Source organism: Liolophura sinensis, chromosome 10 (assembly GCF_032854445.1).
Source record: "Liolophura sinensis isolate JHLJ2023 chromosome 10, CUHK_Ljap_v2, whole genome shotgun sequence".
NCBI classification, from domain to species: Eukaryota; Metazoa; Mollusca; class Polyplacophora; order Chitonida; family Chitonidae; genus Liolophura; species Liolophura sinensis.
In genome coordinates this window covers 31266593-31338681 of record NC_088304.1, presented here as the reverse complement: position 1 = coordinate 31338681, position 72089 = coordinate 31266593, and the positions used below count along the sequence as shown (strand labels likewise).

General features: G+C 38.5%; 2 protein-coding genes across 2 annotated transcripts; both read left to right on the top strand.

Annotated features, from left to right (window-relative positions):
- Window positions 1-11441: 11441 nt before the first annotated feature.
- Window positions 11442-34278, top strand: LOC135477111 (uncharacterized). The gene is made up of 3 exons (XM_064757265.1): window positions 11442-11576; window positions 24902-25066; window positions 32381-34278. Exons 2-3 carry the CDS (start codon window positions 24949-24951, stop codon window positions 34276-34278), a joined length of 2016 nt encoding a protein of 671 aa, XP_064613335.1. The 5' UTR covers window positions 11442-11576; window positions 24902-24948.
- A 7072-nt stretch (window positions 34279-41350) lies between these two features.
- Window positions 41351-71557, top strand: LOC135477110 (DNA replication ATP-dependent helicase/nuclease DNA2-like). Its single transcript, XM_064757264.1, has 33 exons — window positions 41351-41383; window positions 41857-41934; window positions 42766-42810; window positions 43288-44666; window positions 44935-45027; window positions 45595-45672; window positions 45933-46097; window positions 46869-46893; window positions 47319-47381; window positions 48787-48872; window positions 49338-49457; window positions 49871-49933; window positions 50359-50401; window positions 50643-50735; window positions 51055-51172; window positions 52154-52325; window positions 53546-53734; window positions 55139-55243; window positions 55619-55762; window positions 56311-56430; window positions 56802-56881; window positions 57145-57197; window positions 58320-58368; window positions 58785-58900; window positions 59293-59421; window positions 61616-61809; window positions 62739-62825; window positions 63730-63841; window positions 64485-64565; window positions 67220-67312; window positions 69607-69795; window positions 70564-70710; window positions 71504-71557. Exons 1-33 carry the CDS (start codon window positions 41351-41353, stop codon window positions 71555-71557), a joined length of 4596 nt encoding a protein of 1531 aa, XP_064613334.1.
- Window positions 71558-72089: the final 532 nt, after the last annotated feature.

The window sequence follows — 72089 nt, the reverse complement described above, 5'->3', positions numbered from 1 at the left end:
GCCTCTCTAACACTAGCATAAGCTAGATCCACCTGGTCAGGATAATCTTCAGAGGTTACACGAATCTCCGTGTGTTTGAATTTCCCCATCAAAGGTTCTAATACTCGTCGTCCAGATTCCGGTGGCTGGCTCGAAACTTTCCGCCCACGGGATGGGTTCCGACCTCTATCTGGCTTTGGTAAACCTGCTTGCTTTATAGGTGGTAACTGGTTCATTCTCTATCGACTCTCAACAAAACTGTGCACAAACACACGGAGTTTAAGCCATGTCACCTGTACTGAAACACAAACTTTCCCTTTTTCAAGCCATGGCCCCCGCTGATTCCTCTATTGAGATAAACACATCCAACTCCAGGTAAATGTTATACCCTGTCCGTTTGTTTTGCTCTCATCGGTCACCACGGTGTCTGAGGCAATAGATTTGCCAACATCCTGCATGGGTAAATCCGATAGTAATGCTTGTTTCTGATCTGTGGTACATATGATCAGGAGGGCCCATTGATTAGCATGTCACAGGTATAGAGTAAGCTTACAGGTGAAACCTAATCAGTGACTACCAGAGAGTGTTAATAAATCCTGTTTACACTGGATTCAAACCGAGTCCTGTATGGATTTCAGCCATAGATTTCCGCTGGCAGGCCATATCACGTGACCAAGCATGGTCGTCTGCAACTTGGGAATTTGCCGTGTGTTGAAAACCCTTCGTAATTGCCTCCGCGAAGCGTTATCGACATCTCGTCAGTTCAACAGACTGGATGAAGTAGTCGATCCGAAGTCCGTGGTGCGCAGCTCGGAGAATAATCCTGCCTCTTCTCAAACAGGATTTACTTTCTTTGTCCTGTCGCAGATAACACTGTGGCCGCGTACCTGCGTCGTTGTCGATTGATTCACTGGCGGAGACTAAACCAAAGCAGAATAGAAATTGTGTGGGGAATACTACTTTAATGACCGTGTTTGCGGGTGTACTATATCGAAGCTCTAATTAACTGCTCGTCAGCGTTTGTTGCTTCCACGTCTGTTCCATTTACATGACGTCGTGCCGGTAAAGAATCCGGGCTAGTGTAAGCCTGTACCGTAGCTTTTGCTGTACGTTTCCCAACACAAAGGTAATACCCCTCAGCAATTATTTTTGTCAATGTTCAGTACACGCATTTCTGGACGAAAATAAACCCTCGACCGGATTCCATCTAAGTTGACCTACTTTTGTATCGCAACTGAGTAGAGGACTTTCCAACATTACATGTAGCGCTAAACAGCGGGCGTGATTTGTGTGCTCGCACATTGTGTCAAGCCACTACGATGACTTGTGTGATCGCACATTGTGTCAAGCCACTACAGTGATTGGTGTGATCGAACATTGCGTCATGCCACCACAGTGATTTGTGTGACTGCACATTGCCTCAATCCGCCGCACTAATTCGTGTCAATGCACACTGCGTCAAGCTACCACAATGATGAGTGTGATAACACATCGCGTCAATCCACTACAATTATTCTTATGATCGTATATCGCGTCAAGCCATCAGAATGATTCATGTGACAGCAGACTGCGTCAAGCCACCACAATGATTCGTGTTATCGCACATTGCGTCAAGCCACCACAGTGATTTGTGTGATCGCACATTGCGTCAAGCCACTACAATGATTCGTGTTATCGCACATTGTGTCAAGCCACTATAACGAGTGGTGTGATCGCACATTATGTCAAACCACCGCAACGATTCATGCGATCGCACATTGCGTCATGCCACTAGAGTGACTGGTGTGATTGCACATTGTGTCATGCCACGACAGCGATTGGTGTGATCGCACATTACGTCAAACCAAAACAATGATGGGTGTGATCGCATATTGTGTCATGCCACTACAGTGATTGGTGTGATCGCACATTGCGTCAAGCTACCACAATGGTGGGTGTGATCGCATATTGCGTCAAACCAAAACAATGATGGGTGTGATCGCATATTGCGTCAAGCCACCACACTGATGCGTTCGATCGCAGATTACGTCATGCCACCACAATGACTTGTGTGATCGCACATTGCGTCATGCCACTGTATGACTGCACATTACACCACCACAATGATGCGTGTGATTGTACATTGAGTCATGCCACCACAATGATTGGTGTGATCGCACATTGCGCCATGCCACGACAGTGACTGGTGCGATCGCACATTGCTTCAAGCTACCACAATGATGCGTGCGATCGCACATTACGTCATGTCACCACAACGATGCGTGTGATCGCACATTCATGTGATCGCACATTGCGTCAAGCCACCACAATGATGCGTGCGATCGCACATTACGTCAAGCCACCACAGTGATGTGTGTGATCGCACACTGAGTCATGCCATCACAATGGTTGGTGTGATCGCACATTGCGTCATGCCACTGTGCACATTACGTCGAGCCACCACAATGATGACTTGTGTGATCGCACGTTGCGTCAAGCCACCACAATGATTCGTGTGACCGACTAAAATATTAAACAGTCACCTTTAATATGGCTACACAGAGTTGGGTGGAATTTATTTTACATGTCTTATTTCATTTTAGATATGTTTTAGACAAAAATACACCGCTGAGGTCAAAAATGGTAAATCCTTACTGGAAATGTAGTGTTTTTTTATTTCAGGCTAGCATTTATTTTAGAAATAACATCTACATGTACATGTACGTTTGTCAAATTGTCCTATTTTTCAGGATATCTTACAGGCGATCTTAAGTATGTGAGTAAATGTATGATCGGCAGCACACTGTCTAAGTTAGAATGCTACGGGTCAAAATTGCTCTCAGCTTACTGTCGCGACACAACTTGTATACACCCATCGCAAAACCTTTACGATGTGTGCTTCAGCTTGAACTCCAAACTTCTGAACACCCAAGATCTAAGAAGTTATCCTGTAAACATCGATAAGTTTTAAGTTTAAGCACCGTTTATTACTCTTTACTAAATATAAGAGTCCATACTTGTATTGTTGCAGAGGGTATGCTATCACAAAACGGAGCACTTATTGAATATTTGCGATCCTCACTCGTCAAACTCATCGATAATTTTGACCAGTCCCTTATACTTATGCTATCGACCAGGAAATCGATCATCATGGCAGTTGATGATCCATGGCGGAATTTTTCTTTCAAGATTTAATGGACAGAGAATGTTACTAATCGTGCCCGGATGTAGGGGAAATGGGATATCGATATGTGAAATCGACTCGAACCATGAACACCTATAGGAAGTGAATACACTTACCGCTATACGTCAAGGAAGCTCTGATCTACGTCAGAGCTTATAGAACTGCCATATATTGTACATCCCGATCGTTTGTCGTTTAATGCCTTTGGCGTGTAGAAATATAATAGATACACCAGTGCGTTTGGAGACCTCGAACATACCTTTTATGTTCGGTCAGCATTTTTGGAGGATATCAAAACGTCCTTCACGCCAAGGACAAATGTGGAAATTTTGTTGTTTTTGTTTTTTGGTTTTGTTTGTTTTTTTTGTTTTCTTTGTTTACGAAATCGTCTTTGGCCCGGTTTATCAAAGGGGTCGTAACTTTACGCCGCCTTAGTATTTGCGACCAGCTTAACGATACGGTCGCTTTGAGAAACAGCCCATACCTGTATTATATTCGCATGACGTTGATCATAATAATATAAACAGAGCTCGCAGCAAGATTAACAACAGGGTGATATCCGACAGGAATTAGAACAAGGCTGTACTTGTCCGTCAGAACACTAATTAGATATCGTAAAACTATAAATTATTTACAGTAAACGAAAGACCTGCGTGTGATCTTCACTATACCGCTCACAAAATCACCAGTAAGAGCCACAAAACTACTAAAATATGATTTGTTGAAGCTTAAGCGCCGCATAAATTCACTAATCTTAAATGGCACACTTTGGGATACTCAGACTGTGGGAAAGCTTTTCGTTAACGGGAATATTATCACGTTTAATGGCCCATATATAAGAGAGCACTTATCACACAAGTGTGCAGTCGTGTAGGGTTGCCAAGGGTACTGGCACGCGGAAGAGAACGCGAAACAACAAAGTTGACGGTGATATAACTTGTCCTGTGGTGCATAGATAATCTTTAGCCTTTCGTATCTATGTTATTGATTGGAGATCGATTAGGAAATCTATTATGAGATTGACCATTCATCGTCGATTTTTTTTTTTTATCTTGACAGTTAAACAAACACGATAAGCTACTCATTGCGCTTATTAATGAGGAAAGGCTCGATAGATTGATAAAGTTGATTACTATTATGTGGAATTCAGACGAACGAAAGAAATCAGATTCTGACTGAGTGGTAACAGTTCTCATACGGAATACTGATTTTTGTAGTTTGAAATGGTGAATATCAGTTACTGACAGATTCGAACTCCCTACAGGCTGTACGGACAACTGAACTATAAGCCGTATACGGTTCCACTGTGTCCAGTAATTCGTCTTAGACAATATAAGGCACATATAAGGTACATAATTGGTGGAAAAAACTTTGAGGCTGCAAGTTTTAAACATTTAATTAGAAGATTGCGTGGCTCTGTTAAAGAAGATCACTTATAATATAATTGAGACGTACAGTATATAGAGAAAAAACCAGGGCAAATGGTCATACGTATCCGGTGAAATACAGCCTCTTGTCAATTTACCTCATTTAGGGTTTTACAGGAATTAGGTTTAAAAATGCAATGTATTAGAAGTCACTGGTTTAAATTTACTCAAAACGTTGTGTTGTTATCTCTCAAAAACTCTCTCAAAATTGAAATATTATATAGAACTTTAATAATGTTAGGTTCAACAATTTGTAATTGGAAAATATTGTACTCTAACACTCTCTTTTGTCAAATTAACAGTTTTAAATGTCGTGTTCGTCATTAAAATTGTTAAAAATCTAACATTTAACGTTTAGAATATATATATATATATATATATATATATATATATATATATATATATATATATATATATATATATATATATATATATATATATATATATATATATATATGCAGAATCCTGACAGGAATGTATAGTGTAAAATACTACATAGAGCTTTGGCTGACCATAGCCTGTTCATCGGATAAATCTTTGCCTTTAAACTAAATGATTCTGTAAGTAATTTAAACCAGTTCATTTTTGAAATCTGTCTGCATGTTATATCTGTTTATACTGGCATGATACTTCAGTGAGGGGAGCACTTTGACGGCATTGACTCACCCTGAACAAGAAGACAGAGTATATGTACATACACCTAAGGACTCCTCGTCGTCAAATGACCGAAAAATTGTTAAGTACGACGTTAAGCCCAAAATATCTATCCATCTTTTTATACTGGGGTTAAATGTTCATCAGCCTCAGCCCTTCTCCGTGCATAGTATGTGTATTAAGTCCATCTGAACTGTTTGAATGTCATTGTATATTAAATGTGACACATGACAACATATCATTCTGAGTAACCCTAGACCAATTATGTGCAATAATCACCACTGCATTTTATTTACCCAGGGGGCGTCTACGTTGCAATACGCTTTAAGCATATACATGAACAGTTAGAATTAAACCCTAGCTAAGTTAAGTTGACAAGAGACCGCATTTCACCACTTACGCGTTACTATTTGCCGTGTATTACACTCCTCTGGTTTCACTCTCTGTGCTATGTACTCTCGTATATTATAGAGGTCTTATGTATCGAATTTCAAGAAGAACCTTTGTGTGTTCAGCGTTTTGTCTGATGTTTTGAATTTGCGTTCCAAAGCATTTCTCAAAACTACCGTTTTCAATCATATCATGCAGTGTTGTCAGTTGTGTTAAACCAAACGTTTATAAATTGAAAAAAACAGCATTTAGTTGATTGTATACAAAAGTCTGCGCCATTCACCTGCCGCTATAAATATATCACCGAGGGATTTTGTAGATAATGTCAGCATGTTGCATTATGGGAGACATTATAAACTGATCGCACCTGCATTTAGATGACCTTTTTTCACTCTGCAATTTTTTCTCCTTTTGTTTTAATCACAATTACCGATTCAAGCTGTAGGTAAATGCTTTGCGCCTGGAAGCTTTATTAATAAGATAGATTTGGTTAACGGTTGCAAAGAAATTAAAAAAAAAAACGAACACTGCGGCAGTAAATATGCAAATATGTGAGCAAAACAATGTTTAAAGCAACATTAACCATTAAACGCAACAAACAAAACCTAAAATAACAAACTCTATACAAGTAAATCCCCAGTCATCTTTTATTCTGATTGTGTATCGCTAAAACACGCAATGGCAACGTTCTTACGCAAACAACGGTCCTAGTCTCGATCAATAGACCCGTTGCTTGCTCATATGAACGGTGATAATGGGAATCCACTCAAAGGATCTGTTTTTGACTCAATTGCTGTTTGCACCGCGCGTGATCCATCGAGAAATGATGTAACACGCATGCGAACAAAGGTGCAGCTAAAATAATGTGTACTGGGTGAATGCATATATGGATATAGGAAGGTAGGGTGCTGGCAGCGCATTTGTATGAAGGAAGCTTAAAGTAAATTACAAGTCAGTAATAACTTGACGCTATAGGAGCGATTGATCGATACGACATGGGCCAAGTCAAAAAGGTACGGTAGACGCAACGGCCATATACGGAAGACAGCAATGTTACAAGCACTGTTGTAATAAACATCACAATAATTTATTTCTTCAAAATTTACATAAAATACCATTATCTTCCACCTCGTGGTACCCCAAGCATTTAAAAAATATTTAATATGTCAGTCTTCTTTACTGTATCACTACAGAGACGTTGGTTACAAAACGCAACGCTCGGATCTCCCAATTTTCAAAATCTTCAAGATTTACATCAAATGCCTGCGTGTATCACCTAGTGGAACCCAAAGAAAACATACGATATGTCTGACTACTTTTCTGTCAGGGTAAACTCGACAACGGTTGCCAGAATCCATGCACTAGTCTCAACGACTGACGATTAATGTATAGGTGGTTCTACGCTATGTTCTAATTCTTTACATTAAATTAGGATATACCGTATACTAGCAACAACAGGACGAACGTAAATATACCTTTATCATATACATAGCAGATACGAATTTTTTTTCTTTTCGTTTTCTGTATTTTCCTGTTTAAGCTTGCTCTCGGTTAAACTACCAAACTGCCAAAAACAAAAAAACAAATTACAGTCTCGCAAATTTAGATGTTTCCTGGTCCTCGGCGTTTATTCTCAAGGTGTAATAAGGAAACTCTCGGTTTCGCCTCAAATTCCGCCCAATCCGGATATTTCCTTTAGCATCCCGTAATATTGGGATACTTGACGAGCGTCTCAGTTTAACGTTCAGAAACATTCCGCCTACCAAAAAATGCATATAATGGGGGATCTGAGCATCGATCTTTTTCTCACTGATATACATGTCGCCTCCAAGGAATTTTTGGAAACCATGACATGTAATTATTTTTTCCCTGTAATAACTAAACCAACTAGAGTGACAACCAGCTCAGCAACCTTGATCGACAATTTTTCCTAAACTTTCACGACTCTGACATCACTCCAGGTATCCTTTTGACTGATATTTCTGATCATTTACCTGTGTTCAATATTTTACAAACACCTTTTTCTGCAAGAAAGCTTCAGAGTTTTACCAACCGACCTAAATCACCTGTTCAGATATGTCAGTTCAAGGAAATGATTAAAAACCTTAACTGGCATGAAGTCATAACGAAAACTGAAATTTTTGTAGAAAAGTTAGAAAAAGTTTATGATGAAGTTTTCCCTGAGCTGACTGTCGCCGCTCCCTCTCAAAGAATACGCAAACCATGGATAACGCCATCTCTCCTTCAGCCAATTAACGAAAAAAACAAACTGTACCGCGAGCAACTTAAGTTTCCCTTCCCAAACTCTCGAAATAAATACAGGAAATACAGAAATAAGCTGAATACTACGATTAAATTCTCTCGCAAAACATATTTCGAAGTAAATTTGTACATATGCAGTATGCAATATTGACATAAAGGCCACTTGGAAAGTTTTCAATAAAATACTTGGCAGAGGTAAATCGCGCTCATTTCCAAAAACTTTTACTATAAATAGTCGTGATGTGTCTAACAAAGAAGATACAGCCGACAGTTTCAATAATTATTTTTCTGCCATTGCATCTAGCCTTGAATCGAAAATACCGCATGCTACATGCGACTTTTCTCAATACCTTGGTCAGCCAATCTCAAATATGTTCAATTTCTCTCCTGTCTCACATGCAACCATTTCTTCGATAACTGAGTCCTTAACTAGTCTCCGATCTCAAACTAGTTTCCTGGTATATTTCTACTCCGTTAGCTCACATCATTAACTTATCTTTCGCAAGTGGTCACGTCCCGAACTCATTAAAGCTCAAACTACACCCATTCATAAGTCAGGAGAACTCAACCTACTCGAAAATTATCGACCGATAACTGTCCTCCCACCCATCAGTAAAATATTTGAAAAGTCTGCTCCAATCAATATTACAAATTATCTTAAAGAAAATAATATCACGTCGCCTGATCAATATGGTTTTCGTGCCCATCATTCCACCATGCGTGCAACATGTTCTTTACACGATTTTCTTGTATCTGCTAGAGAAAAGAGCGAAACTAGTCTTTTTACTTTTTTAGACTTATCTAAAGCAGTTGATACTGTGAATCACAAGACACTCCTAACTACACTTAAACATTCTGGGTTTCATGCCAAACCACTCCTATGGCTGTCAAGTTATTAAGTTTGCCGAACTCAGCGTGTCCAACATGAATCCATAGTTTCCTCTTTTGCCCAAGTTGACTGTGGAATCCCACAGGGAGCCATCCTAGGGCCCATCTTATTTCTTTGCTCTATCACTGACATAACTTATGTCACCACTGTGCTGAAATATGTATTACTCGCCGACGACACCAGTGTGTATCTCATCCAGAAATATAAACGAAGCAGTCACTACCATGTGTGCTGAACTCGAAAAGATTCGTGAATGGATGACTTCCTCGGCTTTCTAATTATTAATCGCTCATAAATATATATATCACCCCTATAAAATCCTCCTGAACTGCCGTAACATTTTTCGAAAACAATCAGATATACACAATTATCCAACCAGAACACAGTGTCCTAACCTGTTTAGACTCCTCCACTCTTCCAGCCTGTCCCTCTACTCAATTCCCCGGATAGGATCCCCCGGGAATGGAACAGGCTACCGATTTCTCTCAAATCTATTGACTCACTTTCTCTGTTTAAGTCCAAAATGAAAGATTACTTGATGAAACAATTCTGACTTATTTTCAAACATATAAATGTCTCATAGCCATGCACCACAGCATTTCTTTTGACACGAGGCAATACTTTGTGTTTTTCTTAAATATATTAAACGTTTACTCTGTTATTATTTACTTATAATTCACCTACAACCAACGCCATCTTACATACTCGTACTTCCCTGGGATAGATCAAGCCCTTTGTGACTTTATTCCCGCCATGCTTTATTTTCTGTAAACATGTTTTCTAATTATACTTATGGTAAATAAATACAATACAATCCACAACAAACCAGTTTAAGTCCTTGATGGAGAATCCGCCGAAACTGTTGATCACCTGACCTATGGTGTAGGTTACCGTGCCATTGTCCTTAAAGCCAAGGTGGCCTATACTTTATTGCTGGCCTGAAAACCGAAGACATGTGGTTCGTAGAATATTGTTTTGAAAAGTTTCAATACTTAGAAAGATGTTTGATGTTAACTCAGGCAAACTTATCTTAAGCTTTTTGTTAAAGAAAACAGTTGTAGGGTCGTCGCTGATGTACATTTAGTGTCTATGCTGCAGTCTGTTGTTTAATATGGATTAACTGGCACACATGTACGTTATGTGAAAAAAAACCCTGCCAGTCTCCCGATACAGTAGTATACACTCTGTTACCGCAAGGCCTAATTGCTATAGTCGGTTGTCTGTATATGGCAACTCTAGCTGGGTAGGACATGGTGTGTTCATCTTGTCTGCTGCAAGATGATTAAGTGAGGCAACGTTATTAATCACAGTTGGACCGATCCTATTTATGTATTACCTACAAGTCAGAAGAAATCTACTTATATAGGTGTATAGGATTGAATGTTTCTACCAGCTAAAACGAGTGGGAAATCTCGACAAGATGGTAAAAAGATGTAGCACCAAACTGCACATTGATTCAACAGGAGTATTATAAATCTGAGGGTACAGTAATAAGGTCTGAGACAATGTAATGAACAAAGTCTTAAACATTTGCAAAACAAAAAAAAAATACAGTTAAACCCAAAATAGACAAACATCTTATTTATCTCTTAACTGTGATTCTTCAAAAGATTCATACTGACAAAACTCAAATATGTGGGCGTATGCCAACCTGGATTTCTGTCGTGGCAGTTCTGTACACACTTCGTCTTTTCCCATTGTCCCTAGGGGATTTTTGTTCCAGTTTACGTATTTATCCGATGTCTGCCGACAATACGCGACGTGACATCGCGCGAGTCGAGCTTCACTGGGCTTGAAATGAACGATGGCGTCCGTGTCACGTGACCCGCAATTGCACTCCGTTTGATTCACTGGTTGCTATAGAAACAGTCATGCAGTTCTATTTCAAATGATGTGGACACAACACACGGACGACCTCTGTTCAAACACCCACGTTTAGCTGACTAAAACCACGGCCCTCTGCTCGCATCGTACGTGGACTGTGCGAGTCATGGTGATTGGGATTCGGTGAAAACTAAATTAAAACAGACTAAGCGACAGCTATGTATTATTTGCATTGTCGCTTTAAATCTCGTAAAAAAAACTTTAATTAAATGTAGAAATGTAGCAGCTCTCCCGTATATATTTCGTTACGAACAGTTCACATACTCACTGCACGTCCATGTAAGCCTATATATATATATATTATAGTTAAAGTTTACATATACCTATACACGTAAGTGGTTGACTCTTAAACTGGCTGACACAAAGCCAGTCGGGACGTCTACCTTTTTTGTGTGTGTGTGAACGTTTTGGGTTGACAATAGAAAGTGCATTTCGTTAACATCATTTTTGTGTCGTCAAAAATAAAAAAATGTAGTTTTTGTGCCCGTCCGTCCGTGATTTATTTATATACCGCTGTAGGCCTATATACATTCAGGTGATGTGATTATTTTCCGTCGCCCAGTCCACGGCATGAGCGTCTATAGTGATATGGGTGAGGAGTGGCAGGTAAAGTAAATTGGAATGCCGGCTTCACGGGTAAACATATAGGATGTGGAGTTTTACCCGGCTCAGCCAGGTGTTCCACAGTAGTGTCCTGTCTCTTAATAGTCATAGTCTCATCGGAAGCTGTTGGTGTCAGGGGCTTGGGCTGCTGAAACCTACACATATAGTCCATATAGGTATAAAGCCTGCAGACACCTGTCAGCTGGCGGAGAAAATTACAACCTGACATATCTGAAATATACACCTGTACAAGGACAGTCGTATCGGGAAAGTGAAATGTACTGTTACCTCAGCTGGGAAAACTGACTGGGAAAGTCAACGAAAGGTAAATTAAATTGATCTTGTTTATTATTCTTCTCCATACTTCGTAAGAATAAGACATTTTGATCCCAAGGAAGACCAAGCTTCTGTCAGAACCGTTTGTACCTTACGGTGGAAATATAGGCTAATTGTCCTTTTAAACGTGGAATTTGGCACGCTGTACATCCCACTTAACTTTATTAATTATGAATTAAGGGCGTCAGTACTAACTAGATAGTGTACATGTACTTACTTTGAACAGGACCTAGTTGTCCAAAAGCATATTAGCTAATACTGGTATTAAGTCATATTTTATATTCAAAATTTTAGCCTAACTCCCCAGCCAATGCAGTTGTCCAAAGGTAAAGCATAACAGCAACAGTTTTAGTTCATATTTAATATACTGGTACATTTTTTAGGCTAGGTACAAAAGTCTTAAATCAGTATTGAACAAGCGGACCGAGAACTTTATTAGTTCTCCACACATGCTAATAAACGCTCACGTAGCACTATAACGTTAGCATTGTTATGGCAGTGTGACTTAAACGTAAATCTCTTTTCTATCCAAAAAAAAAAAACCGCCCCGATAGAACAGTTGGTAGAGCTTCCGCTTTGGGAGCGGTAGATTCAGGGTCAATCCTGTGTCGAGTCACACCTAAGGCCTTAAAAGAGGAAGTTGTGAATTCGTCGCTTGGCGTTCAGTATAAAGGGGATAGTGCAACGACCGGTCGACCCGTAAAAGTATAATAGTTCGGGCGGGGCGGCTTACTTGCCTTCGGTAAATCGTCTCAGTGAAGCCGCACTAGATAAAAGAGCGGTGGAAATCCGTCCTGCAACAAGGAGACACATTACATGCACTCTAAGGATTCGTTCGTCGTCATATGACCGAAAAATTGTCAAACCCAAGCACTCACTCACTCTATCCCAAAAATGTACGTAATATCCAAATATCACTTCTTTGGATACGTATGCAACAAGGCGTAAAACAACGGAATGCAGCAAGTATAACGCTGCAAAATATATAAATTGTTGAAAACGTCACGATGAAGTACAAATAAAACTGTAGAAGACGTCAGATTTAAAAGCACGTAAAGCTTTAGAAGACGTCTCTGTGAAGAGAATGTGTAGCTTTAGAACACGTCACGGTGAAGAATAAGTAAAGCTTTAGAAGACGTCTCTGTGAAGAGAATGTGTAGCTTTAGAACACGTCACGGTGAAGAATAAGTAAAGCTTTAGAAGACGTCTCTGTGAAGAGAGTGTGTAGCTTTAGAACACGTCACGGTGAAGAATAAGTAAAGCTTTAGAAGACGTCTCTGTGAAGAGAATGTGTAGCTTTAGAACACGTCACGGTGAAGAATAAGTAAAGCTTTAGAAGACGTCTCTGTGAAGAGAATGTGTAGCTTTAGAACACGTCACGGTGAAGAATAAGTAAAGCTTTATAATATTTTACACTGAAAAAAGTAAATGTTTAGAAGACGTCACAGTGAATAACACTTATAAATGGTTAGAAAACATCACTGTAAAGAACACGTAAAGCTTTGGCAGATGCCACTGTGAAGAGCAAGTAAAATTATAGAAGGCGTCCCGGTAAAGAATACGTAGAGCATTTATTAACACGTCACAGTGAAGAACACGTGATGCTGCCTGACCTCACAGTGAAGAGCGTGCATATATCTAAAGAATACGCGAAGACGAAGAAGGGCTGCAGAATGTTTAAAGTTGAACAGATTATTGACAAACCGACACCCGGTTAAGCTTATTGGTATGACTGTATGATTATGAAATATATTCACCCATGATATTTTTACATCAGACATTTTGTGCAAGGAAATACGCTGGTGAACATTGCATATTGCTAATTCAAAGATTTCAAAAAGTTTAGCCACAATTCTCCACAATAGACTGACACTATAGAGACAGATTGCAGCTTGAAAAAAAAGAAAAAGAAAAAAAAACATCTCAAAATATATTTCAAGAAAAAATCAGATAGTTTAACTTTAAGATCCACTGAGCAATTTGTTAAAGTATTCAGAAATGCATAGTAATTTATGGTATGTATGAAGTTACATACTAGTAGACACAAACCACAGCTATGCAGCATTATGTATTGAAGCAGTGTTCGCTATGTACACGATCCTAGCTAGCTCTATACAGTATTTTATAACACAGGCACCTGTATATAATACATAATATATAAACATGATAATACGACCATTATAATGATTGTAAAGCGAAGCTATATGCCAGTTGGTCTGAAAATATCGGTTGTTGACACTCCACTAAAACTTTTATTGTACACAGAGGTCAAGGTGTGACCATTTTACCATGAGTTTTTGCATATATATATATACCTGGGAATTTCCAACGCAAAATACATTTCCTTCCACACAAACTTAAAGTACATTTTCTGAGTCCGGGATTTGAGGGGTTTTTAGAGCTAATGGTTACATATAGACAAAGATGTTGCCACATCCATAAAACTATTACGTCAGATTATATTAATATACCCAGAACAAGGAGAAAAACTGTCGTCCATTTAAGGAAGGAGCCGTCTAAACGAAAGGATCTTTTTTTAACTGAGGTCAAAATTTAAAATCCCAATATATAACACGAAGATAACGTAGGGATGTATTTGTCTTTAATATAACATATTACCTTTTATACTTGTGTTTTATTTTAACTCAAATAAAATTGGTTTTAGCCCCAAAACCAACCTATTAAAGATACATACTAATCATGCCAATTACTGAACACCAGTAGCCGAGTTGATCTAAAACTATGTTTGGAAAACCTGCCCTGAGTTTGACACATCTTTCTTGTATATATTAGCAGTATATATAACATCTGTGAGGCTGTCTATATGACATGTATACATAATGTCTTTGAGGCTGTCTATATGACATGTATACATAATGTCTTTGAGGCTGTCTATATGACATGTATACATAATGTCTGTGGGGCTGTCTATATGACATGTATACATAATATCTTTGAGGCTGTCTATATGACATGTATACATAAAGTCTGTGGGGCTGTCTATATGACATGTATACATGATGTCTGTGGGGCTGTCTATATGACATGTATACATATTGTCTGTGAGGCTGTCTTAATGACATGTATACATAATGTCTGTGGGGCTGTCTGACATGACATGTATACATTATGTCTGCGGGGCTGTCTATATGACATGTATACATAATGTCTGTGGGGCTGTCTATATGACATGTATACATAATGTCTGTGGGGCTGTCTTAATGACATGTATACATAATATCTTTGAGGCTGTCTATATAACATGTATACATAATGTCTGTGAGGCTGTCTATATGACATGTATACATAATGTCTGTGGGGCTGTCTTAATGACATGTATACATAATATCTTTGAGGCTGTCTATATGACGTATACATAATGTCTGCGAGGCTGTCTATGTGACATGTATACATAATGTCTGTGAGGCTGTCTACATGACATGTATACATAATGCCTGTGGGGCTGTCTATATGGCATGTATACATATTATCTGTGGGGCTGTCTTAATGACATGTATACATAATATCTGTGAGGCTGTCTACATGACATGTATTCATAATGTCTGTGAGGCTGTCTATATGACATGTATACATAATGTTAACATTAACTGTACACATAGTGTCTTCATCCTTGTAGATGTAAACATTGAACTGTGTGGTCCAACACAGTGTATGTGATGCTGTCGACTTGTATCGTTGATGTCTGTGTGGCCATCATAAATTGAACTGTATCCTTAATATCCACGAGGCTGTCAGCATTGAATTGTATGAATTTTCAACTGATACAACCTGTTGCATCAAAAATGTATGCAATTTTAGAACATATAGTGTGGACTGTTGAATGTCAATTTAAATGCGTAAGATGGTTCACCTTTGATACCTTCTGTACACATTTTCTGGAAAATCGATCTGAGCCAAAATATGAGTCAAATTTATTATAGTCTATTTATACAGTAGCTATAGTTTCGTTTGCAAGATTCACTTGACCTTTGTTAGCTCTGAGATTCCTTTTAAAAAGGAAAAATAATAGTAGCGTTATCGATTGCAAAGATGGCTTGTAGTTTATCGTTGAGTCTAAACAAACATGGATTAGAAGCATATTTCTTGTACATACAGTATAAGATTACACGTGGTACAAACTTAAGCTGCTTAACGCCGTATTAAAGAAAATTTCGCTAATTATTCGACGACGCCAAATTTATGGGAGGAAAAAACTCGTAAGTGCAACGCTCCCGTCAGTTACCTGACAAATCTTCCGACCTAAAGTCAGAGCCAAATCAGTGAGAGCTGGATTCCAACGCGCGGGTTGAGTGCATCAGCGAATCCCGTGCCCAATGCCGCTTTTGAACCCACACTTTGTGTGTCTTATTGATTGAAAGCAGCCAGATCTTTGGATCCGATTTGTTGGATGGTGTTTCCCTTTAAGACCTTTTTGGCACTTTATTGTAGGCGCAAATTCAATACTTAGAGATCAGTTAATATTCATACGAACGCTTGTTACGAAGAAACAGGCACTGAGACGATAGTTCCAAAGTTCATACAGTTACACAAGGGCTGATACATGTGTATAGTCCGATCGTACTGTACTGATAGTTGATGCAACCACAGAGCTACTGGCATTTGATCAGTACCTCACAATCTTTATGCTTTATAAGATTTATGCAGAGTAACGAACTACTTATGGCAGCAGGTTTTAACCAAACATTTGTGACCTGGCTTATTTGTGTCACTTAATGGTCGATCGTCCATTTTTTGTTATATATGGGCGAGCAAGTTTTTCTTTTTGTGTCTCGGTCTGTATAACCTGTGGATCGGGGTTTTCACAATTCACGTATCGACAAAACCAAAAGCGTGGTCTTTTCACGCTTTAGCCAGTGCATGGTTACTGACCCTGAAAATAGACGCACCAGGTAAATGAGCTATTATCTTGTGTTAATTGTGTTCAGTCACCCCACCCTTCCGGCACCTAGCTGCTAATGTCTATGTCGATATCCATTCGCCTACGCGAGAGAGGCTATATGCCGAGTGGAAAGATCTAGTTAATAACAGCGATTTGAAATAATTAACGCTGCATATAGAGCTCACAGAGCTAGATGACGTCCTTTGCACCATATTTCTATACCACGTGCTGACAATTAAGAAATCGGACATTAGCCTATCGATGTTCATAATTATAATTACATTTCCTTAAAAACCTATTTTTGGTCCATTAATATTGAAGTGATCCGTGGATATTAAAGTGATCCGTGAATATAAAAAAAATGATCCACGAATATTAAAAACGACCAATGAATAATATAAGTGATTGACCGATAACAAAAGTTATCAATGAATGTCAAAAATGAAAATATTAAAAGTGATGCAACAATATTAACAGCGATCCGCTGAATTTAAAATGAGTCTTGAATATTAAAAGCAACCATGGATATTAATAATCATTCACTGATGTTAAAAGTCATAATACATACATGAATGTTAAAAGACATACATGAATGTTAAAAGCCACACATGATGTTAAAAGTCATACATGAATGTTAAAAGCCACACATGATGTTAAAAGCCATACATGAATGTTAAAAGACATACATGAATGTTAAAAGACATACATAAATGTTAAAAGTCATCCATGAATGTTAAAAGACATACGTGAATGTTAAAAGTCATCCATGAATGTTAAAAGACATACGTGAATGTTAAAAGACATACACGAATGTTAAAAGACATACGTGAATGTTAAAAGTCATCCATGAATGTTAAAAGCCACACATGATGTTAAAAGCCATACATGAATGTTAAAAGACATACATGAATGTTAAAAGACATACATAAATGTTAAAAGTCATCCATGAATGTTAAAAGACATACGTGAATGTTAAAAGTCATCCATGAATGTTAAAAGACATACGTGAATGTTAAAAGACATACACGAATGTTAAAAGACATACGTGAATGTTAAAAAGTCATCCATGAATGTTAAAAGACATACGTGAATGTTAAAAGACATACATAAATGTTAAAAGTCATCCATGAATGTTAAAAGACATACATAAATGTTAAAAGTCATCCATGAATGTTAAAAGACATACATGAATGTTAAAAGTCATCCATGAATGTTAAAAGCCACACATGATGTTAAAAGCCATACATGAATGTTAAAAGACATACATGAATGTTAAAAGACATACATAAATGTTAAAAGTCATCCATGAATGTTAAAAGACATACGTGAATGTTAAAAGTCATCCATGAATGTTAAAAGACATACGTGAATGTTAAAAGACATACACGAATGTTAAAAGACATACGTGAATGTTAAAAGACATACGTGAATGTTAAAAGTCATACATGAATGTTAAAAGACATACATAAATGTTAAAAGTCATCCATGAATGTTAAAAGACATACATAAATGTTAAAAGTCATCCATGAATGTTAAAAGACATACATGAATGTTAAAAGTCATCATGAATGTTAAAAGACATACGTGAATGTTAAAAGACATACATGAATGTTAAAAGACATACATGAATGTTAAAAGACATACATAAATGTTAAAAGTCATCCATGAATGTTAAAAGACATCCATGAATGTTAAAAGACATACATGAATGTTAAAAGTCATCCATGAATGTTAAAAGCCATACATGAATGTTAAAAGTCATCCATGAATGTTAAAAGACATACATGAATGTTAAAAGTCATATATGAATGTTAAAAGCCATACATGAATGTTAAAAGTCATATATGAATGTTAAAAGCCATACATGAATGTTAAAAGCCATACATGAATGTTAAAAGACATACATGAATGTTAAAAGACATACGTGAATGTTAAAAGTCATCCATGAATGTTAAAAGCCATACATGAATGTTAAAAGTCATATATGAATGTTAAAAGCCATACATGAATGTTAAAAGACATACATGAATGTTAAAAGTCATCCATGAATGTTAAAAGACATACATGAATGTTAAAAGTCATCCATGAATGTTAAAAGACATACATGATGTTAAAAGTCATCCATGAATGTTAAAAGCCATACATGAATGTTAAAAGTCATCCATGAATGTTAAAAGACATACATGAATGTTAAAAGTCATATATGAATGTTAAAAGCCATACATGAATGTTAAAAGTCATCCATGAATGTTAAAAGCCATACATGAATGTTAAAAGTCATCCATGAATGTTAAAAGCCATACATGAATGTTAAAAGCCATACATGAATGTTAAAAGCCATACATGAATGTATAAAAATGATTCAGGATTATTAAAAGTTATCCAAAAATACTAAAAGCATCCATGCATATCTAAACTGGTTCAGACATTTTACACCTGTTCCATGAATATTAAAAGTGATCCACTGATATCAAAAGTGGTCCACTGATATCAAAAGTGATCCACTGATATCAAAAGTGATCCACTGATATCAAAAGTGGCGCAATGAATATTTTAAACAGTTGAAAGTGATTCGCCGATATATCAAATTATCCACGAATAGTTCTTGAAAAAAAAAAAGAAAAAATTAAAATAAACATTGAAGTCTTTTAAATCAAGAAAATCTAGAGACTTTGTGAGACAATAATCAATAATTGTATAAGCGGTTGGCAGGGGTTCAGCTAGCTTTGAGTTCGGTTGGCCATGATCCCACCCAAGTTTCAACATTAACACGTATTTCTGAAAGCTTAAGTTGAGAAGAATGAGACAAACATCAGATCTTTGTTTATGCATATGACACAGCAGCAGTTTAGGCGGAAATACAACCACGGGTAACTTACACCCGTGTGAATAGCAAATAATTAACGTTTAAACATGTTGCAGTTGGTTGGTATGTAAAACCTTTATAGAATTGGGGCAACCATCTTTCACAAGAGGTCGGACATTTTTATGTAGGCCCAATGCTGGCTACTTAAACATTGCAAGTAGATTAGTAATGACTGAGATATGCAGGGCAGGGTCCTAGGTTGAACATCCATTATGTGGTTGATTTCTGTCCGTCTGTTTTCCTTTACATGCCTACACAGGTGTGATGAATGCAGAGAATTGCTGTTTACCGCATGTTTTTACTGTAATGAAAGACACACGCCCCGCCTTCCCGGAAACTAAGTGCAGAGGTGAAAAAGTGCTATATGACGTTTATATCATCACGCATGAAAGATATAGCGAGCGTGGAGATTTATATATAAACGTCATTTGGCTATTTTGTGTCAAAAATGTCATTTTGCTTTCATTAGTTAATTTAAAAATGTTACTTTTATCATTTAATTTTCTTTTTTTTTTTTCAAGTTCATGATATATAGGGTGAGATTGCATTTAATATTGGTTCATTATTTAGTAGGCCCTTTTGGTAATTATGACATTTTAATGCAGTGTTATGAAAGTACAACCAGTACAGCTCAGTTGGTAAGTATTCAAATGAAATCACCCAGGTTCTTTGTTGTATCAATACCATGCTTATGGGAATAGTCAATTGAACTGAAACTTCAAGGAACTGGCCTACTTTTCTGCAGTATGGACAATTCTGTATGTTATGGGGCATTTTTTTCTGCATTATATGCCTGCCTGCCTAAAACTCACAGATGGTTTCGTGGGTACATTAACTGATGTCCCAATGGTTGGTTCTCTCGTATATCTGATACTGTGACTTATTTGTGGTAAACCGTACATACGCTTTTTCCACTTTTTTGCACGCCTTGTTTTGGAAACTGGGTTCTAAATATGCGAAGTATAATGGACAGATTTCCAAAACGGACGTCGACAAATATAGTATAAATATCCTTAATAAAATACACATGGAGTAGCTGATTGGCTATCAGAAGACCGTGCGGATGACAGGTTAATTTATGCTCTGTACTACTGATACATATACGCATCATCTAAACGTATACCGTCCAGCCCGTGGCATCATCTGCTGTGTGTCAGTGCACATGGCAGTGGTTGATGACGCATGCGTGAAAATGATAATGGTACTTAAAAATAATAATACTTTCCGGATGACAATAACAGAAGCATGTGTATAAAACAGACTGAGAAAAAAATACAGATAACATAAAACATTTTTTAAAATACATGTTTCATCAACATCAAGCAATCAAGTAAATATGTGTATGTCATCAAAGCATAGGTGAAAAATTACTAATGGCTTGTATTTCTTTATATCTATAATAGCAGAAAACATGTATTGTTGTAAACTTTTCAGTAAGATTATGAAATTACATGGCTAGCCTAACTATCGGCACCAATGACGAGAACAAAGCTTGCTGTAGAAGCAGAATAAACAATCTTCACGTGAGAGAATATTAGTCACTGTATTAAGTATCTTATCAGTGGATGAGACGCTGTTTCAAGTATACTGTCATTTTAAGAGACAACATTTCAAGCATGCTGTCATACATTTAAAACATAGTATCACTTAGTTTTATGTATACTGCCAGTTGGTGAGACAATGATTCAAGTATTCTACCATTTAGTGGAACAGTGTTTCAAGTATGTTGTCAGTTGATGAAACACTGCTTCAAGCAAATTGCCAGTTGATGACGCAATGTTTCAAGCATGCTACCTTCTGGGCAGACAACGTTCCAAATACACTACCATTTGGTGGAATAGTGTTTCAAGTATACTGCCAGTAGGTGAAAATGTGTTGTAAGTACCGGGATGCCGTCAGCCGGTGGCGCATTATTTCAAGTATTTTGCCAGCTGATGAGTTTTGAATTAACATATTTTGTATAAAGTACACTTATTCCCACTGGAACAAGCATAAAACTGCCTTGTTAAGTCCACCGTAGCCCGTCTGTAGGGGATCACATTTTTGTCTAAATACCATTAAATACCTTCTGTCTGATGTCTACATAGTCCGAATTCTTGGTCAAAAGTAGATAGGATGATTAACATTGTCCAAGCAGAGGTAGACTGAGCACGTATTTAAACAAACTGCAATGAGGCTCAATCAGGTCTACAGCGCGAGGTTGTGCTGATAAACTTTTGCACAGGCGGGGAATAATACACCTTTTGAATTTGGACACCCTTTTAGTTGGCTGATTTGGCCTAAGATATTTTCAGGTATTAAGAAACTTTACCTTAACCACTTGTAAATTATAGTGCGAATATTATTTGTTTTGTAAATTCATTTTGGTGTTTTCCGCCGTACTCAAGAATCATACTTAAGAACATTTGAACTAAATTATCCGCAATGCACAATTATTGGGCTTTTTAAGGTGTGCTGTAATTTGTACACCTGTAAGAGATATGTGAATGTCTATGTACTTGATCATGACATGTATGATGTTGGCGTGGTGAAATGTGCATGTTGCCACAAAAATACATTGCTCTCAAATGCTTAGAGGTTATACTCCGATAAAATGGACTGTAGAACGCATATATAGCAGGGTATTTGCTGTTTGTAGTTGTTTTACGCATTATGTCTAAACTTTTGTTTGCATTTTATTCATGCTTTAAAGGTGTCATGATCGCTTCTTTATTCCCAGATTTTTCTCGATTTTCGAAATCTCTTCTTTATTCTTGCTAGGTCTCGCAATGGCTTGGGTAAGTCTGGTAATAAAGATGGATCTCTGATTACTTTTATTACTGTTTACAAGGAAATCTTCACTTCCTTGTACTTCATTTTAAAGATACTGACATGATTAACCACTTTACTTTTCGTACATATTGAGTTGCATACTCCTTACAGCGCGTGTGTCGTTCTCTACATTTCGCTTTACAAAACTGCCACCAATAGCAAATTTTGTACAGCAATCTTGAACAACGCCAAGGTCACTGGGGTCATGGTAATGAAACAGGAAGTGGTGTCAGAAAACACAAACAATCTGTCTCAACCTTTAATTGTTCTTAATACATGTAATACTTTATACACATACATTCTCCGTATACATGACATTTTGGCGTTTCTCTTACTTCTGTTGTAAAACCTTCTTTTCATATGGACCGTGGTGTCTGAAATAATGCAGTATTATTTATCCAGAGTATGTGCAACATGATTCTAACTAAAACCTAAAACAATTTTATTGATGAATGCTGATTAAATAGTTCCGCGTGTGGACACAAGTGATGAGGCTAAACCTGGAAAAGCTTGCGTGCTCCTTAACTTTTTTAAGTTTAGACAGTTTCCATGATTTTGATACCAAGCATGTGCCAATACACCAAAAATGGCGGTCTGGCAGCGAAAAAAGACTTTACACCTTTAAATACACAGAATTACCTTCGAAAATCAGAGGTGCCAGTAGGGTACTGATTCCTGATGTAAAGCGAAACTCAGAGAGCGACACATGTGCTGTTAGGAGTGTGGTTGAATTGTCTTTTGATGATATACTTTCAAGAAACATTGAATGGTTCAGTATTTTTTCTATTGCAGAACTATACAAATGTGTAACGAAAATCACTGTATCTTATGTTTAATAACATTGCAATCGATGGTGCCTCTTATGAATCTTTGATTCTAGACAGTCTCATTCTTGTCAATTTCGAGACCTTATATTTGCCTTAGTAGGGATATTTTGTTTGCCAGTTTTAGGATTTGCCAGTTTTAGAAGCTTACATTTATCGCTGTTGATTACTGGACGTCTTGAGTTGAATGCCCCCTTGCAACGTGGTAATTGACTTGCCTTGTTTGATATCCCAGTTTGAAATCGTCAATCTGAATATGAACATCTACCGCAGTTGTGGACAGTTGTTATCCATGTCTACAGTTGTTATCCAAGTCTACAGTTATTGTCCAAGTCTGCAGTTATTTTTCAAGTCTACAGTTGTTATCCAAGTCTACGGTTGTTATCCAAGTCGACAGTCGTTATCCAAGTCTACAGTTGTTATCCAGGTCGACAGTTGTTATTCATGTCTACAGTTGTTATCCAAGTCTAGGGTTGTTATCCAAGTCGACAGTTGTTATTCATGTCTATGGTTGTTATCCAAGTCGACAGTTGTTATCCAGGTCGACAGTTGTTATTCATGTCTACAGTTGTTATCCAAGTCTAGGGTTGTTATCCAAGTCGACAGTTGTTATTCATGTCTATGGTTGTTATCCAAGACTACGGTTGTTATCCAAGTCGACAGTTGTTATCCGAGTCTACGGTTGTTATCGGGGCCTCCGTGGCTCAGTCGGTTAAAGCGTTATGACCCAGGAGTCTCTCACCAATGCGGTCGCTGTGAGTTCAAGTACAGCTCATGCTGGCGGCCGTACGTGAGAAGGTCTGCCAGCAACCTGCGGATGGTCGTGGGTTTCCCCCGGGCTCTGCCCGGTTTCCACCCACCATAATGCTGGCCGCCGTCGTATAAGTGAAATATTCTTGAGTACGGCGTAAAACACCCATCAAAAAAAAAAAACGGTTGTTATCCAAGTCTACAGTTGCTAACCAAGCCTATAGCTTAGCTGGAAATATCTTTCTCCCATCTTTTTTGTATACGTCCAGGCAACCACCGTGCATGTATAGCGGAAAACAGTGATGCTTACAAAGCCCAAAGCCCCGCGCCCCTAGTTCCATCTTAATCCGGTAAGGCAAAAGTGTACACACCAAACTCAAAGTAACCGGTATGGGATATTTATTCGGACTACACACTTTGGGAGTGGATTGCCCCACCGCCAACACTGGAGCCATTGTTACAGCCAAGAGTGCAAACAGTAATATTCTGATCGGGTTATACCAGTTTCCCATGGCATTGTGGGTATATATCGAGGTAGCTGATTGGATAGATATTTCGAAATACTCTAACTAACATTTGCCTGTGGATAAAACGACAAAATGTTTGCTTTGTCTTTGTTGTCCATCTAAATCTGTAGCAGAAAGTAATCCGCACGTAAGCAGATAAATAATTGGATTAGATTAATTTCGTTAAAATAAATATGCAAGGTAGAATAATGCAAATTGAACGATCTGTATTGATTTTTTCTTCGTGGTTATTTACCTGGAATATCTATCCATTACCTGACAACACTTTAAGACTTTAGTGAAACGCATGACAGGCCGACATAAACATAACTGGAATAACTGTGTTTTTGTTGTTTTTTTTGTTGTTGTTGTTGTTGTTTTTTTCTTTTTTTATCTTATATTTATTTTGGACCTATTCTTTTAAACTACAACCAGTTTGTGTTTAATTTTGTCGGGTTACCACCATAATTCGTCGCCATGGTAACGTTTTGTCACAGAATGTATCCGTTGACTGGTAAGTTACTCAGTACACGTGTACTGAACTTTGACATTTCAGGGCCACCCTGTGTATTTTTCTTGTTAATTGTTAGTTGTGGTAAATCTCGTATGTGAGAAAAAATGTGGTAAAAAGTTTTTGCTACACTCTGTTTTCATTAGGAACCGGGCTTGGCGCGGACCTGAGAGAAAACGTTGGGCGATGCACGATGGCGGAAGATGTGGAAGAGACGCTGTACCAGGTGACATGTCGTCGACCTACTTGGCCCTTTGAAGACTGGCGGTATGAGGTGTTCACAAAGTGTATGGCCACAGTACCGTCCACAGGTGAGGTGTCAAACCCAGTTACAGTAACGGTATAATTAAGCCTATTATCTGACCGCCCTAGCCACATGAACAGGCGCGCGGAAGGTCTGTTTACTGACAGGGAAGAGCACACACACAATGTATCTCCGCTGACATGAGGCTTTATATATGTATATATATAGACCTACATTCAGTCCATACATGAGTAGGTTGAAACCACGTGGTCTTATTAAAATGTATGGTAGAGCGTTATAAACATACGAAAGTTTGATGAAAAGATACCCCAATTAGCCCCTTAAAAAGTTTAATTTAATTGAAAAAATAACTAACTGCAGCAGGTACATATGGTTCAACTTTTGGAAGTACACCTTTACTTCATTTTCAGTCCAGGTATTTTTGTTATCAAACCTCATACGTTCTTTTAACAGACACTCTCGTGCCTAATTGTGCAAGGGTATTGGATCCCCCTGCACAAGCTAATCAAACCTGACCCATTACTTCACATATGTCTGTTATCTAGGACTACATACTGGTTACGTAATAACAACCTTCAAATTTATGGGCGTAAATTTTAATTTAATTTTAAGGATTCATTATATCTGTTCATAATATACACGTAGATGTAAGTCTTCATTCTACTGTACCGAGCGCGTCTTTGAGTAACCAGTTCCAAAGCAAAATTTAACCTTATGTGGAATATCGTACTTGAGTGTTTGAGAACACGGTTCGAATCTGATATACTATACGCAGTTGTTATTCTAACCAAACGAAGACATAGTATGGCCGGTAGCATTTTACTCAAGAATGTTTTTAGTTATATGATGGCGTTCAGTATTCATGGGAAGAAGAAAGTGGTTTACATATAATATTCCTGCTTATATTTATTTATTTGTTTATTTATTTATTTATTTATTTATTTATTTACTTATTATTTATTTATTTATTTGTTTGTTTGTTTATTTATTTATTTATTTATTTATTCATTTATTTATTATTTATTTATTTGACTGGTGTTTTCAGTTTAAAGTAGAAAATAATCCCGCAAGTAGGCAGAATGATAACTGGATTATATTAATTTCGTCATAGTAAATATGCAGTTAAGGAAAAGGCAAAAGGTACACAATTTCGCTGTTCCGGCAACGCACAATAAAGACACTAGTGAATCGGTGAGTACACATTCATGTGTTTACAGCTTCATATGATTTCTACGTCGAAAGTTGCAATTACGTTTACTGATTTATATATTTGATTATTGCTTAACGCCACCCTCATGAATGTAAGATGGGGTCAGTTTAATATGTATTTATGTATTTATTTATTTATTATTTATTTGATTTGTGTTGTACGCCGTGCTCAAGAATATTTCACTTATACGACGGCGGCCAGCATTATGGTGGGGGAAATCGGGTAGAGCTCTGAGGAAAACTCACGACTATCCGTAGGTTACTGACAGACCTTCCCATGCACCTATACGGCCGGAGAGGTACAAAATATATTTATTTATTTGATTGGTGTTTTACGACGTTTTCAAGAATACTTCACTTATATGACTGTAAGGCTTTCCCCCAAAAATATGCTCTACTTTTTTTTATTATAGTACATGTATGCGGACATGCAGGCTAAATAATCCATTGTACAGCCGCAAATACCAACAGGGTATAATTTATATAAATAAATAATATATGCATGTATAATCAAAAGAGAATACGTCGCTCCCTTTTAAAACAAGAGCCGGCGGATACATCCACCTTCCTGTACTACTCTGTGGACATGCATATTTGAACTTTTGCTGACATCGGCGTTCCATACAGTAGTCGTTTTATCCCTCTCACACTTGTATACATATATACGCTGTACCTATAGTCCTACATAAATGTGTGTTTTCGTAAGGATGTGTTTAACTGAGGTTCCAAATTACATTTCCGTGGAGTATGAGATGACCACTATGCCTACACAACATATGTGGAAAAAAGCTCTTTGTCCTTCAGTGTCAATATTAACCAGCTACTAAAACCTGTTATACGATATCCCACTGTGTGTATAACTGTAAGAATGCTTTGTTGAAACTGAGGGGAATGAATGACTTGCCGAGTGACACGTGGTGGTAAAGTAAAGCCCATTTCCATGCTTGTATATTAAAGTCTCATTACAATGTGGTATTAGGCCGTCCATTAAGTGTAGACCTAGAGAAAGGCATTTGCTGTACTTTATTAATGTTTTAAAGTCATAGAGTACAACTTCCTACAACGGGTTGTAATGCAGTTTCCAGCACCAGTTACATCTATATTCGCCAAATTCGGGGGTTATAAGTGTTGTGTCAGTTATATCTGCATCCAGTCTAAATCGGGGGTTATAAGTGTTTTGTCAGTTACATCTACATCCAGTCTCAAATCGGGGGTTATAAGTGTTGTGTCAGTTACATCTTCATCCAATCTCAAATCGGGGGTTATATGTGCTGTGTGATTTACACACAGATCCAGTGAAATCGGAGGTTATAAATGTTTTGTCAGTTATATCTGCATCCAGTCTAAATCGGGGGTTATAAGTGTTTTGTCAGTTATATCTGCATCCAGTCTAAATCGGGGGTTATAAGTGTTTTGTCAGTTATATCTGCATCCAGTCTCAAATCGGAGGTTATATGTGCTGTGTGATTTACACATAGATCCAGTGAAATCGGAGGTTATAAGTGTTTTGTCAGTTATATCTGCATCCAGTCTAAATCGGAGGTTATAAGTGTTTTGTCAGTTATATCTGCATCCAGTCTAAATCGGGGGTTATAAGTGTTTTGTCAGTTATATCTGCATCCAGTCTCAAATCGGGGGTTATATGTGCTGTGTGATTTACACATAGATCCAGTGAAATCGGAGGTTATAAGTGTTTTGTCAGTTATATCTGCATCCAGTCTAAATCAGGGGTTACAAGTGTTTTGTCAGTTACATCTACATCCAGTCTAAAATCGGGGGTTATATGTGCTGTGTGATTTACACATAGATCCAGAGAAATCGTGGGCTATACGTGCTTTGTCAGTTGCTTCTACATCCGCTAATATCAGGGTAAGAGATGCTTTGTCAGTTACGTTTACACCTGCTAAAATGAAAAGTTTATACGTGCTTTGTCAGTTACATCTACATTCGCTGAAATTGGGGTTTATGTGTGGTTTGTCAGTTACATCTACATCCACATCCACTAAAATCGGGTGTTGTACATACTTCGTCAGTTACACCTACAGTTAGAAAAATTGGAGGTATATGTTCTTTGTCAGTTACATCTATATTCGCTAAAATTTGGGGTTATATGTGCTTTGTTAGTAACATCTACATCCACTAAAATCGAGAGTTATATGTGCTTTGTCAGTTACATCTACATCCACTAAAATCGAGAGTTATATGTGCTTTGTCAGTTACATCTACATCCACTAAAATCGAGGGTTATATGTGCTTTTTCAGTTACATCTACATCCACTAAAATCGAGGGTTATATGTGCTTTGTCAGTTACATCTACATCCACTAAAATCAGTTTGCCCAGCCCAGCCTAATTTCACGAGTATAAAATACTGACATTGTACTTCGTCATGACACCGCCTGGAACTAATGACATCAACTCTGTTACATGATATTAGCTTATTTATTGTGTAGATCTAAGCGTTACAACATATATTTGTATACCAGTCATCAAGCATAATGGACGTTCCAAATATCACACAAATGGCGACAGCATCGCAAGTAAAAAATAAAGCAGCGATGATGTAATTTCAATGTTGGCAAATGATCCTACCGATAACCAGTGAAATATTGCCGCTTGTCACTTTACCTCAGTTAAGTTTTATGCCAGCTACTCACGCACACATGCTTAAAACTGGCAACTTACTAGCCCCCTAGCACCATGTCTGTAGCAGAATTAAGGGGGGGGGGGGGTGCAGAGATGTTAAATGCAGTTTCTTAGACGTCACTGGTCTGGAATATTAATTCACACTGACTACATAGTGTTGGCATAAACGTTAACTTTGTTCTGATTTTTTTTGTTGTTATTTAATATCGGGCAATTTACATGACTTAAGGAAGTATTACTGAAAAGGTTCACGATTGAAAACAATAAGCCTTAATTCCGCCAATGATATCTACCTGTAAATCTCACTCTAAAAATGATAGTAAACCAATCCATTTCCCGCTTTTGAAATAGCCATCCAGCTATGCGCCCTTTGCTCTTGCTGGTAATATTGTGTACGCAATACTTTTCGGTGTGTGTGTGTGCTCATAGACGATGTATGCTTATACTGAGATTTTGGGTCTCCTTGTGTATCTCATTCGCACTGCGTGACCTATAGGGTTGGGTAAGAACTTAAACCACTCGGACTCTACCCGCTCCCCACTTGAGGTACACATGGCGATATTCCAAGCACGAAATTCAAATCAAACTTCAAACCAGAGGTTCAAAATTATACTATTTTGGCTGTACACAGAACAAGCCTATTCCAAACATGCGTTAATTACAAATACCCCGGTAAGCATCTCGTAGTGTTAAAGATTGGTGTCATTTGTGCGGACCCTAAAGATTCAATACCATTGTCGTTAATCATGCCTTTATTCATTTGACATTTATGTAAAATTATTTGCCTTTGAAAGAGAGTCAGGTGTCACAGATGGTAAAATGAGAAATAACTTTTATACAACGAGATCTCCAGCCTTTGAATGTCAAATAAATCGCAAGTGTAACATCACTGCATTTTTCCTTTACCTAATTCCGCTTATTAAGTCATATTGCCAGGGTGGGGGAAGGGGGGATTAATTTGCTACTATTTATGCATTTACGCGAACAGTTAAAATAAAACCCTATAACTGAGGTGAATTGACCAGAGGCCGTATTTCACAAGGTGATGCGTGACATTTGCCAGTTATCACACGGTTTTCGCTATTCTGGTTTTACTGTACGTCTTGTAGTCTTTTATATGTCCTTCGTATCCTACATGTAACTGGATCCACATCGTATTCTACGTGTAACTGGGTCCACATCGTATCCTACGTGTAACTGGATCAACATCGTATCCTACGTGTAACTGGATCCACATCGTATTCTACGCGTAACTGGATCCACATCGTATCCTACGTGTAACTGGATCAACATCGTATCCTACGTGTAACTGGACCCACATTGTATCCTACATGTAACTGGATCCACATCGCATCCTACATGTAACTGGATCCACATAGTATCCTACGTGTAACTGGATCCACATCGTATCTTACGTGTAACTGGCTCCACATCGTACTTACATGTACCTGGATCCACATCGTGCTTACATGTACCTGGACCCACATCGTAATGGTCCACATCGTATCCTACGTGTAACTGGATCCACATCGTACCCTACATGTAACTGGATCCACATAGTATCCTACGTGTAACTGGAGCCACATGATACAAGGGCTGTCTAAGCATCTCCCTTCATGGCACCCAACACAATCACCATATGGCAACTCTTTTTTCAGATATGAGGAACATCTACAGATGCTGTGAGCTCTGGATTAAAAAAAAAACTAACACATGTTTAGAACTGTTTGTAGTGCTAAGTCGTTGAATTTTTTTATTTTAACACAACGAATGGGTGTAAACTATAGCATGACACAGGTGGAAATTAGTTTTTGAGAGGGGAGCTAAGATTAGGAAGAAATTTAAGGCCACTTCTTGCTTAGCTTCAAGCGTTTGCGTGGTCTGGTGATCAATAATACTTCTGGGGTATCGAATATGACTTGAGACAAAATAAATGCTTTGATTTGAGACTGAACGTCGATTTGATCATTATCTCGGTTACATCACTTTTATTTATTCGTTTAAATATTTGTTTATTGCTTAACGATGTCCTCACGAATGTTTCACACAGGCGGTTATGTGTCTGAATGGAGGAAGTAAACCATCGCCCATCGGCATGTACCTAACAAACCTCTTGACCCAAAGCAAATGACGAAACGTTTCTACTCTGTGACTGTGACTGTGGGTTTGTGACTGTGACTCTATGGGTCTAGGGCTGAGATCCACGAAGACATTTCTCATTTAAGTCAATATGTAAAACCTTTTCACAATGCTTGTTTTTTTGTTATGGAAGTTGAAATTTTGACAGACTTGTCTTAAGATAACATTGAGGAGGTAGCAAAAATTTTAATTTATATTCCTAAAAAATAAGCTCTATAATTAAGCCAAAACTGGCTTTGTGGAATCGGCCCCTGGGATAATAATAACAAGTGACGATGGTGTCTTCTTGTAAAAGGCCGGTCTTAGTACCGCCATAATACTGGTGCAGTCTCACTGGAATACCATGCCAGAGACACCAGGCCCCATCCCGTCACATTATTCTGACACCTAATCAGCCATGAACTTATTCTGTCTCATACTATATGGGTGCACCGTTAGTTTAAAAGCAGTACGGTAACGTTATAGCAGTCTTTTTTTGGCCTTAATCCACTAGGGACTGAGTCCGATATATCAGATTCAAGGCCATTTCTTGCTAAGTTATTCTAATTCTACATGAAATACTGAAAACAAATGCATTCATGGGTGCAAGCACGAAACACCGCCCCTCAAGGGATACTTGCCAAGCCTACTGACCTAAGGCCGCAGCCGATCCAGCTTAAGCTTGGTTAGAACATGTACGCAATCTCGTTATTTGTTTGTTTATCTGTTTATTTGATTGATGTTTTACGCCGTACTCAGGAATATTTCACCTATACGACAGCGGTTAGCTTTATGGTCGGAGGACACCCGGCAGAGCCCGGGAAAACCCCTCGACGATGCGCAGGCTGCTGAAAAGCCATTCCCACGAATGACTGGAGCGGTAGACAAAAAGAGCTGAACTTAACTCACATCGCGATCTCGTTGGTCAACATCTTGTTGAGATAAACGACGCCTTATATATCAATGAGCAAACGGGAGCGCTCGCCAGTCATAAAAAAAAATGTTCACTTGGTCAGTAGAGAGACATGCAAGATAGGCGCGTTTGAATTTCCTTGCAGAATGTTCGTAGAGGTGTGAACCGTAGCAATCAACGCGCAGCGTGGAAATACGGGCTCCCATGGGGCTTGTTTGGATATCGATTCAGATTTACGAGCCTAGAACATTCATTGCATCTTTCCTGGCATCATGAGTACCGTTGATTCGTTTTACACGACTCGGTCATAATTTACTTTACATACTGTCTTAGTTCTTCGGTCGTTTCCAACGTTGCTAGTATTTAAAAATAGGTTTCTCGATTATTGAACTAAAACGTCCGTTATGGTTGACGATGTCTGTTAGAATACCTAACACCACTCGATCATTGAACAAAAGTTTGTCTCTTTTTCCAGGTAAAGGTTCCCCGGTGTGGTACACAGAAGACGAGTGTCAAACCATCGCAGAGATCCTCAAGGTCGACAGCGTGAACGAAGACTATCCTTTCAGGAAGGAGAGGTTATCCGCCGTGCTCCAAAAAGCTCTGAAACTATCAACCAAAAACACAGAGAAGTCTACCAAATCCCGACTGAGTGATTCAGCCAGGGACATATACTCTCTAGACAAAGTGGCTCTAGGTAAAAAATTCTTTCACGTGTTAGTGAACATGACTTTACCGGAATTTTCAGACGAAACCTTAGCGCTGAGGGTGGACATTTTGGAAATTCTGCGGGGAACGGGAGAATATCTTCAAGAAAACTGTGATTTGTTTAACAAATGTAAAATAGTCCCTACGGGTGGAATGGCGGATGGATCAAAAGTTTACCTCACCGAAGACGTAGATTTCCTAATAACTCTGCCAGCGTTGGTAGAGACGATTGAGCACGTAGAGATCTGTGATGAATCCGATCTTATTCCGGTGCTTCATTTGACCTTGAACGAGGAGAAACGAGAGGTCAATCTTCTGAAAAGGTTGCATACTGACTTTGAAGCGGCTTTAGATAAAAGCCTGAAGGCAGGTTGGAAGTTGGATTCGGTCAGCTCATCATTGGAGGGTAGGACGTGTCAGATTATCCTTATGGTGGGTCAAGAGGATTCCGCCGACATCAAAGTGACGTTTAACGTTTGTTTTGTTCTTCCTATAAATCGTCAAAATCTTTCGACGTCATGGGATGAGAGTCACCCGGACAAAATTACCAAAGTGCCTCTCCAAAATTACACGCTCAGCTACCTAAGAGACAGAGATTCGCAGATTTTTGCCATTCTGTTTCAGGATGAATTAAAAAGCTGCTCGGTATCTCTAGATGCTGACATGACATCAGTGCTTAACAACGACTTCAAAGGGACAGGCGTTGCCCATACATTCCAGTTGGCAAAGCGAACAATAGCCATCTTCTTCCCGCATGTATTCCAAGACAAAACGTGGAAGACGATGGTGCCATCTCACGTGATTCTGAACATAGTCATGTATCTGTGCGCATACCGGAAGAACGCGAAACTCTGGGCGCCATCACGGTTGCACGAGAGACTTGTGGAAGTGCTGTTGTTGTTGGAAAGGTGTGCTGAGGACGAAGCTGTGAATCTATTTCTGTTGCCGGGAATGGCGGCGCTTCCTCTCTACACGTCTAATGCTTACTATTATGATCCGGAAAAGTCCAGTTTTTTAAGTCAAGACGAGGTGTATACAAATGAAACATTCCACTGCCGGATTCTCGATAAAGGCGTTCTTTCGGCGTTCTCGAAGCACGCCGACATAACCACATATCTTGTTCCGTATTTCAGTAAAATGCGCAACAATGAGTGGACATTTCCGGATCAAATCGGCGATCTAGTCATCATGCTGGAGGAAATCTTCCAGTGTCCAGTTCCCCGTATGTGGCGCGATGGACGGATGAGCTCAATCGAGACTGACAGTAGCCTGTTACCTCCACCCAAAGAGAAACGCCGAGTCTCCGTGAGACAAGCTCAACAAAAGGCGAACGCTGCCAAATCTGCAAAACCCAACCCCTTTGTGAAAAGTACAAATCCTATACCAAAGAGACCACAATCTGTTCACTCATCTGTGTCCTCCAAAAGTTCTCGGTCGAAGCTCAAAATTCCGACAAAAAACACAATTCCACCGAATACAACGAATAAACCTTCACCGAAGCCTTCACCAAGTCAACCCAAAGGAGAAACGCCACCACCAACAACAACAACGGAACAAGGGAATAGTACCATTGCTAATTCCAATACTAGGCCTACCGCCAATGGGAAAACACGGAGTGGCACCAAGCGATTACCGCGAGGGAAAGACTGTTGTCCTTTACAGTAACACTTGAAACTATTACAATAGCGAAGTATTTATATTTTCAGAGAATTTTTTATCACTTTAGCTGTTGTTACAAATTTAAATGGAATAATATATTTAACACTGTAAAAGCGGAATGAAGGAATGACAAGATTTATTATACTGTACATTTATCTAAATGTTATTAAATATTACCTACTTTTGTCTGCTGATTTTTCATGTGATGGAATTCTTTGAACATGAAGCTATTAGGCCTATATCAAGCAATCAAATTCCTCAACACATAAGCCTTATCGCCGTTGTGAAAGTACAAAGTATGAATCGAGTTTCGTCGTCATAGGACTGAAAACTTGTTGTTAATTACAACGTAAAACCACAAGCAATACATAGATGCTAGGTAAACAGGCGCCTAGTACCTGTGACTTGTCAAAGGTACTAGGCGCATGGTTCACTCCGGGAACTCCGGTTTTTCTCCACCTCTAAAAATGACTTACATGGTATTAGTTTAAAAAAATCTTGAGGACGGCTTTCAACGACAATAATCACATGTGGTGTCTTTGGTGCATGTTTTAGCGATGCAGCAGTAAAAATATTTCAGCAAAGAGACCGATGAGCCTTTTATGAAGATCACATCTTCTTATGACCTGTCTTGTTGAAAGCGACGTTAAAACCTAAGCAAATAATACAGTTCAGCTCTACTCACGACCAGGTGAATGTGCAATCACTGTTCGCAATAAAACCAATTAACCGGCGCAATTGATGTAAATAAAGGGAAAGTACTCATTTATACTCGAACAGTTTGCCTATGGTGTTTACTTCTAACGTGCACCTGGGAACTTTTGTGAGATTATATGAATTATACAATGACTACAATCTAGGTCACAAGGGTTTAAACTTGCAATTAGTCTAGCAAGGATACTCGATATGATAATACGATTTCTTTAATTTAACGAAATTTAACAATATGCCTAGGTTTCTGGTGTTCCCTGGCAGAGTTCAGACACTTCGCGTCTTTGAAATTCCATAGGTATAGTCATGTTATTTTATGGACTTTGAAATGAAACCTCCGTGAAATGAAAGAACTGTCAATTTAGATTCAAAGGCGGGCGGTATTGACATCGTTTGTGCATTATATAATCCAAAACATCGAAATTCATTAGCATTTGCTGCACACCAACAAGAAAAACCAACATGCACTAACCAGGGGGTGGTTGTTCAAAAGTGTATAATGAGTTCACATTCATTTTATTCTTGATACCAATCTTATTGTAATCCAAAAAGTATTTGAGCTTTAGCTAAGACTAAAGTTAATGTCTAGCCTAATACACTTTTAAACATCTGGGCCCGGTTGTTTCAGAAGTGTTTTAGCATTTAAGCCCTGTAATAGCTTAACTATGGACTAAAGTCCCATGAGGTCTGTATTAGGACAAGACTCATATTAAGATTTAAGACAGCTTTAACTTTTAATACACTTTTGAACATGACCCATGCACCTTCTTAACTCACATCAAGAACTAATCAAAAATCTATAATAAAAACAAAACGGAGCGCAAAATATTTGAGGAACTGTCACTAAAAGTGCGAGTTATAACCTGTAATACCAGTCTAGGGATCCTAACTAAAGCTGTGTCTTACATACTGAACTCGTCTTTTTGACCGCTATTCATTATTCAGAGCTCGGTGTGTCAGCTTACGTATTAAACTGTCCATGCTGTACGGTGTGAAATATTCTGTCTAAGCTATCACCACCTCTCGTTACAAACTGACTCCTTTGAAAGAGTCCCACGAACATCTCTTAGAATGAATTCGAGTGACCTCCATTTTTCATTTTAAGCCTTAAAGAGTATGAGTATAGGTATTAATATTCGACAAAAAAAAGAACATGAATTTTTAACATTTTGTGTATATTATACAAAGAAAAACTGGCAACTAGTATGTAGCCTATGTTACGTTGTATGGTGATTATACAGATGAATGATCCATGTTATGTTTTCTATAAATCAGCTGTAAGAGCCATACAGGGGAAAAGATTTACACAAAAGACTTACGCATTCATGAATCGCTGTTACATGTTTATACACACCAAATGTATACATTCGAAACGTTTAGGTAAATTCGTCTCGTCTAGCTGCAGCGACGCTTTCCGGGCTTATATATAGAGGCCATTACAAAGGCACTATTCAAGACCTCTCAGATGTTACATACATGTGCTTTTAAGTACTGATCGTTTTGACATTTTTGTTTACATACTTGTGGGCTACCCGCAAAAGCCTAGATATTTGTACTGATTTATACCAACACACAGTCTGTAACTTTATGCTGTAATACAAACTGATTCACGTCTTGTGTATCTATATTTACCTATGTTTACTTTTTGGGAGGTGGGGGTGTGGAGCTGTCTGGCTTGACTGGTTAAAGCGCTGGCTCACTACATTGGTGTTTACGCTCTGTATTCAATTAAGAGTTGGGAGAGGGGCTCCGTGGCCGAGGTGCTTTAGCGTGCCAGCGCGGCGCAATGACCCATGAGCCTCTCACCAACGCGGTGGCTGTCAGTTCAAGCCCAGCTTATGTTGGCTTCCTCTCCTGCCGTGGGAAGGTCTACCCGGCAGTCTGGGGATGATCACGGGTTTCCCCTGGGCTCAGCCGGGTTTCCTCTCACCATAATGCTGGGCGCCGTTGTTTAAGTGAAATATTCTTTCACTTCACTTGAGCACGGCGTAAACACCAATCAAATAAATAAATAAATCAAGTAAGAACGTTTACGTATATGAAAGCGATTAATCTCAAGATTCTATGGAGAAGGGCAGAAGTAAGGAGCTACCACAAAGTACCTGCATGAGAAACTTTCTGATCCATAAAAGTCGTCATCGAAGCACGCAGTGTATGATGACTGGATTCGACCCTGTGACCTCAACCTATCAAGGGGCAGTACATATGTATGTATGCAAGCTTGGGCTTTTTATGCATGCTTTGTAATCAACAATGTTTCAGCCATATGACGACGAGTAGTCGTTGGATGTACATTTGACACGGCGAGTTCATACTGCTACAAAGTGCTACCGCCACTGAAGGACCATGCCGAAGACACCATTCAAACATGACACTCCACCCAGTGGCTATTCTGCGCCAAGCGAGTCAGCAACAACTACCATTTTTAAAGTCTTTTCAAGGTGTCCTGATTGGAGGCGGGCGCTCTATAACAATTAGGCCACTGAAGCAGGTGTCGGTTTGTGCAGCGAGGACTTAGATGTAATAAAAGTGTATATAATTATGTATTTCCATGCTATACGTCAATGCAGCATCCATTTCCACACGTGTGTTTCTCCGTAGCAGAGTGGTTAGCGTGCTAGCGCAGCACAATGACTCACAAGCCTCTCAGCAATGTGGTCGCTGTGAGTTCAACTCCAGCTTGTACCGGTTTTCTCTCCCACAGTACGTCCAAAGGTCTGACAGCAACTTTCGGAAGGCCGTGGCCTTCCCCCCGTTTCCTGACAACATAATGCTGGTGGCTGTCGTATTTAGTGAAAAATATCTGAGAACGGTGTAAAACACCAAACACTCAAATAAATAAATTACTATAGATACATATGACACACAGGATGTGAGTTCATCACATTTTGGGGCAGGGATTTTCAAGATTTCAAGAGAAAGTCTGAGTGATGTGTCTGTGTCATGTTCAACACAATTTCCTGTTAGTCTAAACTGGAACTAACTTATATTATATTATGGTCCCAGGTCTAAAAAAAAAAATCATGTTGAATTAAAAGAATATGTGTGCTGTGTTTAACAGAATAATCTGCTGCTGTAACAGAATACATTCCAGCATCACGCCTATAACATACAACATGACTTTCTGATACATTTAACAGATTATTTTTGAGAGCAATAAACGGTGAAAGTATCTACTGTAATAAGACTTGAATGTTTAACATTTCCTCGGGTCCCCTTCCGATGGTCATCCGGTGTCGATAACTACGTGATGGGAACGAAACAGTCAAAATAACTTATTCGTCAATAGACAAACTTGAAAACAGTAACCTTAACAATACCATTACTTATTTTTTTATGTCAATGACGTCACCATGCTTTTCTACGCCTTTTTACTCCATCTTCAATAAAATTCTTGTCAAACAAATTGTTGAACTGAATGAATTGTACTATATTTTACAAAATTCTAGACAAACGTCTAATGCTTTACAGTAACCAAGCTTGAAACATCCTATTATATTAGGCCTACGGGCCGCCTGAAAGTGTAGCCTACACTGTACACGATTTTATTTAAAGATATAAGTACGCAGGTATGGAGATTAATAAGCATGCAAGTTAGAAATTGTGAATGGTGAAAATGTACTGTATTACATACATATTACTTACAGTTTAAGTGAAGTTCACTTAGGCCTATAGTTATCCCCTTAATGTCGAGTTGAAGCTGTTAACCTGTGAGAAAATCCATTAACACAAGTTCTTTTTTTCTTTCTAATTTCCCTTGAGTCTAGAAAGTAGCATTTGAAAATTTCCACCTTTTGTAACCCTAAAAAAAACCGCCCTTTGCTTTGCGTATTTCTGAATGGCTGAGTACATGCGCGTGCATACAAGTGACGAAATATAGACATCTTAATTGATTGACATATACGCTATAACTCCATGGCTTTGGCAATCGGCAGAATTAAGATGTATTGTAAGCGAGTTCCAGAAGCGTGAGACATGCATGCATGCATGAGGAATATATTTGTTTAAGGTGGACAACAGAACACCTGCTTATGTATTTTCGTCAAAATTCAGTGCACCGGAATAGGGAAATGAAAGAGTATTTATTTATTTATTTATTTGATTGGTGTTTTACGCCGTACTCAAGAATATTTCACTTATACGACGGCGGCCAGCATTATGGTGGGAGGAAACCGGGCAGAACTCAGGGGAAACCCACGACCTTCCGCAGGTTGCTGGCAGACCTTCCCACGTACGGCAGGAGAGGAAGCCAGCATGAGCTGGACTTGAACTCACAGCGACCGCATTGGTGAGAGATTCCAGGGTCATTGCGCTGCGCTAGCGCGCTAACCGACTGAGCCACGGAGGCCCCGAAATGAAAGAGTATATAATTCTCCTGTATGCGTATATTTAGTCCTCTCAAAGTGTTTCTTGTTCATAACATTTATGGTTGTTAGACAACATAGCCTATGTATGGTGTATTTCAGCTGTGATTTAATATAACGGTAGACTTTTGTCAGAACTATGTATCGGTAGGGCACTCCAGTAATGTTTCCAGCGGAAGGCGCCGAGCTTGACATAGGCCCCATATATTCAGAGACGGATTCACCCATTTTTATATTGCACGATGTGACCAAAATGTACCGAGTACCGGGTAAAAACCTTAAATTGTGACAAACATGCTTAAAAACAATTGAAGATGGAAAATAAGAAAACCGAAAACAAAGGGGAAAGTAATATTACATGGATACCGATTAATGAAATAACTATCAAGCAATATGAATGTTCGAAAGATTATTTTGAGGTTGTGGGTAAACTAACTAAAGCAATGTTCAAAGTTATCTCCCCTGTGCTCTTTTCTTCTGGAGATAGAAAACCACCTCGGAGAATTGGGCGGGAGTTCTTGACATCAACAATAGTTTGTAAGTTGCTGAAATAACTAAATATCCTCAAGTGGAAAATGAAAGAATGGCCGTATTTAACACGTGGTCGCAAATAAGACTGGTGCGAACGAACCGCCCAAAAAGTTCCGTTTTTGATTACCGACTGAAGTCCGAACTTGACGTCTGAGTAATACAATTACTCAATACCGTAACTGCACTGTTTCAGTGACAAAGTCAGTCGCTTGTTGTCAATGGCGAGTGAGCTAGTAACAATGGGGTGGAAGCTCAGAGTATATCGTGAATGATTGATTGAATGCGGCAATTTAGACATCAATCAAACTCTAATAATAATTGGCAGTGATTCAACACGCCGAATATGTCAAAAGATCATAGAGCTGTATTTCTGTTAAAAATTTTTGACATAGTTATTTTTCTGTTTGGACGGGCGGGGGCCGTTAACTAAGAATATAATCTTATAAACAACAGAAAGTATTTCAAACAAGGACGTTGTAATTTTTTACTCTTGAATTCTTTTCAAAATCAAATTTAGTTGGGGAAAAGACAAACACATCAACTTTTAGAAATTCTAGGTTTAATTCTAGGCTTTGTGGTGATGGTCATTGCCACAGGTCTAGGGGAAGGTGAGATCGCATATCACACTCAAGTGCTGGCAGCGATACATTAAAGTTATGCCTTAATTGCTTCTACATGTATTTTTAGTTACCCACATACTGTTTGGTCGTTGGCATGCCTTGATAAAACAAAAGCTGAAGATGAACATCAAAACTTCAACTCAACATTTTCCTCTAAGGCAGTGCTTGGCGTCGTTTTGACATGACTACCTCTACTATAAATAAACATTGAATTCTGACCCCTCCCCCAGAACAAGTGTTTCAGATATACAACATCGCTTACTGTTGGGGTTTTCTCTGTCCGTCATGAATTTCCATAGAATTGCAATGGCAAGATGGCATCTGACAATCTGGTATAGAGCAGCAGCTGGACTTTGTTGCAGGGGAATAGAATTCAGTGATTTCCAGTAGAAAAGTAAATGTACCAGTGTCAAACCTTGGCTTAATGTGGTGTAGGAAAACAAGTGTTGATATTTATCACTGGGTTTCTTTCTAACAAGGTAGACCCTAGAAAAAAACAGTATGTGGGTTTTACTAAGAATTTATACATGTAGGAACACTCAGAGCATTACTTCAAGATTGATGTAATGAACACTGCAATGTTAATATGGCCTCAGGACAGATTGGCTTTTTGTTAGCATATCTTTGTCATGTCTGCTGGTAGACAAATCATAAGCCCCAACCCCTTCCCCCATCTGCCTCAAGATGTAACAGTTATGGTTTCCCTACTCTTTCATCTTTTAATTGTAATGTAATTTTGTTTACAACTTCAAATGTTTGTTTCTATTATGATTTATTTATTTTATTTTTATATATTACAGGAAATAAGTAATAAACATGAGATAGCTTGAAGGACATAAGATTTTAGACATAATGGGAAAGCAGGTGAAGAAATCTGGAGGAAAGGTATGTAAGATTTCAGTAATTAACAAATCAGTAGTTAACCATTAATATATTAAGTGGCTGGCCAGACTTCATTCAGAGTGTGGCATTTTCACTTTTTTGAGTTATTCATAGTTTTGTGATGTCATAGCTGCTATGAGCCAATCATCAGCGTACTTTTTGGTCACGCAACTAGAGTACTGGAGGTGAAAAACAAACCAAATTTAACTCAGGTGAGATAGGCGTTGAAGAAGATTTTGCATAAAAACATAGCGCTTAGGTAAGAAATTCTTTTTGGAAAGGTTATCAGAATGTATCTAGCCTTCAAATGTGATAGTTTCAAAGTCCTGGAGGACAGTGTAGACTTTTGGTATCGGCAAAATCAGCATTTCACCCATTTAGCCACTTGCTATTTATCATCACCTTCCGCTCTTTGCGAGGAACCCGGGTGCTCGAAACTATGAATTGAGCAAGGTATGGTGTCTGGCATATTCTAGGACACCTGGCTAAACCTGTGCATGATCCATCCATTAAGGATTCTCTTGTTGGATCCGGGGGCCTCCGTGGCTCAGTTGGTTAGTGCGCTAGCACAGCGTAATGATCCAGGAACCTTTCACCAATGCAGTCACAGTGAGTTCAAGTCCAGCTCATGCTGGCTTCCTCTCAGGCCGTACGTGGTAAGGTCAGCCAGCAACTTGTGGATGATTATGGATTTCCCCGGTGTTCTGCCCGGTTTCCTCCCACCATAATACTGGGCGCCGTTGTATAAGTGAAATATTCTTGAGTACAGTGTAAAACACCGATCATATGAATAAATAAATAAATATGTCTTGTTGGATCCAATGCTGAGTGAGGTAATACTCAAGGTTGCAGATTGTTAATACTATAAGCACACACTCTATCCACCATACTCGCAGTGTCATGTCACTTCCATGTTGAGACATTTGACTTTCAGTTGTTGGATGGATGCACAGCATGCTAGTTCAACCTTGAAACAACCTCCAACATTTCACTTTTCCCATTTTTCTTGATGCCTTATTAAGTGGTTGACAGTTGTTGTAGCGCCTTATATGTTATTTTACATGAAGATCTCTTTTTTTGGATAACAAGTTGTCTTTCACTGAACTGACATTTACACATTGTAAACGCTCACATTTGGGAAAGTTTGTAAATTACTTTTGCCAAAAGCCAGTTTACTCCCGTGTTATTTCCTCCAAGAAAAATAACCTAAAAACACCAATCATTCAGTCATCCTTGGATAAATCTTAATTGAATCATAAGGTAATAAGCATTCCATAAAGAAAAAACAAAGACAGGTTACACTTAAACCTATTGATTTATATTTATATATATATATATATATATATATATATATATTTGTAATTTGTCATGTTTGTTTCCTTCAGAGGGAGGTTGTTGGCAGTCAGATGAAGATATCATCCTTCTTTGAGGTTAGTTTCTTGAATTGCCTATGCATGTACAGTTTGGTTCTGTCAGGAAAGGTGTTAAATTTTTAATTAGCTATATGGTAGCTATGTCAAAATAAATAAAGAGCTTCATTCTCTCAAACTAGTTCTCTGTTGAATGACCTCAATTGTTGCCCAAAAAGGTGAATTTTTAGAAGCAAATAAATGGCATAAAATTACTTTTGTCCAGTAAGATATTGTCCTACCTTCCAAACAAATCTCAAAAGACCTTTTTAAGGTCAACAGGGCTCTCAGAATCTGGTGATATGTACAATTTTGTTGTGGGCAAAATTGTAGGGTATTTACCATATTGTATTTAATATCTAACAAAACGTCTGCTGTGACACGAGGATGTGGGTTGACTGTGTAACTTAGCCAAATAAAGCACAGTATGTAGTGTACTTTATTTAAGCATGTTTCAGCCTCATACATTATTCACATGCTTAGCTTTTTTTGTTTCAGAATGGATCAACTAAAGAGAATAAGCCAAAGGACAGCCTTCTGTTTCGGCAGATTGGGGCAGGAGGGAGACAGAAAGCCTCTGGGAAAACAATTTTAGGAAAACCAGTCACAAAATCTGCTGAAGATGAGAGCACCATGACATGTGATGAACAGAAGAGAGTTAGTAAGGGAGAGAATTCAGACAGTGAGAGAAAGAATCCACACATCAAGGAACTTTCGCCAAAACAAACTCTAGTCATTCCTGAAACTCAGTGTCTGGATTCTACTTCCAAAGTGGACTCAGTTTCTGATGATACCTCAATTGTTGATAATGTGATCAGTGATGACAATGATGATAGTCTTATCCCAGACACACCTGAAATTCCAGCACCCAGTCGTCCGAAGCCATTTAATCGTAGTTTTCTTAGACCGATGACTCTCTTAACAAAGCAACCAGGACTGAAAACCCCGCCTAGTAAAGCAGAAGTAGAACAAATAAGGAGGCTGGCACAGCTTAAAAGAAAAAAGCCTCAATGTGCTGTGTCTGTGACATTTAACTCTTCTGAAAACGGAGGGAAGGTTTTGGTTAATGGAAATGAATATAGCTCAGGTAATTTATTAGAAAAACCTGATGTTGCATCACGGAGTCCAGAGTCGCAGAATGCTACGAGCAAGAGTCCCACGACTCCAGAGGAAAGAACGACGTCACGGAAACGATCGGCTGTTCCAGGAATTTCCCCTAGTCCAAAGCGTGCCTCAAATAAACCAATGAGATCTGGTGAAGCTTTGTCTCCGATTATTTTTAGAAAGACAACTTCTTCAGTTTCCAAAGGCACATGTCATGAAAGAAAATCAAGCACCCCCAAGGGAAGACAACACCAACTCTCCAGTAAGCAGGTGAAGAGGCTGAACTCTTATCAGTGCTCCATGCAGCGCAAAACAAATGTTATTGAGGACACGAGTATAACCTGCGCTGACGATGATGTTTTAGCTGACATTCTAGGAGAATTACATACGCAACTTAATAAAAGTGCGCCATCAAAAACGCATAAAACTGTGAAGAAAAACTCACCCAGAATCAAAAATGGAGAAACTGCTATTCGGAAGGATGTTACCTCATCTTTAGAGTGTAAAGATGATGTTTCCATGGAAACTATTCCCATGGTAACCAGTGAAACTGTTCCCAAGGTAACCAGTGACCATGTTGATAAAAGAATATCAAACAGTCCAAAGGCTATGAAGGGGAATGAGCTTCCTGACGATGAAATTCTTTCAAACAAAAATTTTGATGCGAATCCAGATAATGACTGTTCTATGGATGTGGCAGCCAATTTACCAACACAAAGTGAAGAACTGTGTGAAGAGTTCAATTCTCTCTCACCTTTCAAAGTCATGTCAAGGTACAGTGGCTTCTTTCATATATGGCTGTACATGTAGCTATGCATTCAAAATGTGGTTGAAATAGAATTTTAATTGTCTTCCAGATGACATTTGGTTTTTTAGTCTTTGCTTACCCTTCATCATGTTAAAATAATTCAAATTTTATGGTGAACAGAGTCAAATCTGCAGAGTGGCATCAAACTCATTGTTAACTAAATATAACCAGCGTTATCTTTCCAAGGTATAAAATATTAGAATTTTCTAACTTTAATTTTTGAAACAAAGCAGGTCGCAAGAGGAACCCATGTATGACCCCAGGTCCCTGACCCCACCTGCTGAGGAGTTTGGGCGCCATAGGGTCACCTCCGTTACTTTTGACAGGTATGTTTTCATCTAATTAACCTGAACAGGTGTAATATTCAAGATCAGCAGTTGGTGTTGTAAGTTTCTGTTTAGGGTTCAATCCCCAGTCTGGATTAAGCTTAAAACATTCAAAATTACTTGTAGAAATCTTCTTGGCAGGAATTACCTCGGTGAATGAAGTGTCAGCACCTACATGTGACCACAATGCAGAGGAGGAGTGGGTTTAGTCCTGGACGGGGAATTACATGTACTTGATTCCTCCTCTCCGAGGGGGCCATGGTGGCCATTTGCACAATTGTCCATACAACTTGTATTCCACAATTTTTATGTGCAAGTCTATATGTCCAAATTTTTTAAAGATTGTGAGGGACTTGCCTTTGGTAAGTCATTTAGCAATGGCACTAAGACTGGCAATCCATAAAATTGACCTTGATCATTTTACAAGCGGATAATTCATGGTATGGAATTAAACAACAGTGAAATAAAGAGATGAATAATTGTACTTTGCCTCGTATACAATGTTTTGTGCATATAGGCTACATGTCATGTAGAGATTAATTACCTCACTCTAACCTCTTTTTACAGTCAAAGGCAGGAGTTACTTCTTGGGGTTGAATCCAGCACTGATTGTATAAGAAGGATCTGTCACTTACAAGGTTTTTGGTAAAGTTGTATAATGCAGTCTTTTGTGTTTCCCAGTATGCAAATTGTGTTAGCTCAAGAACTACATGTACATGTAAGATGTCAGCTAACTTTCCCCTCCCCCACTCCCCTCAAAAGTGACAAGGTAAATACTTAAAATACTGCTGAATCAACTGCCTAATGTAAGTTTCATGAGGTTTATTTTGAAAGAAGCTACGTGTATTACTGTTAAATATAGATTTTTGCTAAATACGAATAAATAAACAAATGATGATTTCCAGGTGTGATACGAAGGTTCAGGAGGGTGACCTTGTCAATATTCTAGGTGTGACCTTTGACCCTGAAGGTCATTGTCATATCACAGACAGCCAGGGTCTCATCGTGGTCCATCCGGATCGTTTGATCTCTGGAACATCTGTAGTTTCCGGGGTGCAGTGTTTGCGCAGGTGAGTGGAATATTGTATGCTACGACAGCAAAGTGAATACCAAGTTAGTGCATAGGCAGCCATTTTGTTACGTTTTCCTTGGACAGGTATATATGATCTGAATTTGTCAAATTATTCTGCTTTTCCTGAACAGAGGGATAAACAATCGAGTCCAATTTGAGAGTTTAAAGCTGTGACATCATATTATAAAACATCACATGTGTGAGGGCCTCCATGGCCTAGCAATTGCAACTGTGAGTTCAAATCCGGCTTTTGTCAACTTCCTCTCTAGTCATACAGGGTAAGGTTTACCATCATCTTGTAGATGATCATGGGTTTCCCCTGGGATCTGCCTGGTTTCCTCCCATCATAATGCTGCTGGCGGTCGTATAAGTGAAATATTCTTGAGTATGGCCCAAAACCCCAATCAAATAAATGAATAAATAACATCACATATGCCATTTGGAATGCTCTGAAAGAAGTGGCCTGTAACTGCCTCTAAATATCTCTGGTCAGATGCTTATATTTTTGTTTTTCATTAGATAAGAAAGTGCAATAACATGACTAGTGTTATGACGAAACAAAATAGCTTTGTTTTGGGCTTAATATTTGGGTATTTTAGCCTTCAACAGGAAAGCTGAAACACCAAAACCACTTGTGTATTTACTTAAAACTGATCAGTGGAAGTACAGGTTTTTTGCAGAAGAGTAACAATCAATCAAACGATGAATTAAATGGATGAGTTCATATGAAGGATAAATTATGATATTTTTTTTTAACTTGTTTTTTCAGATCAGTGCTGAATGAAATATTCAAGGTAGGTTTTCTTTTATGAATGAACAGCAATATTTGTGTACAAAATTTTGTTGTGTGTTTTCCTTGTTCGTTGAGAGAAATCTAAAATGTTTATTACTTTAGGGCATGTTTGATAGACGTGTCATGAATTACAATACTAGAAATAAAAAATTTAATGTTATTGAAATAAAATGATATACATTACAGTGTTGATTGTAAGGCACTAAGTAAACAAGTAAATCAGGGTATTACAACAGGTAAAACATTGATCAAGCTTGAAGAGAATTAACATATCACAACAGGTAAACACAGATTAAATAAGGCAGTCAAGTTATCACAACAGGTAACATTTCAAGGTGTGATAAAGTCTTCATCAGCATGTTAGTTTTTAATGAGCTGTTAGATGAGCTAATTCTAACCGTTCTTGTTTGTTTTTTCTCTTTACAGGGTTGTGACAGCTCAAACATGTACATGTTGTATGGTAGTATCATCCACTCCTTCTTTCAAGAGGTGAGCTTTCTGGATGGAATGTTACCAAGTTACTTGATAAAAAAATCAACAAAACTATGCCCGGTGTAACGCAGTAAATTTTCAACATTTTAAGTTGGTGACTTACCTGTAGCTTTATGTAATAGACATGTTTTAGGTTATTTCGAAGTGATTTTGTGAAGAATTGGAGATGACTAGATGTCACTAGTCAACGAACCAGCCATGGTCTTCTAAATGTCGATTTAAATTTGCATGCCTTACTTCCAAACCCACTTGTACGTGTGCACCCCTAATGAATTACATGCATTTGTGTTCTCATCCTGAGAAGGATAATATTATGAGATCATTGCCCTGGAGATTTGAGGTGATTTTGAAGATCAATATATCAACAGTACACTGTAATGTGTGATTGCTTGTGGCCTAATGGTTAGAACATCTGAAGACCTCACATGAAAAAGCAATCTTACACTGAAGTCAAAATTTCAAACCACTTTAAAACTAGTATTTCTATGTAACAAGGTCAGAATACTGCATGGAAATGTAAATTCTCTGTAAATTATTGGAAAACAAATTTGTACTAAAATAACAGAAAGGGAAAGAAACATACCAAGTTTAAATTTTGACTTAAGTATAAGATCACTTCGTGAACCTGGGACCTGTGGCATCAAACCTGGGTTGGGTCATTATCCTGGGCCTGTGGCATCAAACCTGGGTTGGGTCATGATCCTGGGATCTGTGGCATCAAACCTGGGTTGGCTCATGATCCTGGGATCTGTGGCATCAAACCTGGATTGGGACATGATCCTTGAACCTGTGGCATCAAACTTGGGTTGGGTCATGGTCCAGGGACCTGTGGCATCAAACCTGGGTTGGGTCATGATCCTGGGATCTGTGTCATGACACCTGGGGTGGGTCATGATCCTGGGACCTGTGGCATCAAACCCGGGTTGGGTCATGGTCCTGGGACCTGTGGCATCACACCTGGGTTGGGTCATGATCCTGGGACCTGTGGCATCAAACCCGGGTTGGGTCATGGTCCTGGGACCTGTGGCATCAAACCTGGGTTGGGTCATGATCCTGGGATCTGTGTCATCACACCTGGGTTGGGTCATGATCCTGGGACCTGTGGCATCAAACCTGGGTTGGGTCATGATCCTGGGACCTGTGGCATCAAACCTGGGTTGGGTCATACCAAAGACCTCAAAAATGATACTTGTTGCAGCCTCACTTAGCACTGAGAAACAAATAAACAGGACTGGTTGTTGGTGTCATGTCTGAAGTCTCCTGTATGATATCTCAGTGGTTGCAGAACTTTGGTGGCATGGACTTGCTCTACCACACGAAGTATATCTACAGGACTCCTCGTTGTCATACGACTGAAAAACCCAAGTATAAACACATACATGTGCGTATTCTTGTTTTTCAGGCTGTACAGAAGGGTGTGTTCGAGAGTAAAAAACTGACAGAGGTTGCCAGAGGGGTCATGCAACAGAACAAGTTCCTCCATGAAATGTGAGAGAAAATAGTGAGAACTTCTGATAAAGTTGAGGCGTCGCCACCTAAATGTTACATTTATGTGGTGATGCTTCGACTTCATTACTAATGTTATTTGGACCACATATAGTCATGTGGGGCTCATTGATAATAATGAAGAAATCCGGGCATCACCAAAATTTAAAATTTTAAAAATGGTAAAATTTTACACAAGCTTAGCTTCATCAGTTGATTAATGTTTTTTTTATTTGTTTTTTGGTTAGTTCTTTTTTTTTATATTTTTATAAAAGTGGCACAAGCTTGTAAAATATTTTACATTTACATGGTGATGCATTGATATCATCAGTATTATGTTACACTCTACACGCAGCGCTTACATGTACACAATGTGTATATGTTCTCATCACACAAACTTACTGTGAAAAAAGACTATGAACACACATTTTGAATTTACTAGTTTTAACATGTCTTGATCTTTTACAGGTATTCACAAAATGCTACTGAGGACACAGTACAGGCTGAGGTCGTCAAGTACATTCCACCATTCCAAGCATGGTTGCAGAAGTTCACTAATATTGGCAGATTTGCTCTGGGCTCTCAGAGGTATCACATGAACTCACATTCCTCATCCCTGGGTGTCCCTGGTGTTGTGTAATGATGGAGGATGTATTTGTGTTTGTATTTAATGCTTTGTGGAAGATTGTGTATTTTTGGTTATACATGATGTGCAAAGATTGCTTATCTTTGTATTTGAAGCTATGGGATTTGAATTTGATGCTGTAGGGATAGTGTAGTTATCTTTGTATTTGATGGTATGGGAATAGTGTTTGTATTTGTTGCTGTAGGAATGGTGCTTGTATTTAATGGTGTTGGGACTTGTTTGTATTTAGCATGTTCTTGGCCAAAGAATGGTTTGCTTATGTTTTTATTGTGAGTGGTGTATTGGCGATGTGTTGGTGGTAAAATAGTAGCATTTCATTGTCAGTGTTGTTTGAATTTATCAAATTTTCTTGCAGACCTGAATCTGGAATTACGGTAACTAAAGTGAGAGATATTGAAGAGAACATCTGGTCCCCAAGGTATGAAGTAATTTGCTGTACCTTATAAGTTATTATGTTTGTCAAAAGTTAAAATATGACTGTATCTAGAATTGTTCAGTTCTTTAAAAGAAGCATTGGGTTTGATTTATTTATTTATTTATTTGATTAGTGTTTTACGCCGTACTCAAGAATATTTCACTTATACGACGGCGGCCGGCATTATGATGGGTGGAAACCGGGCAGAGCCAGGTGGAAACCCACGACCATCCGCAGGTTGCTGGCAGACCTTCCGACATACGGCCGGAGAGGGTTTGATTGATATTTTGTCTGTAGGGTACATGTAGTAAGTTGTACTTAGTGTTTCAGGGTTGACATTGGTTACACATTGATGATATTATATCAGCCTTCTAAATGATTACATGACAATAGTCAGTTGCAGTATTGTTTTATCTCATCTTTTTCAGGTTTGGAGTGAAAGGGAAGATTGACTTGACAGTTGATGTTAAGGTAAACATTGGAAGAGATCTCACAAATATCTAACTACATGTAATTCAAGAGATCTAAACAAAGCATCATTGGAATGGATAGCTTGTTGTGAAATAGGTACAGAGGGATTCTGGAGTGTGTGGTCTGTTTTCAAAATTTCCAAAACATGATATCATTTCTTTCATATTGTCTATCAAACTACTTTGTTATTTCGTTGGATATAACCTCCTGGGTGAATTTTTTCATTTGTCTTGTTGGACAGATCTGGGGCAAGTCCGGAAAATCTGAAACAAAAGTTGTCCCCCTTGAATTGAAGACTGGCAAGGCAACCTATTCAGCTGAACACAAGGGGCAGGTGAGTTTGAAAGTTTTCTTGTTATACTTGTACTCCCACATCACACATGACCTGAGCTGGAACATGAAAGCTTTGGACTGTTGAGCCTTGTTGGCACAGCTGTGACCACATGGTAGAGCAAACTGAACAACTTCCCATACTTTTAAATTTAAATATAACCTATTATAACATGCATTAAATTGTGATGTATTTGGTGGGCTACTCATACAGTGTCAGAAGCAGTAGAATGATCACACATATTGGCCAGTGTATATATCAAACAAATGATGATATCCTCATTCAAGTTTGTTGAGACAATTGTTGTTGTTGTTGTTGTTAGGTAACTCTATATTCCATGATGAGCTCCGATAGACGGGACGATCCAGGCCAGGGGCTGTTGCTTTATCTGAAGGAAGGCAGCATGCAGGCAATCTCAGTTAATAACGCTAACAAAGGTGGTAAGTCTTACAACAAGTATCCGTTTTAGCTGCCACCATTCTGTCTGTCAGTCGGTCGGTCGGTTGGTCGGTCATTCAGTTGGTGGGGTGATCGATAAGTCAGATTTTGGACATCCTTTCAGGGCTATTCACTTAACAAATACCTAAATGCAAGACACTGTTGTAATATTTCAAAACATAGTTGAAACTGATGTTTAACGTCATCTAATCAAAGTGGATTCAGTTATGTTCAGGACATTGGTTTTTCCCTAGTATTGACTGTGTAATATGTATCTCTGTGACTGTCACGTAGGATCGGCTGTTTCGTCTGTGGCTTTAAGTTATGAGGTTTGTCAGCTATGTGGCAATGGTCAGTTGACTCCGGGCATTCCGGTTTCCTCCACCCATGAACCTTACAGCCGTCATATACATCAGGTGAAAAATTGATGAGGACGACATTAAACAACAATCAGTCACACCTTAATGGTGATGCTAATGTTTTTTTTTTTTGTTTTTTTTTGATTGGTGTTTTACGCCGTACTCAAGAATATTTCACTTATACGACGGCGGCCAGCATTATGGTGGTTGGAAACCGGGCAGAGCCCGGGGGAAACCCACGACCATCCACAGGTTGCTGACAGACCTTCTCACGTACTGCCGGAGAGGAAGCCAGCATGAGCTGGACTTGGTGGTGCTAATGTGACAGGACTTGCACGTCACAAGGCTTTTGTTGCTCCAATGCAAAATATGTTGCATGCTGCGGTTTCATCTGTGACGTATTTGGTCTACCCATTGTGACATCACGCTGTTGACGCTGCAGTGGAATGTCCAGCATCGCTGAAATGACATAATACATCCCACTTCGGACTCCCGCCCAGGGTTTTAACTTGTCTTTAGTTTTAGAGTTTTTATGATTAAAATACACTTTTCTCACAAATGCCTCGTCTGGCTACATGTAGTTTGCAACATCCTCTCTATCATTGCCATGTTCAATAATCTCAGGACTAATACAGCTTCGGAATGACATGAGCAACTACCTACATCATCGACTCCAGGCGGTAACCAGTGACGACGGCAAAGAGACGCACGTGATTGGTCGACTCCCTGATCCTATCCACAGCCGTAGAACTTGTGAGAAATGCCCGCAGATCCTCAACTGTGCTGTCTATTTACGGTGAGAAATGCCCGCAGATCCTCAACTGTGCTGTCTATTTACGGTACAAACTTTGTCTTTATTTTGGTGTTGATGATCTTAAAGGATCTCTAAACATTATAATTTCAAGGGAACTCAAAAAAAGTCATTTTAAGGCATATTTTATATCTCTGTTTTTTCCCTATTTCCCATCAATGCTAAATTTGTTGGAAATGACATGACCGCAGAAAATGCACACTGGACCATCTTAGCACCCCCAGTTGGAATCTTCCTCCATGGGGCTGGTTTGATAGCTACATGTATTGCTATTGATGTCAGACTGCAGGCTGCATGATTTGTTGTCTGACCACTGCGCCTATGGAAAGCCGTAGCTCAAGGCCATTTTTATACTCCAAGAAGAAAAATGAGAAGCTTTTTTTGTGCACTTTTATACTTTAGAACACATCCTCAACAGCAAGTAAAGACCAGACAGTTTTTTGTTTGTTTTTGGTCAAGATTATGTCAAGGTCATCACCTGGGCATAGGTGTTGGCATCCAGATCACCTTTTGTGGCAATAAATCAGATGATTCACTGCTTTTTCAGTTACATTATTTGGGATATACTTGATTGATTTGGCATTTGTGACCTCTATGCGTAGTGTGTCATGTCAAGAGATTGTCAGGCTTGTGATGTTTTTGTTGCAATCTTCACAAGAGTTTTGGGACGCTTCTGTGGTCTAATGGATCAAACCTGGATTGGGTAAAGCCAAATGGTACTTGCTCCTGCCTCTCTTGGCACTCAGCATTAGGGGTTGGAGCAAGGAAACATGTCTGGCTAGCCCGGTGTCAGACTGGGTGGGGTGTCATGTCTGGTGTCTTCAACATGATTCTTCATGCACTCACCCTACCACAAGGAGACACAGTATATGTACAACTGTACACACACCTTATGACTCCTCGTCATGATATGACTGAAAAATTGTTAAGTACAACGTTAAACCCCAAGCATACATACAAGCACAAGATTTTTAACAACTTTCAGTAGGAGCTTACAAGCCTTGAAATCCGACGTAATATATGACATACAAGTGAATATTTGTACAGCTTGTTGTGTTGTGTGAATAGGCCATAGGTACACATTTTAATTTCTAGAACCCAAAAATAGGCTCTAAAATCATATTATTTCAAATGTAGACTCATGCTATAAATGGCGTTGTAGAATCAGTCTCTGGACATCAGTTACTCCCTTGTCCCTTTTGCAGAGAATTAGAGAAGAGAGAGTTTTCTGGTGGTCATCCAATGACAGAGCTAATTCCTGCAACCTTATCACACCTGAGTGCAGCTCACCTGAACTACTTTACCGACTGGTGTCTTATGCTGGAGCTTGAGTCTGCGCAGGGAACGGGCGGAAAAAATGTGCAGGAAATCTGGACACTCCCAGCTACAGAAAGGTAACTCTGTTACACATTATATTGTAGTATTGACATTTCAACAGCATAGCGATAGCCCTTTGTGCCATAATGTGGTCACTTCACAGCATAGTGAGGCAAATAAGTGCATTTTAATATGGAGTGGGTATTTACAGTATTGAAAATTATTCACAAGAGATTATGTTAATTTCTTCTCATACATTTGAAATCCTTGTAATGAAATACACATTTCATGCAAAAATTCAGTGATTATGGATAATATTAATTATTGTATATATCCGCCTATGTTAAAATACGTGGGAAGGTCTGGCAACAACCTGCAAATGGTCGTGGGTTTCCCCTTGGCTCTGCCTGGTTTCCTCCCACCATAATTCTGGCCGCCAACGTATAAAGTGAAATATTCTTGAGTATGGTGTAAAACACCAATTAAATAAATCAATAAATAAATGTTAGAATAGATGGGCATCAGGTTTATGATGGGGGTCAGATTTATGATGAGGGTCAGGTTTATGATGAGGGCCAGGTTTATGATGAGGGTTGGATTTATGATGAGGGTCGGGTTTATGATGAGGGTCAGGTTTATGATTGATGTCAGGTTTATGATCAGGGTAAGGTTTATGATGGGGTCAGGTTTATGATGAGGGTCAGGTTTATGATGAGGGTCCGGTTTATAATGGGGTCAGGTTTATGATTGGTGTCAGGTTTATGATTAGGGTCAGATTTATGATGGGGTCAGGTTTATGATGGGTCAGGTTTATGATGAGGGTTGGGTTTATGATGAGTGTCAGATTTATGTTTGGGTCAGGTTTATGATGAGGGTCAGGCTTATGATGAGGGTCAGGTTTATGATGAGGGTCAGGTTTATGATTGGTGTCCGGTTTATGATGAGGGTCAGGTTTATGATGGGGGTCAGGTTTATGATTGGTGTCAGGTTTATGATGAGGGTCAGGTTTATGATGAGGGTTGGGTTTATGATGGGGGTCAGGTTTATGATCAGGGTAAGGTTTATGATTGGTGTCAGGTTTATGATGAGGGTCAGGTTTATGATGAGGGTCAGGTTTATGTTGAGGGTCAGGTTTAAGAGTGGAGGGAACCGATGTTAATCACTGCCCTTGGGCATTTATCTGACACACCTCCTGATTAGGTCAAATTAAAGCAATGAGAACTGAATTGGAAAACATAAACTCATTTGATCAAGGGCCTGTTAGTGGCAGCTTTCCAGGGCTTCAACCAATGGCTCACTGCAGTCGGATATTTAAAGTAGTAGTGTCATTTTTGCAATACTGTAAATCATGGTTTTACTGACACACCCCATTATTCTCTATGCAAAAGGGCATAATGCAAGTGTCTTTTCTACAGTTGATTTTTTAATTTTTCTGAAATTCCCATCATGAACTAATCACACATGCTTGTGACCTCTGCCAGGGAGAAGTCTGGTGACTGCTTGAGTGGTATGGTACTCTCCTGTGCAGAGTGTGTGGATAGCAACCAGTACATTCTTACCTTCTGCCGGCATCATGGCCATCCAAGGTAGATAACTCCTCTATAATTCATGAAACAGAAAGCAAAGAATTTTATTTTTGACAGTTGCAATGATATTTTTTCCAAAAATTGAGACGAAATTTTTCATTCGACATGTAATGTTAATGAATTTTGTATTAATAGTACTGTTAAGCATGTATCTTTAATTTAGTAGAGTACTAAGAATTCTAGAAAAGTAAATATTAAATCGTTTAGTACCTTGCATCCATTGTTGGAGCTACACTACTCTACTTTGTGATGCATATCAGCCGAAATGAAAAGATCTCTAATTTATCTTTGGTAATTTTGATATTAATGTGCTAAAGCATCATGAAATCTTCATCGCTTTTCAATGCTATAATTATTTCTCTCTAAATCTTTCAGCTTCCATTCAGCTTGGTTGGATAAGTGTGGATTGTCCCTAAATGACACCTTAGTGATCAGTGCTGAAAATAAGCCTCTGATAGCTTTGTGTATGGGCATTTGTGTAAGCCTTACAAGGGACCACATTAAAATATCCACTGACAGGTTTGTCATTCTCTCCTTTGAAAAACTTAAGAGATGTGCCTTAAAATTAAACTGTAAATTCTTTATTCATTTCTGTTTTTTTTTATTTTGTCCATGATTACTATGGGTTTTTTTTACTATTTCTCTCTAACTTTAAAGTTTTAGTACATTTTTTAGTGTTAATGGGAATTTGTACCAAATGGTCTTTGAGAAGTCTGCTGTGGTCCAGTTCTAGGTTATATGATATATGCACTTCATATACAGTTTTCTGTATCTCTGTTCTGTGAGGGACAATGATAACTTCATTACACCAGTACAAAGCTGAATTACCCTAAATCACCTAAAATTTTTGTGATGAATATTAAAGTTGCTCATTTTTTCAGATTAGACTGGGAGTTCTTTTGAATTTAGAATGGTGTTTTGAGATTGGTTTGAATGTAAAATGATATTCTACTGGGAAAATGTACCTTCTAGCACTAGAAGTAATATCTTATAACATTTATTAACCTCCAAAATGCTCTTTTGCGGTTGAATTTTTAGATCATTTACGGTAGTTGTTTTGTTTACAGGGACTTATCTGTACCCAGCATGGCAGATTTGGTGTACAGGCTTGATAAGTGTGATATCTTCAACACCATGGGGCTTTACTTTACTAACTTATCCAGACTTATGGCAGATAACCCAGTCAGGTAAGTCACCGAGGCAAGAGTTCAAAACCAACTGATGTTATTCTTTTTAAAACTGCTCCCAAAGAAAATGTAATGTCTGATACGGGTTTAGACCATCTAATTAGTTCTCAGGTTAATTGGCAAGCAGTTGAGATGTCAAAAATAGACATCAGAAGGAAAGCATAATGTATTTTTTGGTAATTAAGCGGTATACATGATTATTTTCTGCAAGATTTTTTACTGTATACATTAAATAGTGAAGTAAATTGCAGTTTTGTTAAATGTACATATATGTATATGTTACTTTTGTTTACAAAAAAAATTGGACCCATTAAAGAAAAGAACTGTGCGCTTATTCTATGTATTTTAAATATATTTTGTTAATGTTGCAGTGGTAACCTTAGGAGATTGCTGATTGACGTTGACAAGCCATTGTTCTTACCAACAATGTCAAAAGGTGTTATAGAGAAAGGTAAGGCAAAAAATCAACAAGAATACCATTTAAGCCTAAATAATGAGTAAGTTTTTACTAATCGATTTTCCCCCGGAGCTCTTCTTGGTTTCCACCCACCATAGTGCTGACCGCCGTTTGTATAGTGAAAAAATAGTGAAATATTTTCAGATAATGTGTACAGCCCATCTTGGGGTGTACAGTTTTGTTTTTCGTCTTTCCTAGTGATATATAAACCAGATGATCTGTTTATATAGCTAGTCTGTTATGGTTTTTTTTTTCAGTTCGTTCAGTATTCAAGTCATTAAACAAGCCCCAGAAGACCGCTATACTAAAGGTGAGGCGTAAAAAGTTTGATTTTGGTGTTAAAGTGTTTCATGAAAAGGTTTACGGTTTTGGAATAGTGCATGGTTTTAGGATAAAATCATCCTTACAGGGAAAGCTATCATTACACAGATGTGCCGCAGTCAGGAGACCCGCCAAGGATCAAACCCAGGTTGCGTCATACTAAAGACTGTTAATGGCACTTGCTGCTGCTTCGCTTGGCGCTAAGCATTGGGAAATTAGAACAAGGAAACAGGGTTGGTTGACCTGCTGTCTGTGTGTGGGTGGTATGTTTGGTGTCTTCAGCATGACACTACAGTGGTCGTGTGTGCCACAGGAGATGCCACAGGCCCTTGTTTGAATCAGAGGATATTTCATTGAATAGGTGATATGACATCACCCAACGTCTGCTCTGTTTCCTCAACACAGTTTTTATCAACACAAGTGCTGTCATCTGATGCAAGTGAAATATACAATATCTACATAAACAGGAAAACATGTCGGCACCACGACAGACACATGCTCTTTACATGCACATTTCCCACGCCCAAGCCATCAACAGTTGTGTAGTAAGTTCATTTACAGTGTGTTATACCCCCTCATCATACAGACCGACTTTGATACATGTATACCGTGATCAGTGTGGTGTTTAGCCTAGTCCTGTCCATGGGAATTTCTGTGGAAAATTTTTTGTGTTCAGTTTGCCCCGATTCAGTGCCCCTTGTTATATCAGTAAGTGTGTATGTCAGCAATTGCTCATTTGTCTAAAGCATTGTTCTCAGTGCTGCACAATTTCTCCTCTCCAGTGAGGTAGACTCAACTCAGACATTAGAAGGGTAGGGTGCTGCTTTCAGTGTGGAGGTTTTCAGTTATCTGGCAAAGGTGTTTACTCAAGACACACACTAGTTTTTTTTCCACCCTTAAACCTCACTGCCATCAGCTGAAACTCCTAAGCAATAAATCAGGCAAGGAAATGTACATGTGTGTTGATTTTAATAGTCTCAAGATCAAGGTATTAGTATTACAGAGGTACATATGACAATTATAACTTCGCATCAAAACTGTTACTGCATGCCCCTGCAAGTGCCATCCAAAGCTGAAAGTTAATAGAAATCACTTATATATGTGTTCACAGGTGTTGATGTCTAAAGATTACATACTTATTAAAGGCTACCCTGGAACAGGTGAGTTATACCTGTAATACAATTGATCCTGCGTCCTCCAGCCTCGATTGTTTTGTATGACTAGCTTATTAGTAATCATTTTGATTCTGTATAACTTAAGATGTGACAGGTACGTATCCTGGAAACAAAAAAAACTTCATCACGCAATTACTGTATTTCACCTGATATTTAGCATTTTGTTTGATTCTGATTCATTCATCCACCTTACAGAGCCACTTAAACGGTTTTTTGTAAAGTTTGATTAATTTCTTATTAAGCGACAAGTGTTGGCATCAAGAGTATCATCTTCAGGCTTCTTTTGTGCATTTTTGCGTACCAGTATTTAGGTGAAATAGAGTATCACAGGTACATGTGTACTGTGCTACAGTGTATATCGTATGATTGGTAGAAATATGAATCATTTCTCATATTTACAGGGAAAACATCAACCATTGTGGCTCTAGTCAAGATTCTGAAGCTCCTTGGTCATTCTGTACTTCTGGCCAGTTACACTCACTCGGCTGTCGACAACATTCTTCTCAAACTGAAAAGGGTAAGGCAACAAAAAACTTCACGTCTGTGTTAAAGAAAGGATTTGCCCCCATTGCCTCCACTCATAAAGGCATAAACCTTGATACAATCACACAGGTGGGACATTCTTGAGTGAAATAATAAACGAGTAGCTAAATTCCCATAATAAAACACTTGTGATTGTTATGGGTTGCATTTTATTTAATTTCTTTGCAAATTTTGTTGGTCCAGTGAAAAGCTAGTTCTTGTTTGCGTCAAAATTTTATGCAAATGAATTATTAAATTTTGAAGTCACAAGACAACCCAGAGAGCTGTATGGATATAAGAACTATCTCTGTATTAAAATTATATGGTAAATTAATCCTTGTTTGTGCTTTTTTCATGTGAATATTTTTCCTTACTGTACTGTTTCAGGACGGGTTGAAGTTTCTGCGTCTTGGTAGAATCGCCCGCATCCATTCAGCAATTCATCCATTTGCTGCCGAGAATCTGGTGAAGAATTTGACGAGCGTAGCTGATTTGCGCAGTTTCTATGCAGCACAGGTACAGTAAATATTTGTTTATTTACTGGTACTTTGTAATGCCACCCTTCAGGTTAGAGACGTTTGTTTACATTTCCCTGACCTCTGCTGACTGGAAGGTCATGTGTTTCAGAAGTCAGTCGGGAACAGCAACATTTAATTGCAAACCTTTGTGTAATGTTTTCACGATTACAAGAACTCATAAAATTTAAACAAATTTTGCTGTCATTTACTCTGATGTATTTTTCTATGATGACTGGTCTTACATGTATACCCTAAATAACTTAAAATTTCGCCCACAAAAGTGCATTTTTAGAGGCATTTAAATGTCATGAAATATTATTTTTGGTGCTGAAACTTACAATTTTCCATTAGATTATCATCCCATGCTCCAAGCAGACCTCAAAACACTTTTCTAAACTGAATAGAACTCTCAGAATCAGGAAAAATGGAAAAGTCAGTCATGGATGAAATTTATGGTACTTTAACATATAGCTCTGGGTCGCACAAAAGACTTTAAAAATGGTACTTGTTGCTGCCTCGCTTTTATCAGTGAAACAGGACTGGTTGGCCTGATGTCAGTATGGTTTGACTGGGCGAGGTGTCATGTCTGATGTCTTTAGCATGATACTTCAGTGGCGGCAGCACTTTGGCCTGCCACAAGCAAACACATTATGTACACACACCTAATAACTCTTTGTCGTCATATGACTGAAAAACTGTTTCGTATGACTTAAAATCCCAAGCATTCATTCATTCATTTAACATAAAGCTAGATTTAATAACTCTGTCTGACTCAGATTGTCAAAGGCTTTATCGAGCTGGGCCTTTCAGCATTGAGATCACGTGTTTGAATCAGCTCTTGTTGGGTTGGCTGTGGCTTTAAGTCAGTAGGTTTGTCAGGTGAAAGGCTCTAGTTTATTCCCGGACGCTACAGTTTTTGTCATGTGCGTGAAAAGTTCTTCAGTTACAAGGTTGGACCTTGTACAGTGTAAATCAAATAAACACTTAACAGAAGTACAGTGTAAAACACCAATCAAATAAATAAACATTAAACAAAAGCATAGTGTAAAACACCAATCAAATAATTAAACATTAAACAAAAGCACAGTGTAAAACACCAATCAGATAAATAAACACTAAACAGAAGTACAGTGTAAAACACCAATCAAATAATTAAACATTAAACAAAAGCACAGTGTAAAACACCAATCAAATAAATAATCATTAAACAAAAGCACAGTGTAAAACACCAATCAAATAAATAATCATTAAACAAAAGCACAGTGTAAAACACCAATCAAATAATTAAACATTAAACAAAAGCACAGTGTAAAACACCAATCAAATAATTAAACATTAAACAAAAGCACAGTGTAAAACACCAATCAAATAAATAATCATTAAACAAAAGCACAGTGTAAAACACCAATCAAATAATTAAACATTAAACAAAAGCACAGTGTAAAACACCAATCAAATAAATAATCATTAAACAAAAGCACGGTGTAAAACATCAATCAAATAATTAAATGTTAATCACAAGCACAGTGTAAAACACCAATCAAATAAATAAACATTAAACAAAAGCACAGTGTAAAACACCAATCAAATAAATAAACATTAAACAAAAGCACAGTGTAAAACACCAATCAAATAATTAAATGTTAATCACAAGCACAGTGTAAAACACCAATCAAATAAATAAACATTAAACAAAAGCACAGTGTAAAACACCAATCAAATAATTAAACGTTAATCACAATCGCAGTGTAAAACACCAATCACATAAATAAATATTAAACAAAAGCACAGTGTAAAACACCAATCAAATAATTAAACGTTAATCACAAGCACAGTGTAAAACACCAATCAAATAAATAAACACTAAACAGAAGTAACTTACTAACTAAAGGTGGACTCCTATCAGGAAAGTATGGCACTTGATCTAAAATTTCACCCATGAACAAGTTGATCATTTGGCCATTGTTGTGAGAATTCTGTTGATCTTAGAAATGTGTTTTGAGGTTTGCGTGAAAGGTAAAATCATTTCCTAGTGGGAAAAGTTGCAGCACCAAAAGTAATATTTTATGACATTTACATGTATTTTCCTCTGAAAATACACCTTTTTAAGTGAAACTTCAAGTCTTTTGCCGCAGTTGCGTCCAGGCCCCACTGAGATTTATCCTATCACGATATTTTGTTTCATCCCCCAGGACATAGTTGCGACGACCTGTTTGGGTAGCAATCATGTGACCTTCAGTCAGCGTAAGTTTGACGTCTGTATCGTGGACGAGGCGTCCCAGGTCTTGCAGCCTGCCTGTCTGGGTCCACTGTTCTCTGCTGACAGATTCGTCCTGGTTGGAGATCATAAACAACTTCCTCCCGTCGTTCAGAGTAGAGAAGCCAAGTAAGATTCTACATTGGTCAGAAATATTTATTTATTTATTTGATCCGTGTTTTGTGCCACACTCAAGACTATTTCACTTATACAACGACAGCCAGCATTATGGTGGGACGAAACCGGGCAAACCCATGACCATCCACAGGTTGCTGGCAAACCTTCCCACATACGGCCGGAGAGGAAGCCAGGATGAGGTGGACTTGAACTCACAGCGACTGCATTAGTGAGAGGCTCCTGGGTCATTATGCTGTGCTAGCCTGCCAACAATCTGAGCCACTGAGGCCCCTGGTCAGAAATAATGTATAGGATAGAGGAGACGGGGTGTTAATATGTGGATAATATGCTTGTCTGTACACTGTAAGTTACTTGGACATGCAATGTTTTATTCTTGAATGTGACATAAAACTCCAATCAAATAAATAAATGAATAAGTAAATAAATGAGTGAACTATTCTTGGCTGTGGTATCAAACACCAGTCAGTCAAGCCATTAAATTATGGTAAGAAAACTTCTTTTTCTCATGGCCCTGTAAAATACTGCTCTGGCGGTACGTGGGAAGGTCTGCCAGCAACCTGTGGATGGTCGTGGGTTTCCCCTGGACTCTGCCCGGTTTCCTTCCACTATAATGCTGGCCGCCTTCATAGAAGTGAAATATTCTTGAGTACAGCAAAAACACCAATCAAATAAATGAATAAAATAAATCATATAACTTTGTTATGATACCATATTTGTTACACGCTTCTGTATGAGAGTTTTAAAGCGTTTATGTCTACTCCCAAGTTTAATAACGGAAATTTGGTTGTTGTTTTGGGGGGGGGGGGGTTGTTTTGTTTGTTTGTTTTTTCATCACTGAGTGATCAAGCTCAATCAGGAGAAAAATGTGCTTACGCACTTCTTTTCTGAGATTGGTTTATAGTTTCACTGTTCTGTTACAGGAACCTGGGTATGACAGACAGTTTGTTCAGTCGGTTAGACACCTCAGGTGTCACATATGAGCTCAATCTTCAGTACAGGATGAACAGGTGAGACTATAATCTCTATCTCTGTTTAAACACCTCAGGTGTCACATATGAGCTCAGTCCTCAGTACAGGATGAACAGGTGAGACTAAAATCTCTGTTTCTGGTTAGACACCTTAGGTGTCACATATGAGCTCAGTCCTCAGTATAGGATGAACAGGTGAGACTGAAATCTCTGTTTCTGGTTAGACACCTGAGGTGTCACATATGAGCTCAGTCTTCAGTACAGGATGAACAGGTGAGACTATAGTCTCTTTCATTGTTACATTTATTTTATGCGGTAAAAGAAAACAGGATTTTAAGTCCACCACCATTAGGTAGGGCCTGCTTTACTGTCATACAGATGTTGTCACTATGACTTTGGACTGCTGTATTTCACCAAAGCCCAGTTGTTTAAACATGTATTAGCTAATACCGGTCATATTTAAGATTATAGCCAAATTCAGCTGCCAGAGGAGTTGCCCAAAATCAAAGTACAAAAGCAGCAGATTTAGTTCATATTTAATATACCGTTACACAATTATTTTTGGGCTAGGTACAAAAGCTGAAGACTTAGCTTCAAGTTAAATCTGATATAATCTGATATGAAGTTTGGCCTGTAAAAATGCACTTTAAGAAGCACATAAAGGAACTTGAAATGATTCTTTGAAAGCCAACACCTGAATGTAAGTTTTTCTGATAAGAAATTAATCAGACTTACAAAAGGCTTCAAGTGGACCTGCAAGGTGGCTGAATCAGTCAGCATCAAGCAAAATTTGTCACCTGAAAACAGCAACAAATGATTTTAGATGAAATACAATCATTTTCCTCTCAGACTTATCCAGCACACAGCTTCCAAAATCATCGACCAACATGTAAGTGCTTAGTGTAACATGTGATGAACAAACGATTTATCAATTCTGTTTTAGCCCTATCATGGAACTGAGCAATGAACTAATCTATGGAGGGGCTTTGAAGTGTGGGAACGAATCTGTAGCCACTTCCCGTTTGAAGCTTTCAGCAGCTTCTGAGAAACTTCAGGTGAGCCAGTAGATTTATTTTCCTATTTTAGTCTTCCATGGTTTGGGACAGCAGATGGCGTTAATAGAAATGAGTCAGACTAATCGTGTTGAATGATTTTATCATGTTAAACCTTGATACATGTACTCTGTTTCTTCAGCCATTTCACATGTTCACCTGGAGTCATTTTAAGCCTCTTCTCAGGACATTTCTCTATCTAGCCTAAAAATATAATATTTTTTGTAAAGTCCTGATGTTGGGAAACCCATCAAAATATTAATTCTCACCATTATCAAAACTTAAGGTGGATACGTTGTATTCAAAATAGCCCTCAAACTTGCGAAAAGGGTGAAGAAATATGGTAAGTGAAGGTAACAACACCTGAAACTTGTGGGCTAGATACCTTTTTTGTCTGTTTGGAGGAATGTTTCTGTACTAAGACTAGCGGAAGTATTTGTTCTTAGCCATCAACTCTCAGTATTCGTTCAAGCTGTTGCTATAACTTATCTTTCTGATAAATATTTAAGTGGCCTGCTACATTATACCTAGAATTTCTTGTAACCTTTGTCTTGGTTTTGTCTGGTAATTGTTGTCACTTGAACAACAAACTAATGAAATTAATAGGGGAAAAAATTATATCATGCCTGTCCTCTTTTACTTTCAGAAAATGTCCAGTGTATCATGGATCGTGACCTCACTGAGTGAGAAGATTGAACACGCAGCCATCTTTCTGGACACAAACAAGGTATGTAATACTCCAAGCCTGCAGGATGATGGACTGACGATTTGATCAGATTTTTTAAAAAAATGGAGTGCGCATTTTTGATCAGAGTTTATGATAGAATTGGTCTCATTTATCTACACCAGACAAGTTTCCATGTGGATTACGTTAATCAACTGTTCAGATAAAATGATTCATAGTGAAATGGTATTTTAGTATGGGTACTCTGTATTTAGTTTTTGACATGTTCTAACGTATAAGAGTAATCTTCACCTTAAGAGGTAAAAATGAATTTAAACATAAGGCTGTATCACCTCTCTGCTGTCAGCCCAAAAGTTTGAATCAATCTGAACGTGTAACTATTGAGGAAAAACAGTGAAGTGTGTATGGTAGGGGAAGGGATGAGCCCAAATGTAACTGTTGAGGAAGAACGGTGAAGTGTGTGTGGTACGGGAAGGAATAAGCCCACATGTAACTATTGAGGAGGAACAGTGAAGTGTGTGTGGTTGGGGAAGGGATAAGCCCACATGTAACTATTGAGGAAGAACAGTGAAGTGTGTGTGGTAGGGGAAGGGATAAGCCCACATGTAACTATTGAGGAGGAACAGTGAAGTGTGTGTGTGAGGAACAGTGAAGTGTGTGTGGTAGGGGAAGGGATGAACCCAAATGTAACTGTTGAGGAAGAACAGTGAAGTGTGTGTGGTAGGGGAAGGGATAAGCCCACATGTAACTATTGAGGAAGAACAGTGAAGTGTGTGTGGTAGGGGAAGGGATGAGCCTACATGTAACTATTGAGGAGGAACAGTGAAGTGTGTGTGGTAGGGGAAGGGATGAGCCCACATGTAACTATTGAGGAGGAACAGTGAAGTGTGTGTGGTAGGGGAAGGGATGAGCCTACATGTAACTATTGAGGAGGAACAGTGAAGTGTGTGTGGTAGGGGAAGGGATGAGCCCACATGTAACTATTGAGGAGGAACAGTGAAGTGTGTATGGTAGGGGAAGGGATGAGCCCACATGTAACTGTTGAGGAGGAACAGTGAAGTGTGTGTGGTAGGGGAAGGGATGAACCCAAATGTAACTGTTGAGGAAGAACAGTGAAGTGTGTGTGGTAGGGGAAGGGATAAGCCCACATGTAACTATTGAGGAGGAACAGTGAAGTGTGTGTGGTAGGGGAAGGGATAAGCCCACATGTAACTATTGAGGAAGAACAGTGAAGTGTGTGTGATAGGGGAAGGGATAAGCCCACATGTAACTATTGAGGAGGAACAGTGAAGTGTGTGTGGTAGGGGAAGGGATAAGCCCACATGTAACTATTGAGGAGGAACAGTGAAGTGTGTGTGGTAGGGGAAGGGATAAGCCCACATGTAACTATTGAGGAAGAACAGTGAAGTGTGTGTGATAGGGGAAGGGATAAGCCCACATGTAACTATTGAGGAGGAACAGTGAAGTGTGTGTGGTAGGGGAAGGGATGAGCCTACATGTAACTATTGAGGAAGAACAGTGAAGTGTGTGTGTTAGGGGAAGGAATAAGCCCACATGTAACTATTGAGGAGGAACAGTGAAGTGTGTGTGGTGAGGGAAGGGATAAGCCCACATGTAACTGTTGAGAAAGAACAGTGAAGTATGTGTGGTAGGGGAAGGGATAAGCCCACATGTAACTATTGAGGAGGAACAGTGAAGTGTGTGTGGTAGGGGAAGGGAAAAGCCCACATGTAACTGTTGAGGAGGAACAGTGAAGTGTGTGTGGTAGGGGAAGGGATGAACCCAAATGTAACTGTTGAGGAAGAACAGTGAAGTGTGTGTGGTAGGGGAAGGGATAAGCCCACATGTAACTACTGAGGAAGAACAGTGAAGTGTGTGTGGTAGGGGAAGGGATGAGCCCACATGTAACTATTGAGGAGGAACAGTGAAGTGTGTGTGGTAGGGGAAGGGATGAGCCCACATGTAGCTATTGAGGAGGAACAGTGAAGTGTGTGTGTTAGGGGAAGGAATAAGCCCACATGTAACTATTGAGGAGGAACAGTGAAGTGTGTGTGGTGAGGGAAGGAATAAGCCCACATGTAACTATTGAGGAGGAACAGTGAAGTGTGTGTGGTAGGGGAAGGGATGAGCCCACATGTAACTATTGAGGAGGAACAGTGAAGTGTGTGTGGTGAGGGAAGGGATAAGCCCACATGTAATTGTTGAGAAAGAACAGTGAAGTATGTGTGGTAGGGGAAGGGATAAGCCCACATGTAGCTATTGAGGAGGAACAGTAAAGTGTGTGTGGTAGGGGAAGGGAAAAGCCTATGTGTAACTATTGAGGAAGAACAGTGAAGTGTGTGTGGTAGGGGAAGGAATAAGCCTGATTCTGAGAGTTCTATTCAGTTTAGAAAGGTGTTTTGAGGTTTGCTTTGATCATAGGATGATATTCTACTGGCATATTGTAAGTTTCAGCACCAAAAATAATATTTCGTGACATTTTTTGCCTGTAAAATTGCACTTTTGTGGGCGAAATTTTAGGTAAGGGTATGCATGAACAGGCAGTGTGAGACAATACACAAAATACGGCCCAAAAGTGAACGTAACTGTTCAACTTTTGTCCATTTCTGTAGTATTAACCTAAACACTGCACATGTATGATCGCCATTTGACAGTTACGTTTCATGAACCTTTTATTACGTGATTATTACTTTCAGGTTCCTGCTCCAGAGAGCAAAGACTCAACTGGTTTGATCAAGAACGATGTGGAAGCAGAATTAGTGACAGTTCTGGTGAAGGCGTTTGTCATGGTGAGATGGTAACTGTGAGCAGTGCCACTACTCAAGTTTTGTTCTCCTGTGGCTGGAAAATTGCGTTATTGTAAGATTAATTCATCTAACAAATGTTCTTCCCCATTTCCAATAATTGAAAGGCTGTACATGGTTATATAGCTATAAGGTACCCAGTGGGTATGTGTTTTGCACGGTCTGGCAAATATTTTCTGATTTTATTCAGTATTAAAGGACATAGATTTAATCCTGAGAAAAGCTTTTAAGGGCATGGAAATTTCTGAAATTTACCTGGAAAGTCTTGGAAAAAGCATGGAATTTCAAAGGCCAGTATCATCTCCGGCCGTACGTGGGAAGTTCTGTCAGCAACCTACAGATGGTTGCAGGTTTCACCAGGGCTTTGCCCGGTTTCCTCCCAACATATCGCTGGCCGCCATGGTAGAAGTGAAATATTCTTGAGTACGGCATAAAACACCAATCAAATAAATAAATAAATCAAAGGCCAGTAAGGTTAATAACCCTGGAAGAGTCGGAGATTGGGTTTAACTGACACATTTTGTGTTCATTGCTCTTTTCCTCTAAGATTTTATGTAATGTAACACATGGAATTTAAATATGGTTATTTTTAGATCTCCAATTGGATCTCTACGTGCTGTCAATCACTAACTTTTTTGCAAGATATCTGTGAAACTAACTAACCAAATGTAACAATTCATAAACCTTATATTCTAACACATCTGCCAAATGCATACTACACTGAGATCCGAGACATTGACTGCATATACCGAACTGTATGTGCAGTGAATTTTTTCACTCGACCCAACACTGTTGTCGAGGAGTAACGTCATAGTGTTCAGCAGGGTTGTTCCAACCGCAGGGAGGATAGGTCGGTACTGCATACAGTAAAAACGTATGAAGTCAACCTATATGACGTCATCAACATGAAGCCGTGCAATCTATATGTGGGTCAACGTGTTTAACTTGAAGGCGGATTACTTACACTCGCTGACAGATCGTAGCACACTTAGCAACTACGAAGTATTAACAACAAAAAGCAACAGCAATTCTACGTACACATGTTTATTTATTTTAATTTTCCATCAAAATTTTGATGATCATGTTCATTCCAAAAGATCTGGTCTGTATCATTTTATGTGGCAAATAAAAAAAAACCTTTTCCAACAACCCACACAAAAAACCCTGCCTAGTTTTCCGATGGTTGTATGGCACACTTGACGCACGAATATCTGGTGACGGGGTAGGTAACTGTCAGAAATATCAAAGCCTGCAGGCTAGTAGGTAGCTGGTAACATCCTTCATATGGTACTGCGTACATGTAGACAGTTTACCGAGTGCATTCAGTACTGCTGGCTGCCGTAGCTTCTTGTGTGACAGCTTGTCAACTAAATATCTCTTTCCTGATTGCCGCTTGTCAATCTCTTCTTCGTTTTATTTCCACGACTCAACACTCTCGACTGAAATCTTCGCGCAAAGATTTACTTTAGGAATGTTTGAAACTCACCCAACAACAAGCGAGCATGGAAATGCGGTATTCTCATTGGTTCTCGACATGTGGACCCTGTGGTTCTGTAAAGTGGACTCTTCCGTGGAGCAGTCGATGCGAGAGAAATGTAATCAAAATAAAGGGGTAATACGTATCAGTTTGAAAATTGAAAGGGAGTAAAAACTGAAATTTAGTGTAAAATTCAAGTGAACAGGTGATGTTTTAGAAAAGAAACAATGGCTTCATTCACTGCATATGCACTGTGTTAACTGCAGTAAAACAGGAGGTGTCCATTGTTTTGGGACAAGGCCTGTATATATGCAGTGAATGAAGCAATTATTTCTTAATCATGTTCTTTTCTAAATTATAGCCGTATTGTGTTACATGGTTATTGTTGTATCGAGTAAAATTTTACAAAGTAACTTTGTAACCCTGATATCTGACCAACCCTGGCTTACCTGGACACCAGGAAGGTGATTGACTAGTGACCAGCTAATGAGATTTTGTGACTGATACCTGATTCTACAGCCTCTCCGTTGTCTTTAAATCCTGCCCATGTACCACTAAACCTGACCAAACATTTGAACAAAATAATCCCAAATGTGAAATACAACATCCGTTGATAACTTCATTTTTAAAAATGAGTACATGTAAATATTACGCTGTATTATTGTAGAAGAGATGGGCAGTTGTTTAGTTTTAGTTTAGTTTAGGACAACATGTACTTTTCATATTTTGAAATGTAGATTGATTGTTCTCTTTCAAAAGTGGAATTCACTCAAACCATGTAAACCATTTCTTTTTCCAACAGGCTGGAGTTGATCCTGATGAAATTGGAGTTATCGCCCCTTATAGGAATCAAGTCAAAGTTATACAGTCTATGTTGAACTCTTGTAACCATGGTGACATAGAGGTGAACACTGTGGACCAATACCAAGGCAGAGACAAAAGTGTTATTATTATCTCCTTTGTGAAGAGTTCCACAAGTGATAATGCTGCTGTAAGTTTTACATGTAACTAAAGGGGTAAAAAGTAAAAAAAAATCATATTTGGCTAATCAAATCAAATTTTCTGTGTTTACCAAGAATATTTCAAATTGTTACTTTTTAGTGAATATCATATTCTTGTATGTACTATTTATAGTATTGAAATGATTGTAAAATGTGATAAAGCTATACTGCCAATCGTATTAAAATGACTGTAAAATCTTATAAAGTTACATCACAAATTATATGTTTTAAGAACTTTATTTCCAATTTTGATTTTTATATTTGGTGAAAGGTAATTATTCAGGCTTTTCTGAAATAATTTTAAAATTTTGATTGGATTTGGACGGATTGCTTTTTTGCCAAAAATCTCTGGTACAGTCTCTTTAACCTGTAGGGCAGTGATGCCCTATTTGTTCTAATTTTTGGGACACCTGGTCTGCTTGTTTTAGCCAATATAAATGTAATTGTAGCAGGAATGTTGAGTTCCTTTTTTCTCACATGGTTAGACCATCTAATGGACAACATCCTCATATCTTCACTTTTCCAAAAAGGCTGGTAAAGAAATGTAATATTCCACTTTCAACACTACTGATATCTGTCCCAAAAATGGGAAGAATTAGGGTACATAAGATCATTGTTACTTACCGGTAATAGTTTGTATTTTACGGCACTGTTTTTTAAAACACACCTTGAAATGATACATGCAATGTTACAGTTAGTGCTTTTGTGGGTAGTTTTGGCTTGTGTTAATTATGAATTTGTGTTCCTTCTCTCCATAGGCAGGAGAGCTCCTCAAAGATATCCGCAGACTGAATGTTGCAGTGACACGAGCTAAGCATAAACTGGTTCTTCTTGGTGACAGGCAGACACTGAACCTGTATGAACCGGTTCTGAAGATTCTGTCTGTGGTGGAGAAAAACAACCAGGTATTTACCATCTTTATCATGTTCTAACATGGAGTTATCCCATTCTTCAGAAAAAGTGAATGATGTTAATCTTTTTCAGTTTGCCTGTTTTGTTTTGGTTTTCAGGCAGTAACTGTCTCCTTTTTTGATAAATCTTCTCCTGCAGATACACTTTGTGGAACCTTAGATCAAGTTTGAAAAAATCTGTGCATATTTAGTGATTTCTGTCATTCTCATTGGTTGTTTTGTGTCCATGTAATTAATAACTCCTTCAAATGTTGTCCTGTTTTGGTAAAATTAAAAGAAAAACCCTGCCGGATCTGTGCATAATTTTTGCATATTTAACGATTTGCTTTATTCCAATTGTTTCTTGAAAATGGAGTCGTCATCACAAACTAGTATATGTATATGTGTGTTATTCTGATTGGTTGTTGGAAATGGAGCCGTCAACACAAACTAGTATATGTATATGTGTGTTATTCTGATTGGTTGTTGGAAATGGAGCCGTCAACACAAATTAGTATATGTATATGTGTGTTAATCTGATTGGTTGTTGGTTTCCGTGCTGTGACTGCTTCAGATACTGTCCAGCTTTTATAGTTTTGGATGCAGATTCATTTTGTGTAACCTCAGACCAAGTTTAAAAACATGCATGAATCTTACGATCCATGTACAGGTTTGCATTTCTAAATTGGGATATGTAAATTCTATAATTCAGCTTGTTGTTTTTTTCCTATCTGTTTAAAAACTGACTGTTATAGTGTATCTTCATTCAATAAATCAGTGAATCATTTGTTGGCTGTTTGTTTCACAGATAATTGCCTTACCGGAAGCTGCTCATAAGGATCTTCATCTGCAGTCATCTTAACATCTGTGCCAAGATTGAAGTTCAAGACAATCCTCAGCGTAAACAAACACCTGTGCAAGAATTCATGTAACAAGTATCTAAATTTAGCATGTAATATTTTAGATGAGTTCAGTGTTGGACGTCTCAGTCTTTGTACAAGAATGAAACTGTTCATTAGCATGTATGCCAAATATACCGTACTGACAAACCTGGAAAGTATCCAGTTCAGGCCTGTGAAACTGTAATATACAAGTTTTCTCAGAATTTAGGAAATTGAAATCAACAAACAAACAGCTCTAAAAGTTGACGGGGCATCTTATAGGGAATTGGTGCCTTTTTATTTGTCTTTATTTTTTAACAGGAAAAACAAGTGCATTTATTGAGATAAGGTATTATACATGTTGGGGGTGTCATTACTGAATCTTGCATATCTCACCTGGAAGTTAGTATGAAACATTACCTGTTATAAATTTGTCAGCACAGTCTGATAGTTGTTCATAAAATGCATGTACATACATGTATGTGCCATATCATTGTGCAATTTACATTTCAC

Bases quoted from the DNA above. Each gene is read 5' to 3' on its own strand.
- LOC135477111 (XM_064757265.1), top strand. From the start codon at position 24,949: ATGGCGGAAGATGTGGAAGAGACGCTGTACCAGGTGACATGTCGTCGA. The intron at 25,067-32,380 runs GTGAGGTGTCAA...CTCTTTTTCCAG, and splicing joins GGCCACAGTACCGTCCACAG to GTAAAGGTTCCCCGGTGTGG.
- LOC135477110 (XM_064757264.1), top strand. From the start codon at position 41,351: ATGGGAAAGCAGGTGAAGAAATCTGGAGGAAAG. The intron at 44,667-44,934 runs GTACAGTGGCTT...GAAACAAAGCAG, and splicing joins CCTTTCAAAGTCATGTCAAG to GTCGCAAGAGGAACCCATGT. The intron at 59,422-61,615 runs GTACAGTAAATA...TTCATCCCCCAG, and splicing joins GCAGTTTCTATGCAGCACAG to GACATAGTTGCGACGACCTG.